Source organism: Myotis myotis, unplaced genomic scaffold (genome assembly GCF_014108235.1).
Source record: "Myotis myotis isolate mMyoMyo1 unplaced genomic scaffold, mMyoMyo1.p scaffold_m19_p_12, whole genome shotgun sequence".
NCBI lineage: Eukaryota > Metazoa > Chordata > Mammalia > Chiroptera > Vespertilionidae > Myotis > Myotis myotis.
In genome coordinates, this window is record NW_023416316.1 from 73,078,304 (window position 1) to 73,150,230 (window position 71,927).

Below are 71,927 nucleotides of genomic sequence, written 5' to 3' on the forward strand. Positions count from 1 at the left end.
CGGAAACTGCTCTTTGAGCCACATTATATTGTCTTTATTTCTACTACAAACTCCTGACTTTATGTTTTCAATCACAGCAACTAGCTTTATACTGCCTTTAAATTCTTTAGTAGTATGAATGTAGCATTAATTTACCAGCTTTCTTTTTTACTAGAGACCGTTGTCAAACATTGGTGAGAGGCTGAGCAATAGAATAAATCTCGGGCTTGTGAGCAGAAGCAGCATCTAAAGGTGACATTTCCGGGACAGTAGGTTCAGAACAAAAGTGAAGGATGAACAGAAGCACCATCTGGTCCATGAAAGAAAAAGTGAGGTGCAACCAGAGTCTGATATTAAGGCACCCCAACAAGAAATATCAATATCTGAACAGAAGAACACAGAGCCAGACTTCAGAGCTCAGAGAATCAGTCAGGGCTCAGAGAATCCAAACCATGATCACTACTATGGAATGAAGAATTTAATATAGAGACTGGATCTTACACAATTGTGGGCACAGATGGGGAAGCAAGGTCTGGAAAGGGAAATTGAAGATATCACACACAGCCTGGTGCTGCTGAGACAGAATTTGCAGGAAATCTTGAAGTTAAGCACATCCAACCCCTATGTGGAGCCTGGGAAAGGAAGGGAGTCACTGGTTCTTTGAGGCTACCCCCTGTGAGTCCATAGCAGTGCTCCCAGAGTGGGCCTGGTGATCACTGAGTGCAAGGGCTGGTAGTTCAGGACAGATGGATATGGAGTGGGGAGGGGTGAGGACAAACTAGAACCTACTGGCACCCCACACTCAAAAATTATCTTCAAGACATAATGGCGGCTGTTTCACTTCTTTCTCTTAAATCTTGTGCAGCATCATTTTTTGGTCAACTCTAATGTGGAACCACATTGGGAAGGCGATTCAGGGACATGCAGTTGACAATATAACAATCCAACATACAGTGGGCAACTCTGAAATCATCTGGTGGAGATTAACTCATATAAAAGGCATAAATACTAGACAGCATGGAGTTTCAATCTCCAAGACTTCTTTTGAAGAGTACTTATGGCAGACAGACTTCCTTTGAAGGACACAGACCCTACCACTAAAGACATGTCACCAAGAGTATTGAAGAACCCGGCAGTGACATATATAGATGCTCTGTCCACAGCTTCTTTGTAAATTGAAGAAATAGATGTTTTGAGTCCATCATTGTGGGGCAGCAGCTTGGACTTCTTGAACCATATATTAGTGGTCTGATGTGAATCATCACTGTGACCAATTCATAGCGACTCATTGCTCAAGAAGAAAAGCATCAAGGAAATCAATTTCCATTTGTTTGATTTACTTCCAAGTCCCTACTTCCAAATTGATGCAAAGTTCTCATTCTGACTTCTCGTCTTTTTCTCTTCCTCTTCTACTTTTTCCTTCCCTTCTTTTATTCCTGCTTCTGTTCTCCACAATTCTGCAGTTATCCATAGAGCACAAGATGGTGGAAGTTTTGGTGGATGAGACCAGAATTGATAATCCTGGGAAACAGTGTTCAAGTGTAGCATAACACAGTGCTCAGAGCAATGGATTGAGCATCAGGAGGCATGCGCACTTCAGCAAGTACGATGAGTGAGGGTGAACTACTTAACAGCTCTGAGGCTCCACCGTTCTGATTTCCTGAGAGTGAGAAAAACACCAAAAAAACTGCGTGTGTGTGTTCTATGGAAAAGTAATTTTAGAGATCAACAAAGCATCTTAATTAAATAAAAGCTCTGAGAGGTCCCACAGTAAAAAAAAAAAATCCTTCCAACTTTGTTCAATCCAGAGTTTTCCAAACCAACTGGACCTTAGAACCCTCTTTTGTGACTTCTATGAATATTCTGCAGGTGAAGCACACTTTGGGAGATGCTCCCAAGGCCTCTTTCTAATTTTTTTATAAATATTAAAATCAATTTATTATTCATTTTTCATTAAATTTTCCCCATTAACCTCTTCCAGCCTGCTCCCGTCCTCCCCTGACCCAGAGGCCGCCTCTTTCTTTAAAAAAATAAAGATCACTGAGAGCTCAAGGGCTGGTCCACGAGGCAATACATGAGGTAATGCGAGACATGGACCATCTTGACGTGTCTCCAGGCAAGAGACCTAAAGGTAATTAGGTACCAGTGTTATTCAGTTACAGACAATAATCCCTTTCGGGAATGTGGGGTTTTAAACCAAGCAGCAGTGATATGCAGAGAAATATCACCCTGACAGCTTGCGTTGACTATATCAGGTCTTCTCAACCAGGATGGCTGGCTAGGACCCTAATCTTCCAAGTGTTTGAGACCTTGGATAGATCAACTGGCTGAAGGTTGGAAAGCGATTGGTTCATGCTGGAGATCAAAATTCAATCACCTTGTTATATGGATCTTTTGGGTTTACCACTAGGGGTCACTGAAAAGAGACTGGAGACATCTTAATCTTTTCTAAATAATCCAGAATAGCCATGGTTTTGTGACAATGAGCAGGTTAGTGCTTCTCTAACTATAATGTGTGTATGAATAATCTGGGGATTTGGGGCAGATTCTTACCCAGTAGGTCTAGGGTGAGGCCGAAAATTCTACATTTTCACCAAACTCCTAGGTGGTGTTGATGCTGCTGGTGCTAGAAGGAGGCTATTTGGAAAGAATCCAAGGTCTCAGGAAATAGAGCTTACATCTCATCCAGGCTGGCGCATGTTTCTTTTTCTTCTCCTCTCCTTTTCCTCCTTCTCTCTCCCTATTCCCACTTTCCTTCTCCTTCTTCTTTCCTCTCCATTCCTTCTCTTTCTTCCCTTCCCCCCTCCTCCTCCTCTTCTGTTGGTGTGTGTGTGTGTGTGTGTGTGTGTGTGGGTGTGGGTGTGTGTGTGCGCGCGCGCGTGCACCAGCTGTATTTTGAGCTCAATGTCTCAAAGGATACCTTCCCAAACATTTGTTATTATAGCTCTTCCTCATGACATCCAGCTTGGTGGCATTAATATTTATTTTTGAAATAAACATTTGAGAACCAGGGACATTGTAAACAGTTGCATGCATATTTCTTCTGAACTGTTTCTCTCCTTTTGCATACACTATGCTTTGTGTAAATAGACTAAGCTTGCCTTGAGCAACTTGTTCTGGCGGACTTAGACCAGAATAGACGGTACATTATCTGTTCTTGGTGCTGGAAGCTATTTGATTTTATTATTCAACCCCAACTCTAAAGTTATTTTAATCAATAAGAAATCTACTTTGACTTTTTCAGAGCTGAGAAAAAAAAGAAAACTGTCACAAAGAATCCAAAGAGTCCCATTTTCCTTACCATGTGACAGCATACAGGAAGTAAAGGTGAGCGATATAGCAAATCGCTTTTGGTGTGAGATTTGTGAACAGACCTCCATGTAGATAAACAAATATTTTTTTCCAATTATAATTGAGGAAATCTTGCAAAACATAGACTTTCACTTTTTTTAAAAAGTACCAAAATACCACCATCAGAGATAACCAATGTTAACAATTTTGGGAGTTTCTCTAGTTTTTTTTTTTTTTAATTTTCATTGAACATCTATGAAATGCTGTTTTATACTTTAACTAGAGGCCCAATGCATGCAATTTGTGCAAGGGGCTCAGCCCTCACAGCTACAGCTGCTTGCCTTGGTCCTCACGGCCACGGTGGCTGCCTCTGCCCTTGAAGCCCCGGCTTCATCCAGAGGTTGTCTGGAAGGACGTCCGGTCTAATTAGCATATTACACTTTTATTATTATAGATGCTTTCATTTCACAACATAAACAGTTTCCCATTTTCATAGATATTTTTCTACACCATAATTGTTAATGGTTTTGTGATCAATTATCCTATCTTCCATAACTTACTTAATCTTCTATTGTTGGATATTCAGGTTATTTTTAATTTTTCTCTTTAATAAAAAATATATACGAACACTCTTATACAGACATCTTTGCCCACACTTTTCATTATTTAGTTTGAAAAAGTTCCAAGATGTAGCACTGCCAGATCAAAGGTGTTTTTTTCCTTAAATTAAACTTATTAGGATGACATTGATTAATGAGATTATGTAAGTTTCAAGTGTATAATTCTATCATACATCTTCTGAATATTGCATTGTGTGCTCACCACCCAAAATTTAGTCTCCTTTCCTCACCATAAACTTGGCCTCCTTTACTCTCTTCAACTTTCCCCACCCCTCCCACTGCCACAGGTGTTGGAAACGCTGCTGCAGGGCCATCTGGGAGAGCCGCCGGGGCCAGGGGTCAGCAGGCGCCGTGCAGGGGGAGACAAGTGGTCCGCAGTCAGGTCACTCACACTGGAGTCAGTCCTAGAAGGTGGGATAATACTGGCTCCTACGCCATGAAGTTGTTTTGCAGGTCAAGTGACAGAATGTATGTAAAGCCTGACATGGTAGATGTTTAACAAATGCCAGCTGTGGTCGTCGTCATCATCATCATCATCACCATCACACCACCACACATTTTCCTTCATGTGCAGCGATAATTCCAGGGACTCTAAATGCCCAGTGGCTCCCAGAGCTGGCTTCTCCACTCTGCAGGGCCCCCGGCTGCGTCGGGGACTGGCAATGGCTGGCACACCTGGGCAGAGTGGGCCTGGGCAGAGGAGGTAACAAGGCTGTTCTCCAGACCTGGGAGGGCTCATGGCAAGCCTTTCCCAGAAGTGGAGGCTCAAGAGAAACCGGGCCAAGTGAAGCGGTCAGGGCTGCCGTGCTAACCGCTCGCTGCATACCAGCAGCCTCTGAGGATAAGAGCTCAGGGACAGGGACAGCCTCTCCGCACAGGGACAGGCTCCTGCTGCCCCCAGAGCAGCTGGGGTCCCCTCGGGCAGGGCAGCAGGACCCTGGTGGGCAGGGCCCAGTGAAGCTGCCGCTGGGTTCCAGCTGCTGTGGGGAAGCTTTGAGGCGCCTCCCAGGGCAGGAGGGAGCAAATTCGTCCTGAGGATTAGCTGGGTTTCCTGCAAAGATATGCTGAAGGGAGAAATACCAATTTCTTCCTAATCTGCGTGGGTGTGTTTGGTGGACGGTCAGGGTGATGGGGCTTCCTAGGGATGAGGGTCTGGTGGCAGGAACCGTAGGGAAGGGCAGCTGCAGGTGGGTGAGCTCCCCCCACGCCCTGCCCTCCTCTCTGAAGAGGGAGTGGGAGGGAGGTCCAGGCACGGACAGTTCACAGGAAACGCGTGTGGAGCGCCAGGAGGAGGAAGGGTGTGGAAAGGGAGAGGGCTTCCATGAGACCCCCGGCTGCCGTGCTGGGGGCCAGGCGGGAGGTCAGCCCTGCAGGGGAGAGAGGAGCCGAGCAGCGGGACACAGGCTCCTTCCTGATGGCCCCATGGGAAGGCCACACAGCTTCCCTCCAGCAAAAACGAGTCCCGCCTTCACAGGGGCCCGGCGTGGGCTCAGGAAGGGGTGAGGCAGTGATGGGGACAGGTAGGGAGAAGTTCCTGTGCCCTGGGCACCGGCACCCCTGCTTGGGGGGACCCAGGGGAGGACCCAGCCCCAGGAGGGCAAAGGCCAGTGTCGCTCCCTCCCTGCAGAGGGGCCAGAGAGGTACCGGGTGCAGCAGAGGTGGGGGGCCCGCAGGGCGGAGCTCCAAACCCACAAGCGCACCCTGGCCAGGTCTGCAGGCCCAGCAGGGGCTCAGGAGCACACTTGGGAAAGGGGGGTGTGCTGCTCAGAGAACATTCTGTTTTCTCACAATGAGCAAGTTCTTCAAAAGTAGCTGAGGAAGACGTGTAAATCAGAGGAGAGCCAACTTTTTCTCTCAAATGCCCAGAGTAAAGATTTTTGGATTTGTGGGCCATACGGTCTCTGTTGCAACTACTTGCATTAAAGTTCCAAAGAGGCCACCGATAACAGACAAATGAGTAGGCATGACTGTGTTCCAATAAAACTTTATTTATACATACAGGTCGCTAGCTAGATTTGGTCCGTGAGTTAGTCTGCTGACCCCTGATGTGACCTAAAACACTAGTTCCTCTTTTTGTTAGCACCAGAAATGAATGTAAGCCCATGGGTGACGGCTCTGTGGGCACCGTGTTATGCCGACTTCAGATTGACCCGAAGCGCTCATCTCGGAGCCACCATGAGCCTTGCCTTGGGGAAGGCCTGTGCCTCGCTGGATGCCAGCTTTCTCATGGGGATGCCAGCATCCTAGTGATCTGCGGGGCACATTTCATACCAGGTGTTCTCTTTGTAATTCATTGATTCATGTAGTGAAGCTATAGTTACAGCAAATTCACATGTGACACATCTGAGAATCTTAGCTCACATGAATTCTAAAAAGCTGGCTCATGGAATGTCGTGACCTAATTTACAAGCCGGCTATGGTAAGAAACAAAGTGGAATTTTAGTTTTTCAAAGAGGGGAAAGAAATCTTTGCCAAAAGTGTGTGAGACTGTAAAAAGACATAAAACAGATCCAAATCTTTGGCAGGTTAAAGGCCCAACCTGAGGACCTAGCACCTTGCCTGTGCCCTCTCTCCTTCCCCAGAGAAGAGGCGAGATGGGCTCAATGATTCGTCTCTCCTTTAAAGTGATGCATATCCATTCAGTACAGATCAACGGCAACAAAAGAGCTTAAACCGGTTGGGGGTTTATTTCTCTCACATGAAGAGGAGACTGGAACTTGACAATCCAAGTCTGGTGTGGAAGCTGTTTTGGCATCACCAGAGACCCGGGCTCATTTCCTTCTGCAGCTACATTTTAGGCCTATGACGTCCAACTCGTGGTCCACACCAGCTTCCCAAGCTCTATCTCCATTTCAGCCAGCAAAAGGGAAGAGGGGTTGGGGGTGGCACAAGGACACATGTCACTGGCCAGAGCCTGGCCACATCTAGTCACAGGTAAAAGTGGGAAATGTAGACTTTTTAGGTGGGTAACAATGTGCTCAGATAAAAGCTAGGGTTCTTTTCTATTTTAAAATATTTTTTTAAATTGATTTCAGAGAGGAAGGGAGGGAGAGATAGAAACAGCAGTGATGAGAGAGAACCATTGATCAGCTGCCTCCTGTGCGGCCCCTATTTGGGATCGAGCCTGCAACCCGGGCATGTGCCCTGACCAGGAATCCAATTGTGACCTCCTGGTTCATAGGTTGATGCTCAACCCCTGAGCCACACTGGCCAGGCAAGGGTTCTTTCTTTTGTTAAAAGAGGAAAATGGATATTGAGAAGCAGCCACCCACAGGGAAGACAGGTGTTAATCTAATAATGATGCAAAAATACTAGTATGTCACTGAGTCGTGGGAAGTGCTGTGAATGAGAAACTGCTAAGCCCGGGGGGTAGAATGTCTGTGTGTGGAGAGCGGGAAGTAAGAAATGCTGCTCAGAAGAGACTCAGCTGACACCGATGGATGGGTGGGTGTCATCCAGGGACAGACACAGGAGCACCACATGGGCACGTGCTGGGCATCGGGAGCGAAGCTCGGCCACAGCCCAGCAGGCGAATGCAGGCTGGCGCCGCGGCCTGGAGTGCGGGCAGAGGAGATGGCTGACATTGGGCTGGGAGGTGGAAAGGAACCAGATTATCAGGAGCTTTAGGAGTCATGTTGAAAACTGTGAGTTTTATTTTCTGTGCAACAGAAAGCCATTAACAGACTCTAAGTGGGAGGTTGGCTCCACCTGATTTATGTTTTCAGAACGATCGCCCTGGCTGCCTGCTGCATGGTGAGCGGGGCTGGGGCCCAAGGAGACCCCGTAGGAGGTGGCTCCCAGCGTGGGAGACAGATGGGCAGGGACAGAGAGTGGGCGTAGTGCTGAGGGTCTTGGTAGGGGAATGGGTGTGGCGATGGGGCAGAGGGGTGTGATCTGGTGCCACTGGCCCAGACATCCTGTTTTGGGGAACATTACTCACCATGGGAGCCTCAATCCTTAGGAGACACGGGGTTCGGGCTGCTACTGAGGCTTCAGTTTTCCTGTTCGGGGTCAAAGGAAGAGTCACAAATAGTAAGATGCTTTCTCCAACCAGGTGTTTCTTGAATTTCTTCTTTAATCAAGTTAACAAGGGTCTAACCAACTCATGGTTCTCAACCTTCCTAATGCCTCGACCCTTTAATACAGTTCCTCATGTTGTGGTGACCCCCAATTTCATTGTGACAAATTGAACATAATTAAAGCATAGTGATTCATCACAAAAACAATATGTAATTATATATGTGTTTTCCGATGGTCTTAGGCGACCCCTGTGAAAGGGTCGTTTGACTCCCAAAGGGGGCACGACCCACAGGTTGAGAACCACTGGACTTGTTAACTTGTCCACCTGGGTGGCTCTGAGCCCCGAGGGCAAGACCAAAAATACCCGCGTGACGGGAATGGGTGAGGCGCAGGGAGGAGCTCAGCCCCAGGCTCACACCGTCTTAGGTGCTTAGGTGGGGTGCTCTCTGGGGGCTCAGGCGACGTATTCCAGACCCAGACTAACACGTGTATTGACCGCGCCAGCCTCCGAGTTTCCAGCCTGGAAGAGTGTGGGCCCCACTGAGCTTCCCGCATCGCCGCTTGGAAAGGAAGCTGCTTCTCGGAGTCACTAATCCCCCTGATCACAAGCCGCAGGCCTGTGCCTGTGAGGTCACTGCCGGACTCGGGCGAAGATTACAAGCTTAAGACAGAAACAAACTGTCACTTCCTTGTAAATCAAACAACACTGATGGAGCAAAGCGCAAGTTCAAAGGTCAGCACTGACATTACCAAAATGTTTTCTTTGCTGTATTTTTCACTTATGCAAGTATCACTGGAGAGGAACGCTAAACAAGCCGTAGTGAAGAGTTTTGTTTGTAGAGTTCTGGAGCGCCGAAATGAGCGCCCCCATCACATTCACGCAAACCTGGTCAAAAAGCGCTGCTTGGGGCGAGCACCAAAGAACATGGACCGGAGCAAAGGACAGATATGGCACATTTGAAAAGTGCCCATCTGTGATTGACACCCCCTTGTCACCTCTTGCAGCAGACGGATGCAGATGCCGCATTCCTTCGCCATGCAGCGTTAGCGCAGATAGCAGAGCTCCCAGGGCCTGGCGATCTGGGTGGGGGAATCACTGATACCCAGCGCTGGGCTCCGGGCTGCAGGGATGCAATTATCCTGTGATAACCCGGCCCTTTGTTCTCCGGTGTCTCTCATCTACGCAGCCTTTTCTGGACGCCTTCCTTTTCCATTAAGCATTTATGCCCATAGAAGTCCTTCAGAAGTTACCGGGACTCTAAAAATTACAGGGGATGAATTTAAAACCACAGCTATTTTACCTACTTCTGGAAAACAAAAAATAAAAGCTGACATCTGGCAAGTTAGAAACTTCCCCTGGAACCCAAGTAACTGACTTTTATTTTCTCATCATGAAAGGGACGGATCTCCACTGGTGGCCTTTCTTATTTACACCACACACATGGCGATGGCTCCGACATCCCGTTCCTTTAGTATAAACAGAAAGGATGGCCTTCTTCTGTGGAAGTTAATGAATCGAAAAACAAAGCTGTTCTGTGTACCCACTCCTTCCACACGAATAAAAGAACTACAGTGCTCTGGGACTTGGGCAAAATAGTTGCTTTCAAATCAATTTTGCCCCCTTCTACTCTCCCCCTCCCCACTCCCCCCCCCTTTCTAAGGAGAAAAAGAACCATTTAATCACCTTATAAGGGCAGAGAGCATTAGGGGAGCAGGGCAAGAGTCATGAAGCCCAGATCTTATTCTTGGCTCCGACTGGGGCTCGCTGGGCGATCCCGGGCTGTCCCTTCACCGAGCACCTCTGTTGATGCAGCTGTAATATGGGGACACAGATGTGTGTGTGTGTGTGTGTGGACCATGTGGGGCCTTTGGTGAGAGGTCCAAAGCTAAATGTGAGGTCCATTGTGCTGGCTGTGGGCTGTGTCCAGTTTGAAATGGCTGTTTGGAGTTCAGGAATTGGAAAGTGACCTGGTAGGTCTTAGATTGATAGCCAGTATATAGCCTGAGCCATGAGTGATCTCAGAGCTTCTGACTAAAGCAAGGTCACAAAATAGAGACCTCAGTCCATCCTCTTCTGTCCTCCTCCTTCAAACACTTCACTTAACTCCGTCCAGAGAGGATTCTTGTTCATGAGTGACAGAGATTTCACCTTTGATTGGCTCTCAACATTCCTTGGAGAAGTTCTTTGCTTTTCTACTTCTCCACATATGTGTTTCAGGTGTGCCACGATGGGGTCATTTCTGCCATTCACATCTTTTTTTTTTTATTTTTTTTTTTGGGGGGGGGGGAGGTCTTTCTCTCCTGTTCTAGTCCCTTGTCCATTGCACTTGCTGCCAGAGTGAAACAAGAAATTAGCTACATTCTCTTGAAAAAAACCTGACCCCCCCCTCTCCACCGCCTGCAGATGGGGTCCACATTTCTTTGCGCTGCCTTTCTTGATCCGGCTCTGAGACACTCCATCTTCTTTCCCCTCCTTCCTCACCTCTCCTCCTACCTCTTCCCAAGCAACTCCAGGTCAGTAAACACACTGCATCTTGTCCTTGTGATGCCTTCATTCCCTTCCCTCCCAAGCCCCTCCTTTTCTTTCTGGTGAACTCCTGCGCATCCTTCAAGACCCAATTCAAATGTGATACACCAACGCTTCCCTTGGGGGCTGCTCCCGCCTCTACCTGCAGGCACATTACCACCTCTTTCCACTGAGCCATCCCTGCCCCTTTGAGAGTTTCTCCTTCAGAGGAAGTACCGCACTGTAATGGAACTTCCTGCTCACATGCCCGTCTCCCTCCCTAAACTGTAAACTGCTCCTGGGCAGGAATCAGATCTTATTCATCTTTAGAATACTACTTCCTGTTCAAGGCCAACAGAGGCTCAATAAACAAACAGGACAGGAATTCAAGTCTAGGGTCTGATAAATCTACCTTTTGGTTTTAGATTTTGAACTCATCCAGAAGTTGAAATCACCAATAACATACACATTTTCTATATTTGGGGGCATAGGTAGGAATGCAAGCTCACCTTGGGAATTAATGCAGAGATGAAGGTACACTGCAGCACGAAGAGCTCCGTGTAAGTGGAGAAGTCCTGCTTCAGACAGACTGCTTTAATGGAGAGAAGGTCAGGTGCATGAACTTGAGTAGTAACACCGCTTTGGCACCAGGCCCTGCTCAGTCCTCCTTATGCGTTGTCCATTGGGCCCCTCCAGCTTTCAAGGTGGGCATTGTTATTATTCCAAGTTTGCAGGTGGGGAAACTGACAGTGAGGTAGTTGCAAAGTCATGCAGCTGGTAAAAGGGGTGTGAACACAGGGGCTGATGCGGAGGCCGGCACATTCCTGCTCTGCTGACTGCTTCCTCAGGGCAGGCTGGGAAAGGGTTGCTAACAGCAGTTTCAGGAAACACTTACCATGTGTCAATTACTGTTCCATGTATTAATTTATTTAATCTTGACAATGACTCTGGGAGAGGTACAATTTTATCCTCATTTTACAGATGAGAAAACAGAGACAGCGTTAACAGTTTGCCCAGAGGCCACATAGCTAATAAGTGGCAACTCTGGGGTGGAAACCCAGACAGGCTGGCTCCAGAGACCATGCTCTTAACGACCATGCCCGGCAGTCTCCCAGGAACCTGGGGACCAGGGTAGCTGTTCAGACGGGATCCAGAGCTGTGGGAGCAGGAGGAGTTTGGGGTTCTCAGACTCGTACTGAGGGCCATCAGCTCCAAGTCACTCTAAAGACACAATGCCTAGGTCAGAAGTGTTCTTGTCATGCAAACAGGCTTCAGGACCAGCAGCCCTGACTTTTGGACGTCTGTTCTAGAATGTTCAGAGGCTCTGTTCTTGATGGGTCTGCAGTCCCTCTGCTCAACCAAGTCACTGTCTTCTCCAGCTTCCCTCCTGCACGTTCTTTCCCTCTCCCCCTCAGAGCTTCCCTCTACCTCCCGCCTGCTGATCACAGCTCCTCCTTTCCTGGGACCTCAAGTTGGCAGGACCCCTGGCGGCCTCCCTTCCATGCGGACCTGACTCTGCATGATGACTCTGTTCACCTCTCCACTTCAGGTGAGCTACCGATCACTGCATTCTTTTTACTTTTTCTGCTTTACTTCTTCAGATCAGATTTGCTAAGTCTGATTCATCTTTTCAGGCTCGTCATGGCATCAGTTGTTGGCCAACCTTTGCCCAGACATAAGGACCTGAGCCAGTGTTGGGGAGATGGACAGGGACAAGGGAGTAGAGTGCAGAGCAGAGACGCAATGGCCACCCAGGGGGTGAAGGCAGAGTCATCCCCTTTGAAGGGGTGGCCACTGGGATGGAGGCGTTGGGTACAATACCAGGGGTGTGAACACATCTGTCCCACATCACCACCTGCCCCACTCCAGAGCCAAGGAATGTTGCTCTCACACTAGAAGCAGGGGTCTTCCTAGGTTAGTATCTATAAAACGGGCAGATTGGGTCCGGTCCTGGCAGAAGCGGATGGCCCAGGCAAGCAGGGTGGGGTGCAAGAGGTCAGTGAAGGAACTATTTACAGAGCTGTGGGTGGGCAGGATGAAAGGAAGCCAACGAGGGATGGTGACGCATTGGAGAGCCATGACATCTCCAGGCCTCGAGGGTGGGCCAGGGAGTGCCCACTGGGCCACAGAGAGCTGGAGGCATCGCTGCGGCTGTTTCTCAGGGATGGCCACCTGACAGCCAGGAGGCATCCGGGGAAGGCATGCAGCCTCTGCCCACCTGTGATTCAGCCGGCAGGGAGCCAGGACGGTCAACACTCCCCTCCTTCTCCTCCTGCCCTTTGATCAACTGCCAGGGCCTCTTGCTGGCGGAGCCACACTGGAGCCAGAGGGCAAGGAGGCCTCCAGAGAGTCGTGCAGGGCACAGAGCATGGTGAGAAGCTGAGTGACACAGGGACCCTCTGCACTTCCCTCTCGTGTCCCTGGGTAAACGACACTAACTTGGTGCCCAAGAAAGTAGCATATTCTCTGCTCATTATATTTCACATGTTCTTAAGTGAAAGGAAATCCGACGGCTGTAATCCCTCACCCTGGAGTTTCGGGTATGTTTTTCTGGGATCCCATGAGAATCTCCACCTCAGTGGAGAGTAGTTGAATGTTCCTGTTATGCCAAAAAGGAATAAGTGCTGAGGAGAGCGGGACACACAGACCTGCTAGGGACTCACCATCCAGCGAAGGGCATGAGCTGAGAGGGCACGCGCCTGCCCAGCCAGCGGTGGGCACATCGGCACCTCGGGGTGGCAGGGGATGGTCACTGACAGCAGGAGTCAGACCCGAGGCTTCCAGAACCCAAAGTGCAACCAGGAGAGAACGGGAAAGAGGGGACATGCTGGACAGAATTTAGCATGAATGGATGGAGGTGAAGCTTCTCCATGTGGTGGAACAGGGGTTTGCACAGAAATAAAGTTCTTTGTTTAAAAAAAGAAAAAGAAAAAAGATTTTTCTTGTACAGTTGCCTTTGGGAGTAGCATGTTCTATACCCACAGCAAAGTCTGTTGTTTCCGTTTTATGCTTGAATCCTGAACTGTAGTGTAACTTTGGCCCTTCCCATATCTGCGTTTCCTTTAGGACAGAGCTATTCCCAGAGGAGGAGTTTGTCCTGACTTAGAAGGTGTTAATTGATGTAGTGTTCAAGTCTATAAAAGCTGATGATAGAATAAGATATGGCACTCAGGGAAAGTTGCTGCATTACTTTATCTTTGAAGGCTCCAGTGAAGGCATGTTTAGATAAAATACCTCCCAGGGAGCGAAAATGTACTGGCCTCAAGTCTCCCTCTTCCCATGGCTCACGCATGTTCACACACAGGGGAGACCGCCCAGGGACGCTTGGTGTTTAGTTGTTCTAGAAGCTGGTGGGAGTCGGGGAGGTTGAAGGTCCTGGCATTTGCCTCTCATTTATTTCCTTCCACTTTCCCAAGAGTGGGAGAAAAAATATTTGTGAACTTTGTGTTATTAAAAAGTTCATGCTGTCCGCTTTGCGCCTACCTATAAGCCTCTCACTGCTCCGGCCCAAGAATGAGCTTCCATCTCCGGGTGGAGTCAATGAGCAGATTCGGATGTGGGTAGGTAATAAAACGCTGCACTAGAAGCTTCTCTTCCAGGACGCTGACAATCTGCGGTGCCTCTTAGTCTTCTTCCTGCTGCATCGGCCACTGTGCTCACAGCAGCCCGAGGGCACCACTCTTTTGAGGGCCTCTCTCCTCCGTCTCTCTGTCTCTCCATCTCTCTGTCTGTCTGTCTCTCTCCCTGACACACTATTAATACTTAACAGGGTGTGGCTGGTGTTTTCCTAACCATTGCGGCCTCCAAGCCTTCGTCGCCTCCCCCAGGTCAATGGTGACGGAACACATGACAGTCTGTGGCTGATAACCTCCCGTTTGGTCACTAACACTCCCTCCTGATCTCAAGAAACGGAGCTGTTGCTCTTTCTTCAGTCTCCTCCACAGTCATTTCACACCGCAGGTCCTAACATCAGTGCCATGGGCCCTGGCCAGAGTTTAAAAAAACAATGAAATAAAATAAAATAAAATAATAAAATAAATAAAATAGAAAACACTGGACTCTGCTGCAAACATGGAAGTAAATGTGAGGATGGGTTTGCTCTGCGCATTTGGTGTGAATGTGCTGGCTTGGGGGTGAACGTATGTCTTCCTGTGGGCCGCTGCAGAGTGCTGAAGCCAGGGAAGCAAGGTCATTGAAGGGCACAGTCCTCATCCTCAGCCCAGCTTCTGCCACTAAGGCTGGGCCACAGGCGTCTTGTCAGGAGCAGGCCTTTGGGATCCTTGTTTAGCTCCATGTTTCCAATTTCTCAAAAACATTTCCATCCCTAATCCCATGCCCCAATGTGCTGCTCACCCCCACCTGCTGCCTCCCTGCCCCCATACCCCCTCACCCTCTCCCCCACACACACCCCGACTCCAGACCTCAGACATGGCCTCGCCTGGAGAGCTGCTGGGGTCCCTCCTGAAGTCGACTGGATCGCGCTGTTCAGGGAACTGTTGAAGAGGTGGACCTGGGACAGATTTCAAAGGAAGGCTTCTGCTCTCTCCGTCCTCCCCACATTCTCTCTCCCAGCCCACACCTGCAGGCGAACCACACGCGGGGCCTTGTGGCTGTGCGGCTAGGAGGCCATTACTCACCTTCTGGGCCACAGAACCCATCGCCCCCAGGTGAGCACCCCTCTGTTCTGTTCATTCAACCTGCTTCTAAAAGGTGCATGAAATCCCATCATTTGAGCAAGCCTAAGAGAGAATTTAAGTTAAAAAGACCAGTAATTTTTTAAAAAAAGACCAGTAATAGGACAAAATGCCATCAAATAATCATAACTTCTCTCAACAGGCATTTATTAAGCAACTGTTGTTCTGCATCAGGCATAGGCTGGGTGCCAGGCGCTGGGCTGGGTAGACAACAGGGAAGGAAACACACCAGCAACTCCAGGGCAAGAAGTAATTATGATGTGATGTGATACTTGCCTTCATAGGTGTGGGATAAAATGCTGTAGTTCCTCCGAGACAGGAAATGTGGCCTGACCTGGGGAAGTGGGAAAGGATTGCCAAGGAGGGGGCCCTGGAGCGGGGTCCTGAGGGTTGGGGAGCATGAAGCTGGCTGGAGAGGAGGCTCTAACGTAGACTAAGGCTGCATTATAAAGAGCTTCGTGGCCCGATTCAAGAGGCTGGATTATCCCCAGGACAATAGGGAGCCAATAATAGTCTTACAGCATTAGATCGATCTGACTCAACTTCTAACAGACTTCTCCTCTGCTCCCATCTGGCAAACGAGCACCCCCCCACCCCCACCCCCCAGCTGTGTTGCTCATGCAGCGTTTCGCTGAAGGCTCAGTTCTGTAATCTAGATTTACCACTCACAATGGACATGCTCCCTCCAGGTTACACCGCAGAAGGTTAAAGGTGACGAGAACTCATGTACTGCTTGGAGTGGGTAGGTACCAGCATAAGGACAGACAGAATAGAAACTTCAGAAAGAGACTCTAGTATATTTCAGAATGTAGTCATAACACACCCTAAGAAAAGGGATGCATAAGTAGTGTATTTGCAGATGAGGTGCCATTCCAAATGTAACCCAAGTGCATGTCCCATGCGGTTTTCGCCGTCACATCCAAAGAAAACACATTCTATTTAATATGCTCTAAAGAGTGATGGCAATTTTACAATAGATTTTCTTAAAATTCATTCACAAACTTTAGAAAACTTCCAAAGATCTTCTCTAGAAATATTTCAATGCTCACAGCAGCCACCAAATCTCTGTCCTCCCTCTCACCCGTGCAGCCTCCTCATCCTCATTGCTTCCTCACTCTCTCCTTCAAACTCCCCTCCCTCCCACCCGGGATCACAGTGTATAACCACAAGGACTTTGGCTTCCACCTGCTTGCTCCCTGTCCAGGTCTCTCTAGACTGACCAGAGCATCTAGAATGCTCTCCCTGGTCATCCCCCGCTCCCTGTGGACAAAAGCCTGTGGCAAGCCCCTGGAAATGAAATTGTCTTCTCACTGCAATAGAAAAACTCATGGAGAATTTGGGGAAATAAAATTCTCCACTGTGTTAACAAATCAGGAAGGAAGGCTTGTTCAGTAATTGATGGCTGACACTACAGGTTAAGTATTGGGGGGAAAATGTTAAATTCCTACCTCACACCAAATACATTCCAGATGCTTTGAGAAGTTAAATGTATAAAATAAGATCCTAAATAAACTATAAACATCCAGATAGTCATCTAGTTGCATAAAAATGAAGAAAGGAATCATAAAACCAAAGGCCTTTGCGACCACGCCGTAGAAATATAAAGTTCTGTATGTCATGAAATGCCACAGACATTTTTAGAAATGAAAGCTGGAGGGATATTTGCATCTGTTAATAACAGAAAAATGCTTTTTCTTGCGAACATAAAAAAAAGCTATTAAAAATCTGTTGGGGTCCAGCCCCAGCAGGTCCAGGGGTTCCCAAAGGTGTGGACGGAGTTGGTGAAGAATGAAGGACACGGAGGAAGCATTCAGTTGATCATCATAACCAGGTTCTTTTTTTTATTGTCCTGTTCCATCTGTATTTATACTATTTGATCCTATAATCATGCCTCTATAATCACATCATGGTATGTTTTGGGTAACGTTCTATAGTTCCTTGGTTCTTATCTGACCTTTGCCAAAAATCCTGTCTCTGTCTAGTACTGTTGAGTTTAATCCTATCTAGGTTAATCTCTGTGTTCCATTACAAGGGCTATTCCAAGGTCACTGCTCTACTGATAGGCTACATGGAAGTGACTGAAGGAGATTATCCTAGCCAGTAAAGGTTATGTCCTTCCAGTCTTGCTGCTTGCCTTCCTTGGGACTGCCCTGTGTCAGTGGATCTCCAGGGGTATAGGCTTTGGTGCTTTCCCTGGTGGGCAGACCCCTGGGGATGTGGGCCCAACAAGTCCCAAATTTATTGCCAACAGTCTTAGTCCAAGTTCTTCATAAGTAGTACATGGTATTTCTGTAACACTAGGGGGATTTACTGATTTATTCTCTTCCTTAGTCCTGTTAATCCCTAACCTGGGGAAACAACCTTTCTCGGGGAGGTGTCCTGTTTAAAACACGTAGCGCTAAGAGGGGGAGCAAACATATGCCATATACGCCAGGTCCCTTGAAACATAAGCTGTGCAGATGTTTCTTCCCTACAGCGACTGTGTCCAGTAGCAAGGGTGGACCGGCTTCTGGCAAATTCCCCCATTTTTATTTTTTCAATGACAGCGCGTGTAAATCAGCGGCCACCTCTCAGATTGGGTTGTTTAAGACTTGGAAGAAGACCTGTTTGTGACTTTGCTAACAGGTCAGTCCGAGGCTAAACCTTTATCGGCTCCCCACAAAAATCAACATGAAAAAGACAAACACTTCACCAGGAAAATGGGCAAAAATTGTAAAGAGACAATTCACAGAAGTCTGCAAAGCCAATAAGTACATCATTTAGAGCGGAGCCTTCATGAAGGTCGCATGCCTTTGAAGGAGGGTCTTGCTCTGGGAGAGGGGTGTCCTGAGGAGATGAGGAAAGCCGTGATGTCGAAATTGTCTTGTTTCCGCACCTGGGACTGGCCCGGCCCAGATCGATGTGAGACCCAGGTTCCTCCTGTGTCACCGCAGGCTTCATTCTGCGAGGACGCGGAGGCCGAGTGTGCGGCGGAGCAATGGCAGAGGCCAGCACAGCTGCTGCTCCTGGAGCTGCTCATCCAGCCCGGCCCTCAGGAACCTCCATTGGCATCTCCTCCCTCCCTGCATCCCACAGCTTCTGCCAGACAGAGTCCACAGTGCCTCACGCTTCATCTCCACACAGAATCCCTGGCGTGGCCCGGGGCCTGCGGCTGCCCCCTCTGTGGGCTCACGGGTCGGCGGGAGCTCTTCGCTGGGCCTGAGTGGAGTTTACCCCAAGAATTGCTGCTGTGGCCACAAAGCTTCCTGAGGGTGCTGGGCTGTGAAGTCTCGAGCTCTCTCCCTCAGTGGGCCTCCCTCGCCCACCCGGTGCCCCTCACTGCACTGACCCCCTGTCCCACATGACCTCTGTCACTGGAAGGGAAAGGATCTGAGAGTGGGGGTCACCACACGTGGCTGGGATGCTCCAGCTATCACACTTTCAGAGTGAGTGGGTGACATTACTTGAGCCCCACTCTAAAGACCCCCCCCTACAAGATAGTATCCTAATATTTCAATTAATAAGGATCTGAAATTATTCACACATAAGTTATTTCGGGTAAAAGTTTATTTTTAAGTAATATTAACATTTTTTTAAAAAATTAGTTGTACATTCTTTGAGCTGAAAATCTCTTTTTGATCAAAACTGTGTGTGTTTGGGAGGGGCTGTGTACAGTGATCATCTAGCTAGGGCTCAAATGGCAAGGTGCGGTTGGTACCCCGAGCAAAAGATGGCGTCGCACATCTAAGCTGCAAATAGCACTGGGTTTGGGGAACCCTACTTCCCTCTGGTCATCTGTTACCTTCGTCATGCTGCCAGCATGCACGCATGAACAATGGGAGCAGCTCCCACCTTTCCCCAGTCATCGCCTTCCCTGTGGATATCCTTTCATGACAACCACCACAATCCGTGGACCTGGGAGCTTGCTTCCTTCACATCACTGCACATTTTATACCCTCCTCACTGGAAGTAAGGAAATCTTTAAAAGACTCAGGGATTCAACAGAGAATGCTTAAGGAATTTATGTTATCACTAAGACTCAGCATTTGGGAGGTTTTCAGTAACCAGAGACATTTGGTTATTGTAAAGGAAAAAGCACTTCTCTACTCCACATATGTGGGTTCCCCCACACCCCCCAATTCTGACACTATCTACCTGGAGACAGTGTCAGATCTCACAGGTCAAGGGCTTGGTCCCACAAGACGATCATCACTGCCTTTCCCCCATCCTTTCCATACACAGTTCAGATGCCAATCCCACATGACTGACCAGCTACAAATTCCATGGGACCCTCTTCCGGTTTGATTAATTTGCTGGAGCAGCTCACAGAACTCAGGAAAACATTTACTCATTAGATCATTGGTTTATTATAAATGGATATAACTCAGGACCAGCCGGATGGAAATGATGCACAAGGCAAGGTACGTGGGAAGGGGCTCAGAGCTCCCATGCTCAACATCTCAGTGGCTCACCAGCTAGCAGCTCTCCAAACCCAGTCCGCCTGAAGTTTTAGGGAGGCTTCAGTTCGTAGGCATGATTGCTTAAGTCATTGGCCATTCATTCTCCAGCCCCTCTCCTCTCCTGAAATTTCTAACCCTCTAATCACTGGTGGTTGTCCTGGCAACCAGCCCCCATCCTTAGGTTACATAGGGGCTTTCCAAAAGTCACCCTATTAACATAAACTCAGGTGTGGTTCTGCTCTTTATGAGTACGTGGACAGCCCTTTCACCTTTAGTGCTCTGAGCCTATTTTAGGAACTGAAGATGGTAAACATTGCAACCACTGTGCTTATTGAGTAAGAAGTTCTGAGAGTTTTAGGAACTCTGTGCCAGAAACAGGATTAAAACCAAATGCATTCTATATAATCCTATATAATAAAAGGCTAATATGCAAATTGTCCCCTCAGGAGTTTGACCAATCGGCGAGTTCAACCCTCGCTATGATGTGCACTGACCACCAGGGGGTGGCGTGGAACGAAGGAAGGCCCTGGCCAGCAGCTGGGGGAAGGAAGGCCCTGATTGGCCCCGATTGCCAGCTTGGGACCCTACCCATGCACGAATTTCATGCACCGGGCCTCTAGTATTTATTATAAATCACAATATCACAGTCCCTTAAATAAACTTCTGTGTGTATGTGAACCTGTGAGTGCCTGTGAGCCTGTGAATGCGTGCTTCCTATTAACTAACACGATTCTGAGGTTCTTGTTTATGTGTCCACCCCTGTATGTGAACAGTTGATTGCTATTTCCCTTATATCTAATTGTAGGTGGATCTCAATAAGTTCTAGAAAAATAAAAAATACAATTAGTTCAATCTTTCAGCTATCTATAAAATAAAGTCCAAAATCAGCCTTCTTACTCATGAAATCTGCTTCTTCAGCTAAATCCTCATCACTTCATGGCAGTCAACACCAGTCACTGGGCTGCATTTTAATGCTTCTATTGCTGATTCACACAAATGATAGTCATTGCAACTCTTGGTCAATATCCTAGAAGAAGATTTTGCAACCATCCACAGTAAATGAAGTGATGTGTTCTCTTTCCATTAGAATGTGAGAAAATACACATTGTCTCTAGTAAAGTAGATGTTGAAGCTATCTAAGTGAAAATGCTTGTAGGAAGTACATGCCATAAAAACTTTTTAGCTTTGGTTATAAAGGCATCTTAAATGGAGTCTGTGTGGACCAAAATGGCAACGATTCTTGAGTCTTCAAAAACTCCCTCTGGTCCTCAGCTGTAGGTTGAAACAGGCCTCTGGATGAACCAAACTTTCCCACAGGCCACAGATATCCTAGGGGGAAGCTCTCTGTGGGCTTTTGCATTAACTGTGACTACGGTGTTTGATCGGATGCTTTTGGTGTCTCAATTGTTCCCCTGTATCCTCTCTGCACTCAGCCTTCCCCACGGCACCAATGGCATCTGAGGGCTCTCCCGATGCAGGGACGTGCTGAGCCCACATGCGGGACAGGCTGGAAGCATCATGGAGTCCACATCCCCTGAAGTCAACCTCAGCCAATAGCAGAGAGGAGCTGAAGATAAGTACCCCGGCTCCTCACTGCACCAGTAGGACCACTTGCAGGCATGTTCTGCCCAGTCTCCCAGAGCTCCCAGCAGGGTTAGCCCCTGTCGTCAGGGACGGTAGGCATTCCTCTCCTCTCTGCCTCTACTGCCCACGGTTCCTGAGATTGTCTCCCAAATGCACTTCTTGCACAGCAAGCTCAAACTCAGCTTCAGACTAACATTATGCTGCATCGTAGCTGTATTTATCTTATTGGCACACCTTTGTGCACTGCAACCCATGTGATATCTCTCAGAGTAACCTGAGCCTCCTGGTCTACCTACCATACAGGTGACTTCAATTCCATGTCAGTGAGTTGGAGGACCTCAGAATATATCTGCAGTCCAATCACTTCTCACCACTGCTCCTGCTGGACTCTGGTCCAAGCCACCATCATCTCTACTGGATTGTTGCAGGAGCCTTCTGCTGGTCTCCCTGCTTATCCATCCCCTCAGCCCTGTGTGGTCTAGTCCAGGAGTCACAACCTTTTCTGCAAAGGATCAGATCGTAAATATTTTAGGCGTTGTAGCATGTAAACAGCCACAGATAATATACAAATAAAATTTGAATTTCACATTATTTTCATGTGCCACAAACATATCTTTTTCAGGTATTAAAAAAATATAAAGACTGTTCTTCTGCCTCAGGCTATATTAGAACAGACGGAGGACCGGGTTTGGCGCACAGGTTTGCAGACCTCCCCTGATCTGATCATGGAGCAGCAGACAATTCTTGTAAACTTGCCAGGTCATCATCCTCAGCCACCGGCCTGCCCTTCGCCTCTCATTTCCCTGTGCTTCCCAGAAGACGACCTCCGCGGCCTCTCCCCCGTCATGTCACCCACAAGGCTCCATGCTTGCCCTGCATAAAAGCCCACGATGGCACTGGCTTTTGAGAAAAGAAAAAAAGCTTCTGTTATGAGGTTGACTGCCAAGGAGACAGGAGGCTTGGGTGTGTCTCCCTGATCCGGGAATCCAAGTGGAATTTTAAGGGGTTCAGCATGGGATCTTCCTGGACAACAGACCCTCCCTGTCTGATAGGGTTCCGGCCATGTCCTGTCCTTCCTTCCGGGGGGAGCGCTTAAGGGTTACACGTGGCTCGTGAGCGGTGTTTCCAAGATTTAAATTTGGTTTCAGTTCTTGTTAGGAACAGGATAGGACCAGTTTGAACTGTTCTGTTACTGTCACTTCTCTACACTCACATGGAAGCACCCACAAGACTCCTACCTCTGAGCCGTGGGCTTGCAGCCTGTTCTCTGAATCCCCATCTCCTAAATATCTGCCTGCATCCGCCCGGCCTCTCCCCCCCCCCCCCCCCCCCCACCGCCCTGTGACTCTCCCCTCAAGGGCTACCTTCCTAGGGCGAGTCCTTCCCCAGACACCGCATTGAAACAAGCAGGGCAACTCCTCCCTCAGCCGCATCCTTGCCCCTCCCGGCTCTGCTGGTCCCCATGGCACCACTGCCTCCTCGCCTGCTGTGTTTCACCTGAGTGTTAGTGTCTGATTCCCTGCACTCCTCCCCCCAAACTAGAGTGGAAGTTTTACGAGGCTAGAGATCTTTATGCCCTCAACTTCCAGAAAAGTGGCTGATGTGTAGCAGTAGGCATTTCATGAAGATCTTTGAAATGAATGAATGAATGAGTGAGTGACTAGTTCCCATTATTCTGCTGGTCTGTGATTGGAAATGAGTGTACTCACTGCTGTATGTCTCAGGAGAAACAATATGTAATACTCGGTTCAGCCAACTGACTGTTGGGATTAAGACACATCTGAGACCTGAAGACTAAGATTGGCCATTTCTGATCAGCTGTTCTCCCAGGCTCCGTGAGTCATGGCGACCAAGATAAATAAACACCCTCTCATCATCGGCGTGTATTTGACTCAAGGAGCAGGACCGATCTTTCATACCCTCCTCAGTGCAATATTATTATCTTCTTAACAATCATTCGTAATCCGTTTTCTTCATTTGTTCTTTAGTTCCAAAACAATACTTTAAAAAGAACAGTAAAATTCAATGTAAAGACATGAAAATAAAATATTTATTATTAGTTTAGTAAAATATTTTATGCATAAAGTAAAATCTACACTCAATGAAGAGCTATTCCTCAAAGTTTGCACTGTTTCAAAATTTAAACACAGAAAGTCCAAGTGGTCACCTGGAGCAACAAAATTAAAGTAACTTATGTTCTGCTTCTTCGTCTTCACAGTCTGGAGCTGTCACTGTTTCCTGCCAACCTGCCTCTTACACTCAGGGAGGTGGAGCACCACCAGGGCTGCACATGGACCTGCTCTCTCTAAGCCAGCCCAGAGGACTCCAGACCCACCCAGAGGCCTCCAGATCCACCCAGAGGACTACAGACCCACCCAGAGGACCACCCAGAGGCCTCCAGACCTACCCAGAGGCCTCCAGACCCACCCAGAGGCCTCCAGACCTGGAGATCTTGAAATGCCTAGAGCTGAGCCCACAGGTGCGGGAGGTGGACTGTGTTGGTGGGAGCGCGCCACAGTAACCTCATGCACAGTTCTAGTACAATGTCATTAAAGGATACGCTGTAAAATGTGCTGATTTGAGCTTACTTCTATGTTATTAAAGCTCAGCAGTCACCACAGCAATTGGTTAGAAAGACCAACACAAGTTTTTTTCCAAGGAGGAATATTTTCCCACTGGCATTGCTTAGAATGCTAGCACATGGAGAAAAAGAAAAAGCCAACCAGGCCTGGGGTGGACTTTCCGGCTGTTTTTAACTTCTCTCAAACAATCCACCCCGTTGAGCTTCGGATTGGACCCCTCCCCTGACCGGGATCAGCCCAAAACCTCAGCCTATCGGATGATGCTCTAACCAACGGAGGTTTTGATCAATGTGTCCCGACATGTTCTGTCTGTGTGTGCTGTTATAATAGCATCTGGAAGTCAGGGTGTTAAGCCAGCACGTTGGGCGAAGAAGGCGAGACTGCAGGGTGTCTGCTGAGCGAGTCACAGCATGGAGTGTGGGGTGAGGCGGTGCCAGGAGGTGGTGTTCACTGGAACATGCCCAGGGGGTGACTATATAAAGCAACGCTGCCAGGCAGGGCGCAGCTCTACTCTGATGCCAACGGGGTAGGGTGGGCAGCCAAGGGAAGACTATATAGCTATGAAAAGTTACTTTTCCAACTCTCCAAATTGTGCCCTTAAAACAAATGCTGCTAACCTGTCAATCCCCTGGATGTGCTCCCCCAAACCATCCCTTCCCAGATGTGCTGCAGGCAGACCGTGCGGGGCACTTCGCACATACTGTTTGTAGTTCCTACAGGTTCCGTACGTATGCCCATCTCACAGGTGAGAATGCCAGCTCTCATGGGGCATCTGGGGACTGAATTCCGTTTGGGTGAGATTCCAAAGCCCCTGTTTGCCTCCTCCCTGCTCCCCACACCTGTGTGAAGGGCTTTCTTGAGAAAAACATTTGTGCTTTGGAACGAGCGCCCCACACAGGCAGGTTGGCAGCTGCCCCGGGGGAAAGCATATTAAGCATATTCTGACCAACAGAGCAGAGCTGTCCGAGGAGCACGGGCCAGCAGAGAAGGTGGCCAGACCCTCAGGGGCGAGAACGGAGGCAGCGGCTGGGTTCCTGCCCATCAGGACCGCTCTCTCCCAGGAGGGCTGGAGGGGCACCAGCCTGTCAGCCAAGCCCTTGGGATCAGCCAGGCTCCAGCAAGGGCACAACCCCCCTTCCCCACCCCCCCACCCCCCCATCCCCCTTGGCTGTAGGAAGACATGTGCTGCTCCCATTGTGAGACCCAGGCCCATGATGGGGACTGTTTCAGGACCTACTGAGGCAGGCCTTGAAACAGGAAATGGAGCGAAATGGGGTGGGGGACGGAGGGCAACGGGGGCAAGGGAGGAGACCGCCTTTTGGACTGTGGGGGAAGGAGGCAGAGAGCCCACAGGGCGCCTTGGGGCTGGGTTGAAATCCGGTTCTGCTGTGGGACTTCCAGCACCTCCCTTAACCTCTCGGATGTCCTAGTGGCAAACCGTGGCCCCTTGACTGTGGTTCTTCCACAAAATACCACGTGTGGGCGCGCACGTACAGTGCAATTGAAACTTCGTGGCCCATGTGCAGAAGTTGGTATTTTGTGGAAGAGCCACACTCAAGGGGCCAAAGAGCCGCGTGTGGCTCGAGAGCTGCAGTTTGCCGACCACTGTCCTAGACGTGAGAGGGGCCTTGCGGCCTGCAGGCTGACTGTGAGGGTTCCCTAGATGTTTGCAACTCATTTAGCTCGGGGCCTGCCTCTTACCAAGCAATCCAGAAGGTAGCTATTCTTTTCACTGTTACTATGACTCTCTTGCGTTGAAGACCTTTAAAGCCTGTTCTCTAATGCCCGTTATCCAAATACATTCCAACTCTTCGAGTCACTTTTGGATTCAGGGAATGGGAAGTGATTTGTGCTCAGAGAACATTCTGGCAAGGACTTTGGGAAGCGGTTGTCTTGGACAAGGCTGAGGCCCTCCATCTGTAAAACGGGCTTGATAACAGGACTACCTCTTGTACGGCAGCTGGGATTCAAGAGAATAATCCATATTTTAGCACCGTGTCTGGCCCATAGAAAATCCTTCAGAATGATAGCAATTACCTTAATTATTTTAATTAATCACATCATCGTTACCGTAGTAGCTTTAAATTTTGGAACCTGAAGTCAGTTTTTGTTTTTCCAATTTTGTTACCAGACCTGCATAGTTTTTTGTTCACTCACTGATTTCCGTTTCCCCGGAGACAACTTTGTTAGTTTATTTTGGTAGTTAATTAACAAATGTGTCCTGAGGGTCCCTTGGCGCTGTGTCAGGGCAGCGCTAGTCCTGTGAGCCTCCTGGCCACGGGGAGCTCAGGCCTGCTTTCCCTTCCTTTCCATCCAGCAGAGACTTGAGGCAGCGGGTTGTCACTGGGGCTGATTTTGCTCAGGCCACATCTGGAGGCACTTTTGTTTGTCACAGTGAAGTGGGGGTGGCTACTGTCCTCCCCAGGATGCCGCTAAGCACCCTAACATGCACAGGACAGTCCCCCCGGCAAAGATGTGTTTCGCCCAAGTGTCCATAGTGCCGAGGCTGAGAAACCCTGGCCTGACCTCCATCCTTCCTGCTCTCTGCGCCCGAGAAATGCCGGGGGCAGGCTCTGCTGACGCTGGTCTGTCGCACCAGGCACTGTTTCTGAGAAAAGCAAGTTGTGGGGATTGCGTAGCTATCTTTTCCCTTTTGCAAAGAACAAAATCACAGAGTGCCAAGGACTGGAGCACTCCCTCCTTCCGACTGGGTGTCCCCCCTCTGGTTTCCGTGCCCTGGCTGGGGGTGGAGGGAGATGGGGGCGAGCATCACCTCAGCTAAAGCAACCTTTTCCGTTGGAATCAGGCTTTGAAGGAATGCACAGAGCATGAGCGCGGAGGACTGCGTGCCCAGGCCGAGGAGGGGGAAGGGATTGTGTTTGGTGGGCCGATGCTGCTGAACTTTCAACCCTTCTTGGCAATGTTTGCTGGTCAGAAAGAAAAGCCAGCTGTACTCGGACAGCACTTTACACAAACAGACAACACAGACTGTTATCTCCTAAATTGGAGGCTTTCTGCAATGTCTCCTCCTGTGGGCACTGGGCTCGGCAGGAAGACCACCCACAGACAAGCACACTGCAGCTCCCCGGGAGGGCCTGTAACCACCCACCACTCTCGCCACCTGTGCTGGGCCCGGTTATCAGATGTGAAGGAGCCAGTTAATAACTGTTTATAAGCTATAAATGCAAGTGGTCATGGCAGGGAGCTGATGAACATTTTGGGGGCAAATTATTTGTGTAGCTGACTGTCATTTGCACTCCTCTCAGCAGCTTGAGAGTATGTGTCTCAGGTTACAGGACATCTAGGTGGCTGTTTGCAGCGAGGGCTCCTATGGAAGTGCCGCCGGGGGTCTCGGTTCAGGCCACAGGCAGTGACCACAGCCCTGGACATTTTCAGCTTTCCTGGTCATCAGATCTTTTTACTTAACTCTGTTTGGGGGTTAAAGGGTAATTCCAAAACTAGAACTCCCTAAATATTTCATGCGCTTTGGAGTCTCGAATCTCAATTTTGGGTTGAAATGGACGGACAGAGTCATTTTAAAAGTGAACTGTTACAAGCTCCCTTAGTTTGGGTTGGTGTTTTTTTTTTTTTTTTCCTGCTGAAAGTGAGGACAGGAGGCTGCATTGAAACAATTGCAGGTCCGGAATTGAGCCTTTGGGGCTTGCACAAAAGAAGCATTTCAGTAAACAATATGGTTGCTCAAGAACCACCCAGGCTTCCTCTGATGGGCAGTTACTGGATTAAAAGGCTAAAAAGAGAGTGTGGGAAATGGATATTTAAATAACAAAAGTGACATCTGTTTTTTCACCTGAGATGTCTGGGAGGGGGAAGCGCTCCCTGGCCCAGCTCCACTTCTCCTTCATCATCCCTGGGAAGCCAAGGCTGGCAACTGGGCATGAGCAGAAGTCTGAGCCACTAGTGTGGGGCGTGGGGATGGCAAATTTCAGGCGATGTTGGGGTGTGGTGGGGGACACCAGGAGAGTGCCCACACAGCTGGGTCCAGGCCTCTCTGCTCTTAATGGGCTGTGGATGCTTCAGCGAGTACCTTAACTTCTCTGACCCGTGTCCCGTTCGCCACCAGAAAGATTCTAGCACGAGGTGCTGTGGGAGCTCCCGCAGTTTCACTGGGAACCATCCTTGGGAATTCCTAACTGGGCTGAAGAAAAGACCTCTTATAGGCAAGGTCATGAGCCATTCAAGGACATCGGGAATTGGCTGCAGTGCCCCAGTGTGTGGTCAGGGGAGACAGGCCTGAAGAGCAGAGGAGACCTTAGGAGACTGGACTTGAATTGGCCTCCAAGGGTGGTCAGGGTTGGGTGGGGGCTGAAAGAGGGGGGATTTCCTGGCCAGAGGTGCAGCAGGATGGCCACGGAGGCTTTTGGAGCGACAGTTCATTGCCCCAAAGAAACTGCTGGAGTTGAGATTGGGAAAGCAGGTTATGGCCACACCGTGAAGCACTGGTCAGCCTTTTCCTTGTAATGCCTCAGCGGGAAGGGCTGGAGAGCAGTGGTTGTTTTAGGCAGGCGGGTCTTACAAAAAGGCCTGATGCCAGAGGGAGAGAAGCAGGTGACAATGGAGGCATAAGGATGAGCAGCAACTCAAGGGCAGCTGGACCAGAGAGGAGGATTCAAGAGACCTTTGAAAAGAGTCCACTGAGCTCAATGAGGAGAACCAGCAAGACCAGGGCTGGAGGCGGCCTGAGCCTGGGTGACTGGAGAGGGGAAATGCCTTCCACAGAAATTGGCAAATTCTGAAGAAGGAAAGGAGATCTTTGTTCCCTATATTTTGAATTTGGAGGGCAAAGCCACCCCCGTCCCCCAGTGACTTTTTGGGATATTGATGATTTTAAGCTGGCCATTTTTAAGAAAACAAAAGACCCAAGAAGAGCCTTTTACCTCCCCCTTAGCTGCCTAAAGGAATTCAGATGGACAAACCCGCTTAAATGGAGCTGTCACCGTAGCACAACATGGCCTAGGTGTGGCGGGCAGGCAGGAGCCCAGCAATGTCCATTTGTTGGGCTCCCCTCTGTGCCCCTGGTTTCTGGGGGGCCCAGAAAGCCCAGCAGAAATTTGTTTACCATGTTTGCTCCTTGTCATCTGCCTGTGAATTGCCTTCCTGCCCTTTGGCATCCAAACCACTACCCCTCTTTCTCCTTAGCTCAAGATGGCCTGTACACCTCAACTCACCTATCTGTCCTCGGGACTCTTAATCTTATGGAGTCCTTGTGTGCACTTACATGATAAATTTGGTTGCTTTTTCTGTTAATCTGTCTTATGTCAATGTGATTATTAGACCAGCCAGAAGAACTTAGAAGGGTAGAAGGAAAATTATTTTCCTTCCCCCACATATCCAAATAGAAATACCCAGAGAGCAGTGGGAAATATAGAAGTGGAGTTTGAAAGTGTGTGTTTGCTTTTCTGTATCCCTGATTAAGTTGCTCCCACATCCAGGGTAACAGTGATGGCCCGGGACAGAGTATCCATTACAGGCATAGCGCAGATAGCGCAGGTTCCGTCCCAGACCACAAAGCGAATATCACAATAACGTGAGTCACATGGATTTTTTTTTGTTTTCCCAATGTATATGAAAGTTATGTTTACACTCTACTGTTTATTCAGTTGTAAGCCTATAAACTATAAGTTATAACGCTTTATAGCAATAGCATTGTCTTAAAAATGTACACACCTTAATTTAAAAATACTTTATTGCTAAAAAGGCTAATCATCATTTGAGCTTCAGCGAGTTGTAACCTTTTTGCTGATGGAGGGTCTTGTCTGGATGTTGATAGCTACTGACTGGCCAGGGTTGTGGTTTCTAAAGGTTGGAGTGGCTGTGAGGATTTCTTAAAAAAAGACAACAATAAAGTTCGCCACATTGATTAACACTTCCGTTCCCAAGTGATTTCTCCGCAGCATGTGATGCTGTATGATAGCATTTCCCCCACAGCAGACTTTCTTTCAAAATTGAAGTAAATCCTCTCAAACACTGCCACCGCTTTATGAACTAAATTCCTGTGATTCTCTAAATTCTGGTTCTCATTGTAACAATCTTCATGGCATCTTTACCAGAAGTAGTTTCCATCTCAAGAAACCACTTTTTTTTCTCATCCATAAGAAGCAACTTGTCATCCATTAAAATTTGATCCTGAGATTATAGTGATTCAGTAACATTTGCAGGGTTCACTTCTAATTCTAGTTCTCTTGCTGTTTCCACCACATCTGCAGTTACTTCCTCCAGGTGGGTCTTGAACCCCTCAAAGTCATCTGTAAAGGTTAAAAACAACGTCTTCCAAATTCTTCTTAATATTAATAGTTTGACCTCTTCCCATGAATCGTAAATGTTCTTAATGGCATCTGGAATGGTGAATCCTTTCCAGAAGATGTTCAATTTTACTTGCCCAGATTCATCAGAGGAGTCACTATTTATGGCAGCTATAGCCTTGTAAAATGTATTTCTTTAATAATAAGACTTGAAAGCCAAAATTACTCTCTGATCCATGGGCTGCAGAATGGGTGCTGTGTTAGCAGGCATGAAAACAATATAATCTCATTGTACATCTCCATCCGAGCTCTTGGGTGACCAGGTGCATTGCCAATAAGCAGTACTATTTTGAAAGCAGCAGTTCTCAAGAGCGGGCTTAACATATTCAATAGCCCATGTTGTAAGCAGATGTGCTGTTATCCAGACTTTGTTGTTCCATTTATAGAGCACAGGTGTTATCAGTGGAAGGAGGCCCTCATCCCCACCTGTTGCTTGTGGGAGTGGGCTTCTTGTGGTATCCTGAGAAAAGGAATTTTCTGAGACTCACACAGGAAGATGAGATATTGTAGAAAGCTTTATTTCTGTGGAATCAAACCCCTGAGTTCCCAAGGTCCCATTTCCCTTGTACCCCCAAGGAAGAAGTGTAGCTGTGACTTCAGCAGAGCTAGAATCAAAGCCAGTGTCCAGAATTTTTGCTTCATATTGGAGCAGTGGCCAGTCCAGCATTGGGCTAGCTTAGCTTGTGTTCCCTGCTGCAGTGCATCAATCCATTGCATGTGGGATCTGCAGGGTCACATGGCTTGGAGAGAACACAGGCAGGAGCAAAGCCAAAGGAACCAGAGAGCTGAGAGCCAGGAGAGTGAACTCCTTTGTTTAAGCGAACTCCAATTGCCCTGCCTACTGTAGCCAATCCATGGTTACCCAGGCTTGACTGACAGGCATTTTCCCTGTATCACCCCAACTCATTGAGCATGTGCCCATCTTCCCCTGTGTTGGATCCCTCCGCTCAGTGACCTGCAGGAAATGGGCTGGTGGTTTCCTGGGGAGTGTGAAATTGCATCTTCCTGGTGAAGCTGCCCAAATGACATGCCTATAATGTCTGACTTTCCTCTTTGCTCCTTTCCTATTATTAATAACTAGCTAATTACAATGGTAGCACAGGCAGAGTATATTTAGTATAATTCTGAAGGAACCTAGGATTTTTGGAATAGTAAATAAGCACTGGCTTCAACTGAAAGTCATCAGCTTCATTAGCCCCTAACAACAGAGTCAGCCTGTCCTTTTGTTACCTGAGGAGATAGGTTCTTCCACAATGTCCCAGGAAATGAATTTCAGGAACACATGCGTAGCAGAATTTGAGTGACAGTGGCAAGATTTATTAGAGCACCCTGGCAAAGGCTTCTGCCTCCATGAGGCGCTTCTGCAGCAGGTCCAGCCGCAGAAGCTGGTCAACATTGTTGATCTGTCCTCAGAGACACCGTGACAAATGTCTCATTCATGACCAGGTAGTTCAGCTCCACCTCACTGCAGAAGAAGTCTAGCTTCTGGGGCCACAAGCCCACACTTGTGCCCACCAGGCCCAGAAGGATGAGGGCCCAGAGAGGCAATGTCATTACCCAGAGCACTCGAGGCTCCGGTAGACAGCACTGTCTCTGCTCCTGGCTGTGCTCCGCTCCGTGCAACTGCCAAAAAGAGACTGGGCCTTTGTTAAGCTTTGCTATATCTCCTTGGGCATGGTAGAGAGCAGGCTTTCTTTCAAACTATCCAATCTCTTTCCTGGCTTTTCCCGAGGTTGTGTCCTTATCCTATCTGATCTTTCCCCCAGGTTTTTCCAGGTTTGTCTCCTCCCATTAAGGTCACCATTTTGGCTCCTACTGTGCCTGTGCCCAGTGGAAGACTTGCCCCTGTGCCATCTTCTCCCTCCCCTGTTAGTGGGGCTGACTCCGGGGTGACTGTAAAGCTCAATCAGGCTTAATTAGAATCTGCTGCTGATTGGTTTGCTCCCTCCCTTTTGGTTAATATCTAACTAATTGCCTAGTACAACACACTGAGTCTTTGAAGCAAGACATTTCTTTTCTCTATCTATGAAAATCCTAAACAGCATCTTCTTCCAGTGTACAGCTGTTTCATCTACACTGAAGCTCTGTTGTTCAGTGTAGCCACCTTCATTAATTATCTTGGCTAGAGCTGGATAACTTGCTGCAGCTGCTTCTACATCAGCACTTGCGGCTTCACCTTGCACTTTGATGTTATGGAGACCGCTTCTTTCCTTAAACCATATGAACCAATCTCTACTAGCTTCCACCTTTTCTTCTGCAGCGTCCTCCCCTCAGTCTTCATAGAATTGAAGAGAATTAGGGCCTTACTCAGATTAGGCTTTGGTTTAAGAAAATGTTGTGCCTAGTTTGAGCTTTTATCCAAACCACTAAAACTTTCTCCATATCAGCAGCAAGGCTGTTTCACTTTCTTGTCATTTGTGTGTTCATTGCAGTAGCACTTTTAATTTCCTTCAAGAACTTTCCCTGTGCATTCACAACTTGGCTAACCTGTTTGGCCCAAAAGGCTGTTGAAGGCTAAAAAAAAATTATTAACATTTTTCTTCCCACCTTCTAAGTTCTTCTAGCAGGGTTAATAGTCAAATTAGCAGATTATTAACAGGAAAAAATAAAAATTTAATACATATGCATAGGGAATTTACAAGAGCATCAATGTCCCAAAGACAGTGAGGCAACATTGGGTATGTAAGACATTTTTGGACAAAGGAGAAAGGTGGAGGGGTGATGCAGGTATCAGATTTCAGAAATGAGAATAGGCAATTTACAGGTAGTGGAGGGAGAATGGAACACACATGACAGTAAAAGCCACAGGGAGCATCTAGCTAAGAGGCTTAAGCCCTCTTATTTACTGTACTTAATTCAAATCAGGCTGAGGGGAACATCCACAAATGTCCTTCCTGAAGCAGGTTTCTCTGTCTGAATCTCTTGGGAAGGGAAGGAGGAAGGTCGAAGTTTCTTTCTGAGTCTTGTTTCTTAATAAACAACTTAAAAGCAATATCCCGAAGAGATAGCTTCAGGGGGCAACATTTTTGTCCCCTTCAAGGCCTACTTTTGGCCTATCTGTATTTTCAACATGCCTCTCTCTCACTAAGCTTAACCATTTCTAGCTTATTTAACATGAGACATGTGACTCTTCCTTTCACTTGAACACTTAGAGGACACTATAGAATTATTAGTTGGCCTAATTATTTATTTTATTTTCATTTTTTTATGATAATTAATTGGTCTAATTTAAATATTGTGTGTCTCAGGAAATAGGGAGGTCTGAGGACAGGGAGAGAGATGGGAGAATGGCAGTTCTGTGGAATGGTCAGAAGACACAAAATTATTAAGTTAGCTGTCTTATGTGAGCATGACTCATAGTGCCTCAAAACAATTACAATGGTAGCATCGAAGATCAAAGATCACGGATCACAGATCACCATAGCAAATATAATAATAATAAAAAAGTTTGAAATATTGTAAGAATTACCAAAATGTGACCCAGAGTGGTGAAGTATGCAAATGGTGTTGGAAAAATTGTGCCAATAGACTTGTTTGATGCAGGGCTGCCTTAAACCTTCAATTTGTGAAAAACCCAATATCTGTTAAGTGTAATAAATCAGAGCACAATAAAATGAGGTATGCCTTTATACTGAGCACCAGCTTTATAATGATCCATTAGCTATCATTTTCTGAAGATATATCCTTGTCAGGCCACAGCCCTGCAAAGGTGGGATTATGATTATTGATTGGTATGCCCATTTTCAGAAACTGAGGTTTAGAGAAGTTAAGAAATTTACCAGTATCTAACGCCACACAGCCTGTAAATGGCTGAATGGGATTCAAACTGAGGTCTGGCTGATGCAAAAGGCCATGCCTTTCCCCTTCACCCTCACATCCTCTCTTCATTTCTTTTTTTAAAATATATTTTTATTGATTTCAGAAAGGGAGAGGGAGAGAGAGATAGAAACATTAATGATGAGGGAGAATCATTGATCAGCTGCATCCTGCACGATCCACACTGCGGGCTGAGCCCTCAACCCGGGCATGTGCCCTGACCAAATCGAACCGTGACCTCCTGGTTCATAGGTTGACACTCTACTGAGCCATGCTGGCCAGGCCTCTCTTGACTTTTTAATGTAGGAATTCTCTTGGAGGAAGCCTTTGCTTCTTTACACATGGTATAAGGCCTTGAGCACAGCAGCCATTTTTTGATACATATTAAATATTAATCTTTCTTTCTGCTACCAAATTGCTTTCAAAGAAACATCAGAATTTTATTAGCTTACTACTTAAAAAAAAAGAACAAAAAGTCTTGGCCTCTTTTTCTTAAAAGCATATAGATTAGAGACACTGAATTAATTGCTGTTGTTTACTTAGTAAAAAATTATGGGTTTTTTTTGTTTGTTTTTTGGTGAAACAAGGGATTTCTGAAACGCAGAGGAGATAATATAAATTTATTTCTTGTCTTTGTAAGGGAGGAACAACTTTACCCTCAAGTTCTTCTGGCTTGTCTAATAATCAAATAGACACAAGGCAGATTAATTAGCAAGTGAAAATAACCCAATTTAATACTTACATATGTATGGGAACCCCACATACAGGAGAGATGCAGAGATCCCCTATGCAGTAAAGGTTCAGAGCAGAAAGGGAACATGGGTACATAAGACATCCTCCGCTAGGGATGAGGTAAGTGCCTAGGTGGCTTCAAAGGGCCATTGCAGGATGATGAGAGCAGAACTTGAGGACATAGAAGTTTGCTCCGCCCTATAGACAGGTCAAAACCAATGATTTCTGCCCAGCCAGTGTGGCTCAGTTGGTTGAGCATCCTCCCATGCACCAGAGTCACTGGTTCAATTCCCAGTAGGGGGTGTACAGGAGGTAGCTGATAGGAGTTTCTCTCTCTTCCTTTCTCTGAAACTAACATATACATTTTTAAAAACCAGTTATCTCTAATAATCTCTTTAAAAACATTTTTTGAAATATGTTTTTATTTATTTCAGAGAGAGGAAGAGATGAAAACATCAATGATGAGAGAGAATCATTGATCAGCTGCCTCCTGCACGCCCCCTACTGGGGATCGAGCCCACAACCCAGGCATATGCCCTGACCAGGAATCTCCTGGTTCATAGGTCTACACCAGGGGTGGGCAAACTTTTTGACTTGAGGGCCACAATGGGTTCTTAAACTGGACTGGAGGGCCGGAACAAAAGCATGGATGGAGTGTTTGTGTGAACTAATATAAATTCAAAGTAAACATCATTACATAAAAGGGTACGGTCTTTTTTTTCAATAGTTTTATTCATTTCAAATGGGCTAGATCCGGCCCGCGGGCCATAGTTTGCCCACGGCTGGACTCAACCACTGAGCCACACAGACAGGGATGATAATCTCTTATGAGCAAGGCCTCTAATTCAAATGTGCCTAGGTAGATGGGGGGTGGATGGGCAGTAGAGGGGTGAGGTTAGGGGAGGGCAGAAGTTTCTCTTGAGTCTGGGGCTAAAGTTGTCTTTAGCTCAAAACAACCTGCATTTGTTCTGGGCCCCCACATCTTTAAGTATTTACCTAGAAGTTTTGTTGCTAGAATTCTTTGACAAAACTAATTTTCTAAAAGTAAAACTTATATGCCTCTCTTCCAGGTAGCTTCCGGCCAAATCCATCCATATGTAAGTTATAATAGATTTACATATTTGGGGAAGAAAGCACACAGATGATGCAAGGCCTTGCAGTAACTAGAAGGTAGAATTTAAGATTAGTATTTACCATTTCTACTCTGAAAATCCTGCCAGAGCCAGGCTACCTCCCATATAGTTTCAGGGGGAAATGAAACCAGAAACCTAGCTATGGTGACTTTTATGGGCGGTGAAGTTTTTGCCAAATTTGGGTTCTGAAAGGAATTTCCCTCTAGGGCATTTTGGCAAGAACCTTGCATATTTTTTAACTTTTACCTGAAGCACTTAGCTGGGATCCTGTATTGTATAATCAGTTTGTCCCAACCCTTCCTGCCCTCGTTAATTTAGATCAAGGAAAAATGACCTTGACATGAAAGAGAAGATAGTATATGAGAGTATGTTACAATCTGTCTATGCAACTGAGATGTTCCTTCTTCCATAACCATTTGGCAGGCGAGAAAAGGGCGGTCTTCATTAATTTACTAGGGAATTAGCATTTTCTGTCAAGTAGCATTGCTCTTTTACCCAAGGAATTTCTGCCCACGGGTTGCCCATTGGTGGCTCGGTGAAGCTGTTGTTTCTTTATGAATGATCTTTTTGCTCCAAGAGCCCAACATAAAAATCAGTATCTGCACAGAAGTCTAAAGCAAATGAAGTTTAGCTGTAATAAAATGGAAAGGCATTGCTTTTCTATCTTGTTTTATTTCACTTTTAAATCGAAAACTTTTAATGTGTCCATTACAGACAGGGCTTTATGCCTATGAGGGCCGGAAGAAAAAAAAAGAAAAGAAAAAGAAAAATGCCGGCTTGAACTTTGCATCCCAGTGAGGTAGCTGCGGGACTGTTTAATCTGCAAGAAGTCCTGAAAGAAGTCCTACGCACTGCTTCTTAGACTAAAAAGAAGTTAAGTGATTTAGTTGAAAGCTGCTTTTTAATCCTCTATCCCAGAATGAAGGCAAAACCGAAAAACTGAGCATGTGCGGGCCAACATCCCCACACTGCCCTCTGGTGGTGGCCTGCCTCTTGACATCTTTGCATCAATACCAGGGGTCCAGCAGCTGGAAATTTTTGGGGTGTCCGGGCTGGATGGCCACCAAGAAGGTCACTGCAAATATTTTACAGTTTTATCTCTTTGTGTGCACCTCACCTTTCTCACAGGCCTGGATTTCAGTCATGTCCCCACTGGCCTCCTAGCTCCCTAGGGCAGGACTGTGCCATCTTCATCTTGTACCCCAGGGCCCACACTTAGTAGGTCCCAGTGCTGTTGAATTTGTGTCAAATGTGTAAAGAACGGGAAGCCTTACTAGAGCATCGCTGAGTGATTGCCTCCACCTCCTCCAAAATGAGGGAGCCACACAGATTTCAGGTTGTGTTTACCAGGAACCCACAGAACTCAGCTGCAGTGAGGGCACCTGCATATGGGGGCCCACTTTAGATTCAGCCCCATGACTGTGGACTGGCTGGTGTTGCTGACATCTCTCCGCATCACTTCCATGTGCAGCATTGAGCCAGCAGGGCTCCCACACGCTCCCCACCACTTCCATGTGCAGTGACTGAGCCAGCAGGGCTCCCACACGCTCCCCACCACTTCCATGTGCAGTGACTGAGCCAGCAGGGCTCCCACACGCTCCCCACCACTTCCACGCTGCAGTGCCTGAGCCAGCAGGGCTCCCACACGCACCCCACCACTTCCGTGCTGCAGTGACTGAGCCAGCAGGGCTCCCACACGCTCCCCACCACTTCCATGTGCAGTGACTGAGCCAGCAGGGCTCCCACACGCTCCCCACCACTTCCATGTGCAGTGAGTGCCTGAGCCAGCAGGGCTCCCACACGCTCCCCACCACTTCCATGTGCAGTGAGTGCCTGAGCCAGCAGGGCTCCCACACGCACCCCACCACTTCCGTGCTGCAGTGACTGAGCCAGCAGGGCTCCCACACGCTCCCCACCACTTCCATGTGCAGTGACTGAGCCAGCAGGGCTCCCACACGCTCCCCACCACTTCCATGTGCAGTGAGTGCCTGAGCCAGCAGGGCTCCCACACGCACCCCACCACTTCCGTGTGCAGTGACTGAGCCAGCAGGGCTCCCACACGCTCCCCACCACTTCCATGTGCAGTGACTGAGCCAGCAGGGCTCCCACACGCTCCCCACCACTTCCATGTGCAGTGAGTGCCTGAGCCAGCAGGGCTCCCACACGCTCCCCACCACTTCCATGTGCAGTGAGTGCCTGAGCCAGCAGGGCTCCCACACGCTCCCCACCACTTCCATGTGCAGTGAGTGCCTGAGCCAGCAGGGCTCCCACACGCTCCCCACCACTTCCATGCTGCAGTGCCTGAGCCAGCAGGGCTCCCACACGCACCCCACCACTTCCGTGCTGCAGTGACTGAGCCAGCAGGGCTCCCACATGCTCCCCACCACTTCCATGTGCAGTGACTGAGCCAGCAGGGCTCCCACACGCTCCCCACCACTTCCATGTGCAGTGAGTGCCTGAGCCAGCAGGGCTCCCACACGCTCCCCACCACTTCCATGTGCAGTGAGTGCCTGAGCCAGCTGGGCTCCCACACGCTCCCCACCACTTCCATGCTGCAGTGCCTGAGCCAGCAGGGCTCCCACACGCACCCCACCACTTCCGTGCTGCAGTGACTGAGCCAGCAGGGCTCCCACACGCTCCCCACCACTTCCATGTGCAGTGACTGAGCCAGCAGGGCTCCCACACGCTCCCCACCACTTCCATGTGCAGTGACTGAGCCAGCAGGGCTCCCACACGCACCCCACCACTTCCGTGCTGCAGTGACTGAGCCAGCAGGGCTCCCACATGCTCCCCACCACTTCCATGGGCAGTGAGTGCCTGAGCCAGCAGGGCTCCCACACGCTCCCCACCACTTCCATGGGCAGTGAGTGCCTGAGCCAGCAGGGCTTGGACAGGCATTTGGAAGGACATTTGAACACCAACTTTCTCTTGTCATTTCAAATGCAGGGATATTGAAACACAAATGTGGGAAAGGATGGGCAAAGGATAGCAACTGTTTGGCCTCCACAGCCTATTCAGGACTTTGCTATCCTCTTAGAGAGAGTGCTTCCTGAGGAAATAGCCATCCATTGCTTTTCCTCTCAACCCTCTTCTTTCCTGTGGAAAAATCACATCCTGGGTCCTCATCTGAAATTAGAACATTCGTTACCGAGAACCAGTTCAGACATTTCTTGACCCTACATCCAGTCTTTTTAACATTATGCTTTATTTTACTTGAATTCATGAAAAAAACCAACAGTGATCATTTAAACATGTTCATTTCTCTGCAAAGAAACCCCTGCTGCTCCCTGCTGGGCCCCCACCAGCACCTCTAACTGCCGGAAGCCAATTCCAGCATGTCATAATTGCAAGAGTTTCATCAAAAGGCTGATAGAACTTGGGGACTCAACAAGGGCTGAGTCACATATGTTATCACCTGTTGGGAATGGCTGAGGGCATTTCCCCAAACCTGAAAAGGATGATTGCTTGCTGCCAGACAGCTCAGGGCATCTTAATCTACATGTTATTGCCTCCTACTGGCCAAACACCTGAACAGCCATAGGCAAATTCTTCCAATCTGACAATGGATTCTGTACCTAACCCTACCCTTTGAAGTGTATATCTCCGCCTCGCCTTAGGACAAATCTACACTAATAAAAGAGAAATATGCAAATTGGTGTCACTCTGCTACACCTACCAGCCAATCAGAGTGACTATGCAAATTAACCCAAATTAACTATGGCAGTTAATTTGCATACGCAGGCACAGAGTGAAGACTGAAGGCTCCGGCTGGAGTGAAGACTGAAGACTGAAGAGGCTTGGACGCAGTGGAGAAGCCAAGCCTCGCTGCAGCTGGAGGGGAGAAGTCTAGCTTCAAGGCTTGCCTTCTCCACTGCGGCTGGACCAAAGGCCTGGGTCCCGGGTGCCAGAGGAAAATCAGTGCCAGCAGCCAGGGCAAGGAAGGCCTATTTTGCAAATCTTCATGCAATGGGCTTTTAGTTGTGTTAATAAAAAGCAAGGGGTCCTGAGACAAGGAGATCTCAGTTTCTTTAGCTAGGCTCCTCTGACCCCCAAATGCTTTTCAAAATTATGCTTCATCTCTGGACTCTTTACTAAGTTACACACCGCCCTTTCTCCAGATTGCTGAACCCTTCTAGATGTCGGAACAAGAACCCCGGCATCTGACCAGCCAGGCTTTGACACTCTGCCTTCACTCGCCATGGCCTTCCTAAGGAGGGGCCTTCACGCTTGGATCTTTAAAGAAAGCTTGCGTGGGGAAAATGCTCATGCTAGCGTTGCTCATACTCCCTGAAGCCGGAACCAACACGATGCTCACTGAGGCGTGGTCATTTTCTGGGGCAGTAGACAGCAATGGAAACGGACGGGCTGCACCTGCACCTGCACCGATGAAACGTGTGGCCCCATTCAGCTCCAGAAGCTCAAGACGAGCTCTGTGGCTGTGCAGGTTACTTTAAGAGATATCGAATTTATCTTTATTATAGCGAAATTCCCAGGTAGATATTTTGTTAAGGAGCTTTTTCCATTTTCTCTCTAACAAAAGGAGTAGCGTAGACACCCAGGATCAGGGAGTTAAAACATACAGCAAAGCGAAAGCACGGGAAACATTTTACATTTTAGATGACTATTTCTTTCTTACACAGGACATTTTAAGGAAGCGCAGGTGAGACAAACCTTAACTGATGTCTCAGGGCAGTTTCTCAGTGTGACCGCAAAGCCTGTCAGAATCATCTGACCAGCTTTTTAAAAATGGGGGTGTGCAGGCCCACCGAGGCACCAGAATCTCCAGGTGAGACCCGAGACTGAGGTGGGGGTAAATAAAGTCCCCAGCTGATTGCTAGGTATAGTTCCCTCAGAGAAATGTGTTCTGAAGTCTGGTTAACCTCCCAGGTTTCTTATCGTCTCAAACATCACAAATGTCCCTGAATGTCCATGGCAAGAAACCAGCCCAGAAACATTCTGAATTGAGGGGCACACATGCCTTCCCCATTTCCTCAGGATGTTAGAGAATCAAACTTACAAAGAGCAATTGGTCAAGCAGCCCAAGACCCATGAATAGATTTTAGCCAAGACTTTTGAGGTCAGAGAGAGGCCAAGAAAGCCATTCTTTCTCTTTAATAGAAGCCGCTTAGCCAAGGGATGTGGCTGCATATCTGTGATGAGTTTAACAGGTGCTAAGAAAAAGTCAAGTAAATAGCAATAGTCAAGCTTAGCAGGCTTCTTCCCTCCAAAGACAGATTTGCGCTCAGTCTGAAAGCTGGCCATCGCGTCCCTGTTTTATTATTAGAGTAGTGCCAGGCCAGATGAGCAGGCAGTGAGCATCAGCCACTATCCTCCCATTACCCTGATATTTCCCTACGAATGTATTTGTTTATTGGTCTGTAAATGCCAGCATCCAGGTGCCTAGAGCACTGCACACATGGTAGGTGCTCAGGAGCTGCCCTCCCCTCCCCCAAACCCCACCCCCACCCACACCCAGGACTCTCTCCTCCCATCTGAGCCCATGCCCAGGGCAGTGACCACCTTACCTGCTCCGTCCAAATAAGCCCCAGCCTCCCTGTTCCGTGGACTCACAAGCACCCAGAGGAGCAGAGAGGACACTCAGGCCCCAAATGCCTCCACTGCTACTGAATGGAGATACCAAATGCCTGGCTTGCAAGCATCCCAACCTGCCAACCATGTGTGTACGAAGGCTCCACTGGACTCTTCACTGCGTCCGTAGTCACATCCCTACATATGTCATCAGCTACAGGAAATACTCCCTTTGGTGGGAGGAAATTCCTAAGGAGCAGTTGTCTTCAGTCTTTGTCAGGCTTGTGAGGCAGGCGTGCCATATGTACACCTGATATTAACATGTGAGATCATTGATTTATCTTCTTAGACATGGAGATATCCTCTGGATTGAGATAATAAAATGAGTGACTAGGTCTTCATGGCCAATGACGAGGGGGGAAACTGAGGCATAAGTTAGATCATTTTAGGTGAGGGGGAAATATCAACTTTATTTCCTCCTTAATCCCTCTTACAGATTTGGTATATAGACCCACCCCGTTTTTGTTATTATGAAAATTAGGTTTATTTCAGAATAACTCCCTGAATTGATCAATTGATTGGTTGAGTTTCCTTGGTTACTGTACATCACAGTAATTTCTGAGGTCACTTGTCATAACAGTTAAGGATGTGGATTCTGGAGCCCACTGACTGGGTTCAAATCCCAGCTGTGCTCCTCATAAATTGGGTGGCCTAGGTTGGGTGACCACTGCCCTGGTTTGCCAGGAATTGAGAGGTTCCCCAGGATATGAGACTTGCAGCACTGAAACTAGGCAAGTCCAGGGAAAATTGGTACAAGCCGGCCATCCTAGACCTGGGGCAAGCTATTCCTCCTTTCTGTGCTTCCGTTTTCTCATCTGTCAAGTGGGGAGGAGGAATTGTAATGACCCTGAGGACAGAGGCGTTGGGGGACTACCGGAGGGGCTCACACTCAGCACTGTGCCTGTCCTGGCACTGAGTCTAGCAGTGTCTGCTCCACCTCCACAGTGCACATGGGCGTCGGAGAGCTAACGTGGTGTGCTGACCCAGCTAGGCTGGAACCTAGACCATGGACGTGACTACGGACGCTGTGAAGAGTCCAGTGGAGCCTTCCCACACACATGGTTGGCAGGTTGGGATGCTTGCAAGCCAGGCATTTGGTATCTCCATTCAGTAGCAGTGGAGGCATTTGGGGCCTGAGTGTCCTCTCTGCTCCTCTGGGTGCTTGTGAGTCCATGGAATAGGAAGGCTGCGGCTTATTTGGATGGAGCAGGTAAGGTGGTCACTGCCCTGGGCATGGGCTCAGAGGGGAGGAGAGAGTCCTGGGTGGGAGTGGGGTTTGGGGGAGGGGAGGGCCGCTCCTGAGCACCTACCATGTGTGCAGTGCTCTAGGCACCTGGATGCTGGCATTTACAGACCAATAAATAAATACATTCGTAGGGAAATATCAGGGTAATGGGAGGATAGTGGCTGATGCTCACTGCCTGCTCATCTGGCCTGGCACTGCTCCAAGAACTTGGTACATATTATCTCATTGAATCCTCACAATAATCTACCTCATATTAAACTTACTAAATAAATTAACTCACACCGACTTAATATATTGTTAGTAATTATTGTCCTCATTGTATAAATGAGAAAACTGAGGCACAGAGATGAGAGGCAGGATGAATGCTCCCACACCCACGCTCTTCACCACGACACTAGACTGTTTCTCAAGAACAGTGGTTCTCAACGGGCGGGGGAGGCAATGATGCCCTCCACAGGGCATCTGGAAAGGTCTGGAGACACTTTTGATTGGCACAACTGGGAAGGTGCTGCTGGCACCCAGTGCGTGGAGGCCAGGGATGCTGCTCCACATCTTATCATGCACGGAATGGCCCCCACTACACAGAATTAGCCTGCCAAGCCGTCAATCGCACCGAGATGGAGAAGCTCTGCTCTAGGATGCGTAGGGAGAGGCCACTGTCAGAGAGAGGGCACAGAAAGCTCTGTCATCTTCTGTATTTGAGCTGAGTCCAAGGCCACAAGGCATCAGCCATGCCGCAGCCCCAAGAAGGATGGACCCTGGACGCGTGCAAGGAAGCCAGTGTGGTGGGGTGAGTGATGGAGGAGATGAGCAAGGGGGATAGGTCACATGGAAGCTGAAGTTTATGCTCAGCACAATTAGAAGCCCCTGGAAGGCCAAACATTATAGTGTGTGTGTGTGTGTGTGTGTGTGTGTGTGTGTGTGTATTTTTCTCTTCTTTTTGCTTATCTATAGATTATGACTCTTATGGGATGTCCCCCAAACACTTATATGTTGAAATCTTACCCCCAGTACCACATAATAGGACTATATTTGGATATGGTGCCTTTTAAGGGGTGATTAAATTAAAATGAGGTTATATGTTTGGCTGTAATCCAATCTGACTGCTGTCCTTATAAGAAGAGGAGATTAGGGCACAGAGATTCACACAGAGGGACCAGATTGTGACGTTACAGAAGACGGCCGTCTACACGCCAAGGAGAGAGGCCTCAGAGGAAGCCAACCCTGCCCACACCACGACCTCAGACTCCAGCCTCCAGACTGTGAGAAATACATTTCTGTTGTTGAAGCCACCCAGTGTTACACTAGTAGCAGCCGTGGCAATTCTCCACCATGACTATTCTCCAATGAGAGAAAAACATGTACAAAAACACAAAGAAAAAAAGTAAAAATCCTTTAAAAAGATAGCTAAAGGAGACATTGCCAACATGTTTGAAACCCCAAGTAGAAATGAAAGCTTTCTTTAAAAGCCAGCTGTAAGGATTAGAGGAGAAGCCACTTTAAAAAAAAAACATGGGTACCTCAAGGAAAATAGAAGTGGGGTGTGTCAATGGCATCCTGCCCCCAAAAGTCAGACACGCTAATCTTGTGGTGAAGGCACATGATCCCCGGACAGAGCCTTAAGGGATTGAGTTTAGACAGCAGTGAGCAGGGCCGTGGGAAGGCACCGTAGGCACCCCTGCCTCCTCCTGATGCTTTGGAAAAGTCCGTTGAGTTTACAAAGGGCATTCAAGACTATGGGAGAGATGGCATCACAGCAAGGAAGGGAGGAAGGAAGAAAGGAGGAGATGGAGAGAGGGAAAAGGCAGAAGAGACTCAAATATTTAGCAGATAGTTTCAAAACAGCCACTATGGGTGGCTGCCAAAATAGAAAAGGGGAGATTTTAAGAAAATCCATAATAAAATAAGTAAACTGGACTAAAGAGGAAGGGCACAGGAGGTGTGTTCGCATATCTTAATTTTCATCTGGATTTTCATCTGGTAAGTACAGGGCTCCTGTACTTACCTTTCTGAATGGAATGTGTCACAGGCCACGGCCTTCCCCAGACCCGGGCCCGTCAGTGGTGGAGTTGCCTTGCTTGTATCTCAGAGGGAGAGCTCATTCTATCTTCTTTTTTGCCATGCAATCTGACCCGCATAGACTGGGCTGGGCAGGCCTGTTTGAATTTTCTTTATTTAGAATCATCCATTATGGTCATTTGTCTGAGAGCTTGTGAGAAAGCATCCTCTCAGCAAATGCCCCACAGCAATGAACACAGACCAGACGTTCCACCGACCCCCCTGTCAGGGCCTCACTTCTCAGCTTGACAAATGCCTCCCGTTCCAAACTCCCTGCGGTGAAAACTTGCCCTCCCCCAGTGTCTCAGCGGGCTTCGTGGGTGTTGGGTCTGGCCGGTGCTAGGAGATTTGAGATGGAGTTAAAACCAGCTGAACACGTGAGAGTTGATTGACCATGTGGACTGGCTGAGATGTGATCAACTTCTGAGGGAGGGGGTGACCGAGCCTACGTGGTGGGGACGGGTCAGATTGTCACTGAGTAGAAAACAGAGTGCGAGGAATTAGGAAATATGATTCAGAAAAATCCGTAACAGAGTCCAGGGTCCTTGGGGTAGGCGGACTTTGAAGAGGGCCCATGGTCCCCACCTCCCGGTAGATGCACCCCGATGCTGTTTTGCCCTGGGCACAGGCTGGACCTTGTGTTCTGCTCTACGACTAAGTTACCGAACTTTGTGACTTGCATCTTGCTTGCTAGATGCTCACTCGTTTCCTTGCTGGCTTTGATGAAGAAGCTGCCACGCTGTAGAGGCCCACATAGCAAGGAACTGAGGTCCTCACTCCAACAGCCTTGGAAGAACTGAGTCCTGTGGACAACCACCCAGTGAGCTTGGAAATGGATCCTGCCCCGGCTGGACCTGTGTCACAGGTTTGTGGGGGAGTGGGACCAACACCTTCGTCGCAGCCTGTGAGTGACTCTGAAGGAGAGGACCCTGTTAAGTTGTGCCCAGGTTACTGACCCACAGGAACGGTGAGAGTTTTAAAAGTCGTTGCTTTACGCCATTATATTTTGGGATAATTCATTATGCAGCTAGAGGTAACCAATACAGTCTGCAGCTGAGACTGGTGTCCCTTCGCGGGACCCTGAGTCAGAGGCGAGCCCCGTGCCATCCTCATCTACAGCACAAGTGGGTTTGAGAAGTGTGAGGCTGTGTTGGCAAGGCCACGTTGGCATTTGACACTAGCTGGTCTGATCCTGTGCAAAAACCTCGGTCTTCCTGGCCATGGTGGACCCAGGCCTGGGGCTTGCAGGTAAGCTCTGATGCCCAAGGGTGGACGCTGAAATGTCAGCTTTGGAGCTGGGGTGGACCATTCTTGAGTCTCCTTGATATAGCCTTTCTTCCTGGCTCTACTTGTTCTTTCTTTCTCTAACACTTACTGCCTTCTAATATACTTCATCATATACTGATTTATTATGTTTACTAGAGGCCTGGTGCACGAATTCTTGCCTGGGTGGGGTCTGGCCGGCCCGCCCCGATTGGCTCCAAGTGGACCAGCGGGGGGAGGGGCCTTGGGTGGTTGGCTGGCCCTCCCCCTGGTCGAACTCCTGGTGGAACCCCCTGTTGAGGGGACAATTTGCATGTTAGCCTTTTATTCTATAGGATTGCTTACTATGTGTCTCTACCGACCAACATGTACTTGAACTGCCAGGCAAGGATCTTTGCCTGTTTTATCCACCACTGTACTCCAAGGGCCTCAAACTGCCTGGCATACACCATGTGCTCAATATATAATTGCTCAATAAGTGATTGCCTACTTGAAGGCGAGATAGGGTGTGATGAAGCAAGGAACGCATTAGGATAGAGCTCACAATAAACTTTGAACTAGGCTGAAATACTTTTATTATTATTATTCAATTGTCACATTGGACATATAGCACCAGTGTTACGTTGTAACATTTTGTTGGCCCTAATGCAAGTTATCGCTCCTTTCAGAACTGGGGATGTCTGAGCCCCTGACCAATCAATTCCACAGAAGCCCCTTGGGGATCCCGAATCCCTCCCTCCACCATCCCAGGCTCCCTATACATATTATAATTCTACCTGAACCGAGATGTACAAAAGGCTGGGAATCACTGGTCCAGTTTGTCAATCTGAATTGTGAAGTTCAAAAAAGAGCATTTGTAAATATTAGTCTGTTGATAATTGTATGCTGAGTTGGATACTTACTCTTTTTCTTGCCTAGGGTTTGTTCTCCCTTCTTTGAATCATTTTCTTGTTCATACCAGTTTGTATTGGGAGACTTCTGACTACTCAAATAATGCATAAAGTAAATAGCACACAAAACATTTTCCTTATCCGTAAAACAAGTTGTCAATATGCCCATTACCGATGATTAAGCTGACAGGGTTGTTTCTCTGGCAGCGTTTTGACGGCCACACATTCTCTGTGCTTCCACAGAGGGACATTTGGGGCAGTGGCGCTCTGACTGCTGTCCCACTGACAGACCACTCGCTGACTCACCGAGATGCGAATTTCCCTGGTAATTTTAATGGCCAGATCCTCGGTGCCACTGACCCACGTTGTAAACCTCCAAAACCCATAGTCTGTTTGGTTACCTGCCTCAGCCTCGATAATGTCTGTAAGACAGGGACAAAGTCACACCAAACTTATGTTTCTCAGTCGGACGTAGGAAAGTGAGTTGTGGGATGGTTTCTTTAGCACAAACACAGAGCGCGAGCAGTGAGCGGCTCTATTTACTCCAGAGAAGCATAGAAAACCTGGGGTTTTACCGCTTGAGGACGGACAATAAAGTGTCTCTAGCTGCCGCCAGGCCCCTGAGCCGGGCACATGCAGGCCTAGATGTGAATGGCAGGGAAGTGGAAAGTCTGAGCAGAGCGTCTGGGTGGTGGCGCTCCAGCGGGACTGCGTGGTGTGTGGTCCAGGAGCTCTCCAATTACACAGCCCCCTCCCGGCTGACAAGTCCCCAGGGGGCAAATGCTTTGTAAAGCTTCCAGGGGATTCCACGACCCCCACTCTAGGCTGAGAATCAAAGCTCTGAATTGCCCTTCCTGTAGGGAAGGCTCATCTCCCAGGATCTGGTCGGAGGAGGCCCTGGGCTTAATCTGAAAATACCTTTATCTTCAAAAGGAAAATGTTTTCATGATTATCAGTAAGTGATACGTTCATTAGAGAAGATTTTAAAATACCAAAGGGTATAAAGAAGAAGGAAAAAACACACACACCCTTGCTAGCCCCTGTCACCATTACCTGGGCTCTTATCGCTGAGCCGGCCTTTCCCCAGACCCAGCGGCCCTGTGCACATTCAAGTGGGAGAAGCACACCCTGCCCCCCCCCCCCAACCCCCCAGATAGTCCCACATCTACACTTGAGTGTATGTCTTTGTTCTCTGTCTCTTTAATGGTTATTAAAGTCAGGAAATGTATTGGATAATCAATATTGCAACCACCAACTTTTAAAGTGTTATTTTTAACAACATTAATACCAACCAGATATTCTATTTGGTATCCTGCTTCTCTCCCTTAATATCTACCATCATTTTTGACTGTTTTTGAGGCCTTTTGCAAACCCAGTTACTGCCTTCATTCTCCCTTGAGGAATAAAATGACAGATGGCACACAGGAGGTTAACTGCTTGCTGCTGGCTTTAAGGCCCATCTAAAGACCCCATGGCCATGGCCAGCCAAACCCAGATTTTGCAATGTTTGCTATGCGTTTGCTTCATGTTGAAAGATGGGCTGAATGGAGGATTCTTTTTATTTGCACGTGTGTGTGTGTGTGTGTGTGCGTGTGTTTCTCTGTGCGGTCTTCGTGTGTGGCCTCCTCCGGGTGAAAGCGCAGTGTTCCCACTGTTGCTTATCCTGAAGGCTTTCCAAAACCTCCCTCCCGCCGACAGCCAGCCAGGGGGAAAACATCTCTTCAAGGGAGAGCGGCAGTGAGCCGCGGAGAATTCTGAGTCTGCTCCTACTCAGGCAAGGTGAGGGAGCCTGGTTTTTAAAGGCCTCTGGTACAGCCCCTGTTTCTTTTTAGACACAGAGTTTTGGAAGGTGCCCAAAGGACTGTCTCGAGTGTCCCAACGCTCTCCAGCCGTGCTGGGAGAGCGGAAGAGGGCTGGCTGCTGCGGCGGCTTGCAAGCAGGGCGGGAGGGCTGAGCCATGTCTGGGCTGTGGGGCCAAGGAGGCGGGAGGCAGGGCCGGGTGGAGGCGGTGCTTTGCAGTGGACAGAACGAGGGTGAGGTGAGAGTGGAAGCAATGTCTGCCGTCCCCGGGGGCCATCGCCTCACCTGGCTATTTCCCCTACAGGCATAACTCGCCCTCTTCACACACACAGACACACACATCCAGGAGCGCTTTCTCCCCTGCCTCTTGCTCCTCCCTCACCTCCACCCCAGGTCCTGCCCTGGCCTGGCGTTCTTTCCTTCTCTACAGGACTCAGATTTTACCAGGGCTGCGTGGTGGCCGCCTCATTTTCTCTGTCGGTGGCCCTGTGGCCCAGGGGGCAGGCCAGCCAAAGCTGAGCTGCTACTCCTGGAAACAGCCCGCACTCTCATCGCTACCTCTTCCTGCTGAGCTGGGCCCTCTGCTCCCGGCTTTGTTGTGGGCCGTGGGCACACTCTTCTCAGCAGACTTGATTGTCACCACAGTCATCGCAGTCCTCCTGAGTCGCTCCTGGTTGGACTTCCCAGCAGGCCTTCTGTTTGCAGCCCTGCGTGTCCCATCCCGCCCCCCTCACCCCCCTTCCCCGCTCTCCCATGAACCGCGCTCCAGGGGAAAATACTCAGCACAAAAGCTCCCTGTTCACATCTGGTCAGTTTTCAACGAAAATGTTCATTGTCCAGAGAGTTTGTAACTGAAAAATGAAGGGGTCCGGGCTGCCTGTCACTACTTGAGCCAATGAAGCAGAGACAGGGTTGAGTCATATATGAGCGTTTATTCCAATATGGCCGGCAGCATGGGAGAGCAGCAGGTCACCCACAAAAGCCTGCTCTGCCCTCCCCATAAGCCAGCTGCTTATATTGGGTACAAGGCAAAGATTAGAGTAAGAATTACAGGCATGGGAAAGTAGGCAAGGCATTATGGTTATAGGTTACAGGCATTGTGGGCTGGGGGACGGGGGTCACCAAGGGTGGGTGCCTCCAGGCACCTCCAGGACCAGATTACAGGCAATAGGGGCTGGGGGTTGCAAAAGGTGGGTGCCTCTGGTGCTAGGCTGTTTCAGCCACAAAGTTGTAAACCTCTCCATGATGGTAGGCAGTTCTCGGGAAAGGAGGATGGGCTGCATTCTGATGCAGGCTCCCACGTCCCAGGGCATATGACTCTCAGCCAGGTTAGAATGTGCTCTCTCTATCAGAACAGAACAATCATGTTGACAGAGCAGGATTAATATTTCTTATAACTATAGCTAGTCCCCACTATTCCATTCCTGCCCCTATCATTCCCCACTGCTGTTTCCGTCATCTCATATCTATGAGATTAGTTTTAGGTGAAAAGTCTCATCCTGCTGGACTGCCTTTGCTTCTGTCTTAAAGCAGTTTGTGAGGATGGACTACGGGGAATGCCGAGTCTAAAAAGAGGGTGACATTGAATACAGCAGCAAGCGATCAGACTACACTCACAGTTAACAGAGCATGGTTAATATTCCTTATAATTGTAGCTGTCCCCAATATTCCACTTCTGCCCCTAACACGTGTGCTCTGGGTCCAACCTGTTTGAATGCTGAGAAATAAAAGACAGGTGCTTCCTGCGGACTTGGCACCAGCAGAAACCACCATCCCTCGCTGCCCAGTGCAGGCCCCCCTGGCGTCAACGCGCAGCCTGCCCGCAGGCTCCATTATCTTCGTCTCAGCCCCTCCTGTTCTCCGTGGAGATGGACAAGCATCAGTTTCTCAGGGCTCAACATGGCTTTTCACGTGTGGATTAGAGCCAATTCCCAAAGGTACTAGAAGCGTGGCCACCTAAGTGCAGCCATGGGTGGCATTCTTCCCAGCCTCAGCTGAATTTAAATCACTACACCCTTGTGTTTTCTACAGCTTCCCTTGCTAACGGGGTTATAGATGCCTTTAAAAGACATCCTATATAATAAAGATGTAATATACAAATTAACCCTCATGCTGTGACGCCATCACAAAATGACTGCGCCCGAAGCAGAGGCGGGGTTCCCAAAACACAAGATGGCTGTGCCCACAGTGGAGGCGGGGTTCCCGTAATGAGTGATCAGCAGGGACCTGAGGCTGGGCCAGGGTGAGGGACCCGAGGCTGTGCCCCCCACCTGGCGGGGCTTGATGGGGGACCTTAGGCTGCATCCCCTGCCCCGGTGCCAGGCTGGGGGACCTGAGGGTGCACTGGGGGACCTGAGGCTGTGCCCCCTGCCCAGCGGGGATTAACGGGGGCCCTGAGGCTATGGCCCCACCTGGCACCGGTGGGGCTTGACGGGGGTGGGGCTGGCCGGGTCTGGATCTCATCCAATGTGGGTGGGGCAGCCGGGTCGGGGTCTTGAGCGATTTCGAGGCAGGCATGGGTGGGCAGGAATTTGACTCTGGGTCCTGCGGCATGCCCCAGACTCTGACAGGAAGGAGATTTTCATATACATTTTACTAATTTTCTTTCATCTCTCACATTTCTATTATAGAGAAAGGGCAAATAGCAATATTAAAATATTTCCTCTAATTAATTCCCTTTTAATGTGCACAAATTTCGTGCACCAGGCCACTGGTTTCAAAATAATATTTCAAAACCCAGCATTATTTGTTTTTCTCTCTGTAAAGCCTCATCTATCATATGTCTCCATATCTTGCTTCAGGGAAGTGGAGGGTGAGCGGTCAGAGGAGATGTAACATGCTAACTAGGAAGTTGTGAGACATGATGGAAATGAATGCCTATGCGTTTGCTTCATGTTCAAAGATGGGCTGAATGGAGGATTCTTTTCACTTGCCTGTGTGTGTGTGTGTGTGTGTGTGTGTGTGTGTGTGTGTGTGTGTTGTGTGTGTGTGTGTTTCTCCGTGCAGAGTCTGTGTGTGGCCTTCTTCAGGTGAAAGCACAGTGTTCCCACTGTTGCTCATCCCACTGTTCAGATTCCTCTTGAGCCACTTGCCAGCACAGTCACAATCTCCCTGGGTCTCGGTTTTCTCATCTGGAGAATGGGAATAATAATTGTATTGGCCTGATTTTCCTATAAGATGCCTTTATGAGTGAAATGGGCGAGTGTTTGTAAGAGCACTTATTCACTATAAAGTGCTACACAAATGTGAGTTACTGAGCTTTAAACAATAATTTGAAAGAAGTATTAAGTGTTCCTGAAGTCTAGATATGCAAAATCCAGGATATCTTGGTCATTTGTTCTCAGATGGCAGAAGTTGGTCCCTACGCTGTCTGTTCCATGTGTCCCAGTCTCTTCCTCAAGGGCTCAGGGCTTGGAAGGACTTCCCAGTGCAGCAATTATCAACAATAAGAGCTTCAGCAACTCCTTGTTCACTTACTACTGTCTCTTTGTCATAAACCATCACAAGTGGTTAAGGGTACCGCTGTCTTTGGAGCCAGACAGACATAGCTTTGTGTCTGGCTCTGCCACTTGACTTGTCTGTGACCAGCTACTTAGCTTCTCTAAGCCCAGTTTCCTTCTTTGTAAAATGGGTGTAATATTAATAATAATAATAATACATAGCTTATACAGTTTTTGCGAGGTTAAAATAAATGAATTTTATTTTACCACTAAATGCAAAGAAACTAGTTCAATGTCAATGAACTAGTTTCTTTGCATTCAGTGGTAAGACTTTCTATTGGGCCTGCCTTCATTTGACAAGCATTTTCTGAATACCTTCTATAAATCCACACATACTTTTTGGTTCCATTTAATGAGGGACTACCACCCTGATCAAGTACTACCCACTAGTTCTCCAGTTCTGAGAACTCCAGCTGCAGTGTACAAAGGGAAAATGAACATAGTTAGGTCTTGGTTGAGAGTAATGGAGGAGGGCTTTGGGGGAACAGGTAGGGCTGTGGGAACAGCTTTGGCATTTGAAATAGGTTGCAAACATAGCAAAAATGACCTGGAGTAGTTCCATAGTCAGATAGACTGCAACAGCAAAGAGACTCAGAAATATAGTGGCTACAACACAATAGGAGCTTATTTCTCTTTTACTCAAAAATTGGGTAGACAATCCAGGGCTACACTAGTGGCCTGATGGTGCCAAGGAGCCAGCCTCTCTGTCTTTCCCCTAGGGCAGTGGTCGGCAAACTGCGGCTGGGCAACCGTGGCTCGCAAGCCACATGCGGCTCTTTGGCCCCTTGAGTGTGGCTCTTCCACAAAATACCGGCTCTCCCACAAAATACCGACTTCTGCGCATGGGCCGTGAAGTTTCAATCACACTGTACGTGCGCACCCACATGTGGTATTTTGTGGAAGAGCCACACTGAAGGGGCCAAAGAGCCGCATGTGGCTCGTGAGCCGCGGTTTGCCGACCACGGCCCTAGGGTATTCATCTGGTCTGTTTGGCTCCCTGACACATTTTATGGCTTTGCATTCTGGCCAGCAGAAAGAAGAAAAGGGTGATGGGAAGGCATAACCACTCCCTTTAAGGTCACGACCTAGAAATCACACATATTCCTACCATAACTTAGTCATGTGACCACAGCTAGCAAAGAAGGCTGGGGAATGTAGTCTTAATGCTCAGTTGCCATGGGACCAGCTAAAACTTGGGAATTCTATTACTATAAGAACAAAGAGAGGATCCTTGGGGTACAGGTCACAGTCTAAGGGGTAGGTTAGGAGAGACAGCAATATAGTAGACCATAACAGCAGATGAACACAGTTTGGCCAAATTATGGAAGAACGGGTAAGGGAAAGGCAGGAACAAGGACTGATACCTGGGAACTGAGCCTGTGGACTGGGTGGCTGTGAAGAAAGCAGTGTGGTAGGAGATGTGGGTTCGTGCAGGTGGCTGTGGAATGGTGGGTGCACTGACCATGTGGAATTACAGAGGAATGTATGATACTATGATTTGGGGATTGCACGTCACCACAGTGCCTTTTCTGGGACAGCCTGGTTCTGTGGGGGATTTTTCTCTGCTACTTGAATTATTTGCTCATTAATTATGGGGTAACTTCACTGGTTTTCTATTCATGTTTCTATTTTCTCATATGAGCTCTTTCCACTAATCACTACTGCCTGTGTTCTGGATGTAACAATACCAACAAGGACCGAGGTGGGACTGGACTAAGGATTTACCAAAGTGGTGTAAATGCTATTTCACATGGATGAGAAGGGTGCATGCAATCCCCTTTCAAGATCTCTAAATTCATAATCCCGAGATCTCCAACTGAGCTGCTGAAAGCTGCAATCTAAGAAGTCAGACAGATTTGAATTTTCATGAAGCAATGTAGGAAAGGCATGTCAGTATATTTGTTTATTTATTTTAATTCTGCTTTATTTTTATTTTTTTAATTTATTGGAGTGACACTGGTTAATAAGATTATATGGGTCTCAGGTGTATGATTCTTTAATACATAATCTGTATATTGTACTGTGTGCTCACTACCCCAAGTCAAGTCTCCTTCCATCACCATTTAGCCCCCTTTACCCTCTCTTACCTCCCCCACCTCCCCCTTTCCCTCTGGTAATCACCATACTGTTGTCTGTGCCTATGAGGTGTGTGTGTGTGTGTGTGTGTGTGTGTGTGTGTGTGTGTGTGTGTTGCTTAATCCCGTCACCCTTTTCAGCTAGTCCCACAGCCCCTCTCCCCTCTGACATCGTATAGGTCCCATCTTCATCTTCATTTTTGACAACATAATAAGCACCAAGCTAAAAGTTATCCTTATAAGCATGTGTTTCTTATGTGTATTATGGTTTGAGTTTTTGTGCCACGATTACACATGACGTAACTGCCATTCTTCCAGCTAAATGCCTCTGAACATGTGTTCGTGCATCCTCATCTGTTTCTTTGTAGAGAAAACATGCACAGACCAGCAGTGTGTTTGGAGGAGTATCTCATGATTCAACACCCTTCCTCTGTGAGCCATCAAATAGGCAGCAATGGTGGCATTCGGTGCTCTCAGCTTGAACCTAAGTCTACAGAGATGTGGTTCTTTAGCTCAGACATGGATGGTACCTACCAGACTTGCTGTTGCCTCTGGAACAAAGAGTGGGCCTGTCATGTTGGCCCTCAAGCACTGACTTATCAAGAAATCTCCAGGGGTAATGGATATGAAGCAAGTTAAGTTACCTTGGTTCTGGTTCAGCCTTGTCACTCAGAAAACTGTGGCAGGCCATTATAGTTCCATGTGTCAGACATCTGTGTGTTGCTAAGGATAAAGGGCCTGGTTGGGATGGACATTAAATACATGATTACAATAGACAGTGTGAGTTCTGGATTGGTGGCTCTCGGGCACGTTTGGTGCCCTAATTTGGTTGGGACTTAGTACCCTAGAGCGAAACCTTTTACATTCTGGCATTTCAGGGTCCAAATGAATAAAGGCAGGCTCTACCCGTCAACCCCCCTAATCTAAAGTGAAGCTGTCAGTCCAAGCATGGGAACACCACCAACCTTGACAATGTAAACATAAAAACAGTAGGGACTGAGATGACAGAGAGGCAGGGGAGAAGTGGAAAAGCTAGGAGGTAGGTGTGATAATGACCTCATCTTATAAAGCAGGAGACAAGAGATTTTATTGTTAGTTGATGGAAAAAGAAATAATTTTGTAAATAATACTACTTTACAAACTAAAATAATAGAGAAGCCAAAATAATGATGTACCCTTATTGGCAGGAAAAATGAAGGGGAAGTGGAGAGGGGCTCAAGTGAGTTGAAATCAATTGATAGTGTCTACAATGGATAAATGGAGGCATAAGAATAGAAACATTATTTAAGGCTGTGGAAGTAACCCCTTACAAGGGGTAAAAGTGTTTGCCTCTGGCGACCTCAATTGGGCTGGAGAGGCATTCGAATGCATCACTTGCTTTTCATTATAAGCCCATCAGTCTGATTTTTAAGTCTCATTACATTTGTTAGAATTAGGTTTAGTTGCAAGTGACAGAAAACTCAAAATAACAGTAGTGTAAACAAGAAAGCTGGTGACTTTCCTCTCGTGTAAATTATCCAGGAGTAAGCAGTCCAGGTCTGCTATGGCAGCTCTGCTCCACGGAGTCCTCAGAGCCACAGAATTCATCCAGCTCACAGCTCCATAGGCCTAGGCTGTGGTCCTTATCCTCACCATCCAAGATGGTGACACCCATGTTCCAGGTAGCAGAAGGGAGTGGCAAGGGACCAAAGAGGGGGAACACTGGGCATAGGCAGTGCCTCTTACAGAAGGGAACTGGAGGTTGTCCCATAACACTTTCACATTTTATTGATCCAAACTTAGACACCTGGCTACACCGAGCTGCAAAGGAAGCTAGGAATTGTAGTCTGCACTAAATTTTCAAATACTATACATATAAAAATTCTATTACTCTAGAAAAAGAGGAGAATATATATTGTGGGACAATTTGCTATCCCAGCTACACTCACCTTGATGTTAATAATAACAAAAATCATGAGCATTTAATAATAAAGCTATGTTTTTGTAAGAAAATGCTGGGAATAAAAATATCAAAAATTGGAATGGATTGATGATAGGAGACAGGGATGGGTAGATGAAACTATGTGTGATAAAGCAAATATGGTGGAATGATCATTGTAAATCTAGGTGGTGGCTCTGTTCACTGTACAATTTTTCAACGATTTATTTAAAAATTTTAATAATAAAATGTTGCCAGAAAATAGGGTTAGGAAATATAAAAGAAATCAGTTATTTTAAAACTTATTTTTTAAATCCTCACCCAAGGATATTTTTTCCATTGATTTTTAGAGGGAGTGGAAGGGAGGGTGGAAGGAAGGAGAGACAGAGAGAGAGACAAACATTAATTTGAAACACATCGATTGGCTGCCTCCTGCACACGCCCCAAATGGGGCCTGGGATTGAACCTGCAACCCAGGTACATGCCCTTGACCTGAAATCCGACCCTAATGGGTGGCCATTGAGAACACGGGCCAGGGCTTTAAACTACTTTTAAAATTCACAGTATGTCTAACCTGAGAACTTGGTTTCCCCCATCCCTCCACTCAAGTCTTCAAGTTTTACCCAGAACTTCTCTCATTCTTCACATTCTGACTTACTTTTCCTTACTCTTAGTTCCTCCTCCTTCGCCATCAGTCATGTCCCTGACTTTCTGGCTCTGTCTGGGTCTATGCCTGGGCCTTGACACATGACTTTGGATGTCTCAGGTTTGAATTACCTGCTTGGGCCTCTCCCCACAGGCTCTGCTCTGATCTGATTAAGAGGAAGAGATAGTCCTGGCCTCACTGCCAGGCAGCCTCCCCCCACCTTCCCCCCGCCGCCCTTCCTCTGCTTGGGGAATTCAACGTGACATTTTGTTCAACAACTTGAAAGCATATTTTTCCTCCTTCCTTGCCATCCACCTTCCCTTCCCTCGCTCCCTCCCTCTCCCACTTCATTCATTATTTTGTGCCATTTAGCAGATAGCAGCTATACTGTAGCTTATAGAATGACAAAGGAAGACAGTGCAGTTTCTAGGCTATATCCTCTCTAGGACACTCAGCATAACTGAGAACATAGGGCTAAATCTCATGTGGGTCATGGTTGAGGTTGTGGTCATTCATTCATTCATTCATTCAACAAATATTGAATGCCTACTATGAACCAGATACCATAATGGCTCATTGACTGATCCTCAGCACAGTCATTGGGGAAGCAACTTAGTTTCCCAATGAAAGCTTAATGGGCCCTGCTGTTACACCACCCCTGGGGGTTGCACCACGGCTGACCTTTGAGAAGAGCCTGCCTGATCAGGAGTCCATTTGGTAATTCAGTAACTTAGCACCTTGGCCAGGGGCCAGACGGACCTGCACTAGAAGCATTCTCCCCACGGTGACTGCTGCTGGGAGCGCGTGCCATTGTGTGGCACAGACCTTCCTCCACCACCTGCCTCGGCACCGCACACACGCCGCCCAGCTGGGCTGCACAGGTGTGTTTCAGGCTTGGCAAAACCGTGAGCGAGCAAACTGCACAGACTTCCTGCGTGTCTTTCTTCTCAGGTAAACACAACGCAGTTTCTTGCATAAACAGTCCCTTCGTTTATTCCATGCCAGGGATCCTGGTTACGTTCTGCCTGGGCTCAGTGACATGACTGGGTAACTCGTCACTGCCCAGGTGGTCTTTCATCCTGTTGGGAACTCCCCTGCTACCTTTTCCTTTGGCTTTTGCCATTCAAAGCAGCAATGATGAATGTATGCAGTGTGTGGCCTTCGTGCCGGGGTTTCTACCTAATATTTCCCAATGTCATTTCCATAGAATCTGCCAAGGAGTGGAGAGGAGAGAAGATAAGGATGAAAGGACAAAACGAAGCCAGGTGAGCCGGAAAGCAGAGGGTCTGCAGCCTCCTTAGCCCACCTTGCCTGTGGGGAACACGGCATCTTGACCTGTTCACACTGTTTTGACTTTCCAGGTTATAGTGGGAAAGGCTGGGACGACCTGAAAGGCCACTTAACATCTCTGGCCTGGAGGTCTGGCCTCCTTGTGCCTAAAAATAGGTTATAATCAGATCCATTGAAGGTGATCAGCAGAGAGCCATTGCCTGCGACCTCTTTGCAGCTGAAAAGGACTGAATTAATAATCAGCACAACTATCATTATTACAAAAGGCGCCTTTTCCGCTGGTTTCTCCGAACACATCCGTTTGGAAGCGCTGAGGGGTAACCCCTCCCTGACCCCCCTGAGTAAGAGAGCCGGGAGGTGGCCCTTCTGTTAATGCCTTGGGTACAAACTGGCAAGACACCTGAGAAGAAGCCTCTCTAGCGGTGCAGGTGGCTTCTTGCCTCAGGTAACGCGTCTCATTGTCCCTTTGTGCCCTCACAGGCAGCCGCTCTCCGGCAAAGCACCAAGTGACACTGTAGAAACGGCAGGAGGGCAAGCGGGGACCCTAGACAAAGAGGGCAGTTTGGGAGGAGGAAAAAAGAAAGAAAGAAAATCCCTCGAAACATCTTAAAAGCAGCCAAGCCTAAGCATGACCATATGAAAGAGACGTTCTCTTTGATTTCACCACGCGGAGTTGAATTTACTTTCTGGCTTTTTTTTTTTTTTTAAGAGATTCTGTGGGGCAGAGGAAGCTCCTCCAGAAGGAAGACAATGAACATTTGCAATGAGTTTCGATGCAAGTGGACATTTTGGACTATGTTTTAATACAGGTTACATAACACAAACAAGAAAAGTGACGGCGAGACAATGCTTTGAGTGGCCCAGCGCCTCTCCGAGGAGCTCACAGTGATTCAGAAACGCTTTAAATTCCCGGGCAAGTTCCTGGCCAGCTGTCTGAGCCGGTGGCAGCCGCTGCCCTCTGCGTGATGGGGAGCTGCGGGCCCAGGTGCGGCCCCCCAGCTCCTGCAGGCTCCGCCCGAAGGTCTGGAAATGGCCAGGCCAGGCCAGTTCTCCTCAATCTTGCACCCAAGCCCCAGGGGCCGCAGCATCACTGGCCAAACCTCATGTCTTGGTGCCTCCTCGGCTGCTGGCCAGTACCTCAGAGAGGCCACGGGGCCTGGCAGGAGAAGGTGGTGGCCTTCGCTCCCAGGGCCTGGACGTCTGTGCATGTGACCATCTGGATTTCTGAGCTCTGCCTTTGTTGCTGCTTCTAACTTTGTGACGTCACCTTGGTAATTAACCTCTGGCTCCTGAGTTAGTAAGCTTGGAGCAATAACATGCTCTCTTCAAGGCGGTTGTGAGGACTTGGAAAGATGCGTGAAGCACGGAGCACTGTGTCTCCCATGGAGGGGTGTTCCCAAAAGGCTGCTTTCCACGTTTTCATTTTATTAATAAGGGGGATTGGTGCGCTGCTGCTTTGCAAACATTAGACAAGCTTCCCTTTTAGAAATGCTTTCTTCTCCGACGAGTAACTTTTAAGCTGATTCTACCTGATGGGGGAAAACATGTGATTGCACCCACCCCTAACACACATGGGTACATGAACACTAAATCAAGCCTTAAGGAATAGAGACGTCTATAAAGCTATGAGCAAATTGTACTAGTTCACCTGGTTTACGCCTTCATGAAGGTGCTGGGGAGCCCAGGTTCACTGCCGAATAGAAAGGTTTCACCCTAACTCTCTGCCAACAACTGGCCGATCGTCTTCCCAGTGAGCCAGCAGCGAGTGTAGGCTCTGGAGTCAGACCTTGGCTGGGGCTCCCCACACTCAGTGTTCTCATCCACACAATCGGGGCGATGGGACTGCCTGGCTTACAGTTCCGCATAGGAGTGGGAGTCATGCCGGTGAAATGGTGGCGCTGCTCCTGGGCACCACCTGGTTAGTGGTCGCTGCAGCGGCGCATCATCATTGTCTAAAGTTTGCAAAGCAGCAGCGCACCCACCCCACTTATTAATAAAATGAAAACGTGGAAAGCAGCCTTTTTCGAACACCCCTCCCTGGGAGCACAGTGCTCCGTGCTTCACGTATCTTTCCAAGTCTCACAACCGCCTTGAAGAGGGCATGTAATTGCTCCGAGCTTACTAACTCAGGAAGCCAGGGTTTCAAGAGGTTAATTAGCAAGGTGACGTCACAAAGTTAGCCGGTGAAAACACTTTGCAAACTCATTACAAGCTCACGTTTACCTCTAGGCCTGAGTTACAGAGCTTTTAGCAACTAGTTTTGAGTGCACGCCATGGCCAGGCATATACACTAAACAAGGAAGAAACATCTAGTCAGAGAGAAAAGACAGGCGCAGGGCAGTCCAGGCAGTGGTGTGGTGGTGCTGGCACTCAGGTGGGTGGAATTGTTACATTTCAGCACAGCTGCTGGAACTGCCATTCTGAATCCAGGCTTGCCTTGGACAGGGAGTGACTTAAAAAAACATCAGGAAGACAGAAATTTATGAAAATTGTATTTACTCAAGGCTGGAGAGAAGGTTTCTGTCTAGCCTGAAAGTGAAGTCATGCAAATTAAGAGGGGAAATGGTAAGGGGATACACTGAGCAGTGTTTCCCAAAGTGTAGCCCATAGGACACAAGTTTCATGAGATGCTTGGTGACAGGGTTCTGTGGTCAGATAAGTTTGGGAAACTGTACATGAACTCTGCCTTTTTTGTTGTTGTTGTTGTTAATCCTCAGCCAAGGATATTTTTCCAGGGATTTTTAGGGAGCGTGGAAGAGAGGGGGAAGATAGAGAGAATCATCGGTGTGAGAGAAACACATCGATTGGTTGCCTCTTTCAGGAGCCCTGGCTGGGCCAAGGAGAAACCTGCAACCAAGGTACTTGTCCTTGGCCAGAATCGAACCCGGGACCCTTTGGTCCACAGGCCAATGCTCTATCCACTGAGCCAAACCGGCCAGGGCAACTCTGCCTCTTGAGGTAAACAGTGCACATCCACACAGGAAGGCTTTCAGAAGTCCTGGAGGGAGACATCTCTTGTCAGTAGCTTCTCAATAGCAATTCATCGTTATTTGGCCACCAGCTCTGAGATTTCTGTTGGAGAGACAATGGGCCGGCCCAGCAAATGAATCGCAGCGTTTCCATGGCCATCAGAGGCGTGCCGTCTCCTGGGCCAGGGATGAGCGTGGGTGTGCATGTGACAGTTCCTCTGGGCACTGAGACATCAAGGGGTTGGGTCCTTGAGGGCTTCTGGGAATAAAAAGAGAAGTGGGTGGAGAATGTGCTTCCGTGTTGACCCTCCTCTGCTCTCTGTTTACCCGAGGCTGTGTGAGAGGCGGTGTGAGAGGCGGTGTGAGAGGCGGTGTGAGAGGCTGTGTGGGGTGGTGTGAGAGGCGGTGTGAGAGGTGGTGTGAGGGGCTGTGTGAGGGGCGGTGTGAGAGGCAGTGTGAGGGGCTGTGTGAGGGGCGGTGTGGGAGGCGGTGTGAGAGGCGGTGTGAGGGGCTGTGTGAGGGGCGGTGTGGGAGGCGGTGTGAGAGGCGATGTGAGAGGTGGTGTGAGAGGCGGTGTGAGGGGTGGTGTGAGAGGCGGTGTGAGGGGCTGTGTGAGGGGCTGTGTGAGGGGCGGTGTGGGAGGCGGTGTGGGAGGCGGTGTGAGGGGAGGTGTGAGATGCGGTGTGAGAGGCGGTGTGAGGGGCGGTGTGGGAGGTGGTGTGGGAGGCGGTGTGAGATGCGGTGTGAGAGGCGGTGTGGGAGGCGGTGTGAGAGGCGGTGTGAGGGGCTGTGTGAGGGGCGGTGTGGGAGGCGGTGTGAGAGGAGATGTGAGAGGTGGTGTGAGAGGCGGTGTGAGGGGCGGTGTGAGAGGCTGTGTAAGGGGCGGTGTGAGAGGCGGTGTGAGGGGCGGTGTGGGAGGCGGTGTGAGAGGCAGATGCGGTGTGAGAGGCGGTGTGAGGGGCTGTGTGAGGGGCGGTGTGGGAGGCGGTGTGGGAGGCGGTGTGAGGGGAGGTGTGAGATGCGGTGTGAGAGGCGGTGTGAGGGGCGGTGTGGGAGGCGGTGTGGGAGGCGGTGTGAGATGCGGTGTGAGAGGCGGTGTGAGAGGCGGTGTGAGAGGCGGTGTGAGGGGCTGTGTGAGGGGCTGTGTGAGGGGCGGTGTGGGAGGCGGTGTGAGAGGCGGTGTGAGGGGCGGTGTGAGAGGCGGTGTGGAAGGCGGTGTGGGAGGCGGTGTGAGAGGCTGTGCGGGGCGGTGTGAGAGGCGGTGTGAGGGGCGGTGTGAGGGGCTGTGTGAGAGGCGATGTGAGGGGCGGTGTGAGAGGCGGTGTGGGAGGCGGTGTGGGAGGCGGTGTGAGGGGCAGTGGGGGAGGCGGCGGGGGAGGCGGTGTGAGGGGCGGTGTGAGATGCGGTGTGAGAGGCGGTGTGAGGGGCTGTGTGAGGGTCTGTGTGAGAGGCGGTGTGGAAGGCGGTGTGGGAGGCGGTGTGAGAGGCTGTGCGGGGCAGTGTGAGAGGCGGTGTGGAAGGCGGTGTGGGAGGCGGTGTGAGAGGCTGTGCGGGGCGGTGTGAGAGGCGGTGTGAGGGGCGGTGTGAGAGGCGGTGTGAGGGGCGGTGTGAGGGGCTGTGTGAGGGGCGGAGTGAGGGGCGGTGTGGGAGGCGGTGTGGGAGGCGGTGTGGGAGGCAGTGTGAGAGGTGGTGTGAGGGGCTGTGTGGGAGGCGGTGTGGGAGGCGGTGTGAGGGGCGGTGTGAGAGGCAGTGTGGGAGGCGGTGTGGGAGGCGGTGTGAGGGGCGGTGGGGGAGGCGGTGGGGAAGGCGGTGTGAGGGGCAGTGTGGGAGGCAGTGTGAGAGGCGGTGTGGGAGGCGGTGTGAGGGGCAGTGTGAGGGGCGGTGTGAGGGGCGGTGTTAGAGGCGGTGTGAGAGGCGGTGTGAGGGGCTGTGTGAGAGTCGGTGTGAGGGGCTCTGTGAGAGGCGGTGTGAGGGGCAGTGTGAGAGGCGGTGTGAGGGGCTGTGTGAGAGGCGGTGTGAGGGGCGGTTTGGGAGGCGGTGTGAGAGGCGGTGTGAGGGGCGGTGTGAGAGGCGGTGTGAGGGGCGGTGTGGGAGGCGGTGTGAGGGGTGGTTTGGGAGGCGGTGTGAGAGGCGGTGTGAGGGGCGGTATGGGAGGCGGTGTGAGAGGCGGTGTGAGGGGCGGTGTGAGGGGCGGTGTGATAGGCGGTGTGAGGGGCGGTGTGGGAGGCGGTGTGGGTGGCGGTGTGAGGGGCGGTGTGGGAGGTGGTGTGAGAGACTGTGCGAGCTGGCATGTGACTGCCTCCTCAGCCCTGAGGGGAGGACCCTGACAACTGAGACAGGAGTGGCCAGCCCAGCGCCTGTTGCTGAGAGCGCCCCGTGCCCCCTGGCGGCTGCCTCCCACTGCGCTGCTGCTAACGCCTGGCAAGTCCTTATGGTGTGAGCCCCCCATGCGGGGGAAGGGCCTACAGCCACAGCAGCCACCCTGTCCTCCTGTGCACTGTGGGGCCTTCCCCTTGGAGCAGACCTCATCCGAGGAGGTGCTCTGGTTACGTCAGGAGGCAGAGTTCACGCGCAGGGCCTGTCTTCAGAGCAGCATCTCTAGCATCTCCATCCCTCGCGTGGTCCACACTTGATGGTAAACATGTGGGCGATGCGGGTGGCAGGAAGGGACCAGGAGAGAGAAGGGGCAGGTGGGTCCCAGGCCCCACACCCTTACTGATGCGGCTTTTTGTGCCTGAGTTTTACCGCCTGGGAAGTGAGGGGTGGACCTGTGCCCGGGCCCAGAGACGGGGTCCCCGCAGCTGCGGTCCACCTACTCTGTACCAAGTCTCTGCGTTTCCAGGTTTTAAATATCTGTGCCCCTTAAACCAGGTGACAGGACACTGACGTCTACTTACAGACCAACTGGCTACTTGCTTGTTTACGTTCTAACTCTGCCTTTCCTGGTTCGCCCACTGCCCTCCCTTGGAGGCGAGGGCGCTTTGGGCCAGGGCCACCACCCCGTCCTGACAGGGACCCCCCCAAAACCCTCGCATTGGGCGCGTGGGGCAGGGAGGAGGGCCTGGGCGCTGTAATGTCAGCCCAGCTCTAGCTGCTGGGTCACCGGGTCAGCCCCTCCCAGGGCGACGTTCCCAGGCCCGAGTGAAAGTCCCACGCACAAGTGGGCAGCACGGGTGTCAGGTTCCGGGGTGCTGCGGCGGGACGGGGTGCCCTCCTGCGGGCAGGACGGGGTGCCCTCCTGCGGGCGGCTCCCCAGGCGCCGGGCCGGCCCTCCGCGGAGGCTCCTGGACGTGAGAAGCAGGTGGTGATTGACTAGCTCTGCTCGAGCGGCTTCAGAGGCTGCGGTTTCCCGCAAACGTGTCCTCTTCGCCCCACAGCAGCCCCCGCTTCCCACCCGGGGCGTCACCGCGGGGAGAGGACGCGGGTGCACGTGCGGGCGGCGGAGCAGAGGGAAGCAGAGCCGCGCAGGGAGATTTGCTCCCCTGACTGTTCCTTAATCCTTGAAACCCAGCAGCAGCTTCTCCTACGCTGCCTCTCAGGGATGTGGAAACGGAGGCCCCGAAGCGTCAGAACCGTGTCGGGGGACACCGGTAAGACGTGGCCGGGAGGGTCCAGCTGAGGCCGGCTGCCGTCAGAGCCCGCTGCCCGCTGCCCGCTGCCGTCCCCGCGGGGAGGACGTGCCTCTCGGGCTGGGGAATCCTCAAGAGCGTAGACCCCTTCTGTGCGCCGCTTTCCGAGTTAGCGCGGGGCCAGGAGGCTTATAACGATTCTCGGGTTCGGTTGCTCAGCAGCTTGACGGTTTGGGCGGCACAAGTTCTGCAGATTCCCTCGCCTGGCAGGGAGGCCGGGAGGGAGAGGAGGCTGCTGTGGTGGATGGCCACAGTGTGGCCGGGTCAGGGCCTGGCCGCCGAACCGCCTCCGGCACCCAGCCCCCCGGGAGGTGGTGCTGAGACTGCTGCCGGGGAGGCGGCTTTTCAGGCTGTGACACAGCAGCCTGGCCAGGCCTCCGCGGGGTGAGCTGGTGACATCACTGGCTGAGGCCTCCACCTGGCCCTTTCTCAAGAATGCTGGGGTCATCTCAAAGGTGCAGGGTAAAGGCCAGGGTGAGAGAGGAATCCTGCGGGGACAGCCATCTGTCAGTCCAATCTGACCCAGGATTGGGACCGGCTTCTGCAGAAATTACCTTTTTAGTATTAGAGGAAGAATCGGCAAGCATGTGTGGGCCTAAATGAGTTTCCAATGGATCAGCAGAAAAGTCAAGAAAAAGTTGTGTTTCTTGTTCTAATCCCCTCACTTATTCCACCAAATGGTTGTCAGATGTTCAACCACAGGGGGAGCGAGGAGAGCCCACACAGAGGCTGCGCGCTGGCTGCAGGGAGGTGTCTTGAAACAGCACCGCTACGTTCGGTTCTGGAACCAGTTGAAAGCCCTGGAGAAGAGCCTATCCCGTTGCTCTACGGTGCCCACGGGGAGGCGGGAGGCGGGGGAAGGAAGGCTGTTGGTTGCTGGGAAGAAGGTCGGTATGAAAATCCCAGTTCGGCCAGGAAAGCGGAGTTACAGACGCTTCTCCTCGCCTTGGAGCAGCACTGCTGTCCCCCTGGGCTGGAGTTCTGGAGTCTCTCCTCCCAAAGTACTACTTTCTTATAAGCGAGGGAAGTAAGAATCTTGGTTCCTTATGTTCAGCAGATTGCTGTTTGCAAATAGTTTGCCACTTATTTTCCAACCCTGACCCCCGGGTCGTGGTTTCCTGGGGCCCTGGGTGGGGAAGGCGCGGGAGGCCTTGTCTGGGTGGAGCTGTCCGAGACGCCTGCACAGGGGCCGGTAGGGCAGAGGCCGCGCACAGGCCCGACACCTCACCCCTTCAGAACGGAGCAGTGCTAACCAGCACGGGTTCAGCGCTACCTCGCTTGTTTTCGGATCCTGCTGCGTTCTTGTGACTTCTGTAGGTCTTATAGAGTGGGGCTCAAATTTACACACACTATTCAAGATTTTTTTTAAAAAGATACTGCCCATTTACTTTCTAAAAGGATCTGATCTTCCTTGCAAGTCCTCCCCTTGCTAGAAGGATGGGTGGCAGGGAGAGGGAGGGAGGTGGTGGAAACCACCAACTGCCATTTTTTTGTATTTCAGTTTCTTCTCATGTAAAGTCGCTTTGGGTGTGGGTAGGTCATGGGCCTTTCGTATGTCCTCTTCCTCTCCTCGCTCTTCCACAGAGGGAAGCTGGGTGCGTGGAAATGCAGGGAGCGGTGGTTGTGACCTGTGGCTGAGGGGAGGCGCCTCAGCGTGGGAGCTGCCTGGATTCTGGTGGCTGCCATCTGCCTGGCTGTATCGTCGGCCCCTGAGCTCCTTGAGCTGCTCTCCTGGAGTTCTGCGGTCCAGGGGTAGCCTATGGTTTGTTCTCTGCTTGGTGAGACCCCACATCCTCCTAGACTGGGCCTCTCCCCCAGCTCAGTGAGCCCCAGGCCCCTCTAGACTTCAGCCTCCTCTTCCATCGAGCCCCGGGTTGCATGCTGGCTTGCAGTCTCTGAGACAGTGTCACTCTGTCAATTAGGGTTTGGGAGCTTTACGTTACAACACAAAACTTCAACTCATACTGCCTGCAGCACTGAGAAAATGTATTATCTTATGCACTGAGAAGGCCAAAGGTAGGCTGGATTCCAGGTACAACGTGTTCAACAAGTAGAATAGGCTCTTTCCTTCTATCCATTCTATGGCAAAGCTGCTTCACCGCTCAGACCCTGCCACACGGCTGTCAGGGCTGTCGGTGGAGGTCAGTGTGGCTTACTTTGTTGCTGATGACTAAGAGATTACCAAACACTCTCATCCCTCAAAGATGGCCGTGAGTCCCAGCCCTCCGTTCTGGATGGCTCTCTTCCTCTTGTCTGGACAGGCTTCTCCCTGCACTGTGTGCTTCCTTCCCGGGGAGCGCCCTCCTCACCTGCGAGGAGACTCTGCTCTCAGTCCACTGGACTGGCTCCTGCTCTTGAAACCATAGTCGTTGGGTTATAATTCCACAACACTACTGCTCTTCATTTGTCAACTGAGGATCAAAAGGCATCTAATCCACTGGGTTGTTATAAGGATAAAAGGAGATAATTTATGTAAAGTTACTTAGCATAGCACCTCACACATACTAATAGAAGTGCTCAATAATGCTAGCTTTTTTTCAGTTCTTATAGGAAATGCTCATTTTTCCTTTAGCAAAAATAAACATCAACATTCTGAAATAATGTTCACAAAGATGATGTTGTCCAAATTGGAATCAACTTATCTCATTTGAGATGATAATTTATTAGTAAATGTATATAAATTACATTTCATGATTCTCCTAATTTTTGAAGGGCATGTCATTGGAGATCTGTGAGAAAACGAAGTTGTATCTGCTTAGGTCATTGCTATATCCCCAGCAAGTAGGAACAATAGCTGGCACATACTTAGGGCTCAACTTACTGTAAGGGATCTTCTGGAGTAGAATCCATCTTGAAATCGTAGAGCATGCTCAAAGAAAAAAAGGTCAGTCCCAGGTCCCCCTTCCAAGGGGTTGGGGTCATTGCATAATGAGTCTTAGGAAATACACCTTCAGTGGTTCCCATCCCCCCGCTGGACCAAGGGTAGAGCCCAATTCAGGCTGGCCCTCTGTAGCATCCTCCTCTGAAGAGAAAGAGAATTTTGTCATGGGCTGTCTGCTCAGTCCCTGCTTATGAAACAAAGGGCCTTTGGTCCACTTGGCACAGGTGGTAATGTTGAGCCCCATCACTCCCATCCATGTCTTAATCAGCATCCCTGCTTTGAGGTTGATTGCATATCGTTATGTGCAATACAGGCAAATAGAGCTCCATCTCGCCTTCTCTGTCCCCTTCTCTCATTTGTCCTCTAGTCTTCCGGAAGTATTTACAAACCTAGACCTTTCAGAATGAGGGAGAACATTTTTGGTTATGAAATGCTCTAATTGGGTGCTGTCTAATATGGCAGCCACTAGCCATCCGTGTCTATTTAAATTTGATTAGTTACAATGAGTTATTCAGTTCCTCAGTGGCACTAGCTACCTTTCGGGTGCTCAGTAGCCACATGTGGCCCCTGGCTATCACATCGGACAGTGCAGGTAACAGGATATTTCCATCATCATGGAGCATTCGATGAGGACGGAAGCACTGCTCTAGATCCGTGGTATTTCCAGTGTGATCTAGGGCGGCGGGCATCGGCGTCAATGGAAAGCTGACTGAGTTTCTCCAGCCCAGACCTACGGAATCAGAATCTGTGTTAAGGAGATGCTCAGGTTTGCATGCCTGTTGAACTTTGTGAAGCATTGCTCTAGTTCACCTGCCTACCACCTGCTAAAGACTTAAAATTTAGGCTTTGAAAGGTGCTAAATTTTTACTTCTTCATGAGCTCATCTCATAGGAAAACAGTGCTTATTTTTTCCCTGCAACAATTTTTTCATTTTGCCCTTTAAGAAGTTCTATTTTCAGTCTAGGTTCACCTGTCCTAGTAAAGTCTGTAGGTTAATTTTTTGGTTTTGGCACACAATATGCATCACAGTGATGTAAGACATTCATTTAGAAGAAGCTGGTGAAGGATCTTCAGAAGCTCTCTGTACTATCTTTGTAACTTTTCTATACATCTAAAATGATTCTAAAATAAAAATGTTTATTAAAATAAAAAAGTATTTTATAGTAATTTTCATAGCTTCAAATTTAATCTCATCCAAGCTACACTTTTGGGGACTGTTTCGAAAGTCCCCCTGGGAGAATTTGCCAGGGAATCTAAGCGTAATGTTTCATGGGGGCTGATTCGATGTGGAGGGTCCCAGACCATGTGGTTCCGAGGTATCCAGGCGCTGCCAGAGGAGCCAAGGATGCCTCCAGGGTTACTTGACTGGCAATTTAAATATATTCACAGGGTCTTCTGTTGACAAATTAATAATTAATATTGATGTACATATACACTTTTGTTATGTGGATAAGAGTTTTTAAAGAGACCTGAATAAGAACTGACACATTTTTTGTACACTTGGTTTTTGTTGAAGTTCTGAATCAATTAATCACCAACTTACGAAGAGCCATTCTTTTTAAAAAAAATATTATTTTTATTGATTTCAGAGAGGAAAGGAGAGGGAGATAGAGATAGAAACATCAATGTTGAGAGAGAATCATTGATTGGCTGCCTCCTGCATGCTTCGCACTGGGGATTGAGCCTACAACCTAGGCATGTGCCCTTGACCGGAGTTGAACCTGGGACCCTTCAGTCCGCAGGCCAACGCTCTATCCACTGAGTCAAACTGGCTAGGGCCCAACAGGAATTCTTGACTTTTAGAAACCTACACACAAACTAGGCAAAAATGTACAGCAAAATGAGGAAACCTATTTTGACCTCTCAAATTAGGTCATAGATCATCCCTGGAATTAAAGGGTCTTGTGATGTCAGCAAGAAAAGCTCAGGATCAACATTGCATGTTTTCCTAGGGTCTCAATTTTACTCAACAATTGAAGGGAAAAGCTAAAATAAGTTAACTGATTATTACAGAAAATACTATTTTTCAACTGAAATAGCATGACTATTTTATGTCATCAAAGAGAAAAGCTGCATGAGTTTTTTAAGATGAAACACAAAGTGACAAAAGAAATACTACCCCCGGATTCCTGTTTGTTCTCCCCTGCGGTCCAGGCACCCTTGGTGGAAAGTACTTTTGGAGGAAAGATTTGAGTAGCACATCTCTGTGGTGAACTGTTTTGATTGGGTCTCTCTTTTCACTTCAACATTTCCATATCAAATAATTGAGTTCCTCATAGTCAAACCCCTCTTATGAACTTGTCTTTGGTAGTGGGGGCAAGACTAGGCACTTGTGGGAAAGAGCGAGGCACCAGGTGAGAAGTAGGACTCTGGTGCCCCTGGGGAGCCATGACCTCCAATATGGCAGGAGCATAAATTTCAAAGGATTGGGAGGAAGTATGGCAAGAGCTGGAGGTAGGCGTGAAAGCATGAAGGGGCCAGAATGTCATAACAATATTACCCTAAGTATCATCTGGGCCTTCTCTGCCCCTCAGAGCTTAAGATTAACGAGTCCCAAACCTTTCCCAGAACATGAAATCATCCCTCGTCTCCTCAAATGTATTCCTCATGGTTCTTCCAGTATTTTTCTCTGAGTTTGCTATCTTCTTGGTTCTTCTTCCTTGGGCCAGTTTCTATGAAAAAATTCTCTGGAGATAATCATGCCATGTATTACCTACTATTAAACATATGAGGGAATGATAATGCCCATTGCACAACTTCTACTGCCATACTGCTGGCTCTTTTGTTCATACTCTGCCCCAACTCCCCAAAGCATGTAACTCATGTGTGCACTGGCCTACCACTCAACCATCTGTGGGAAGTGAGTATAACTTTCTTCACCATCTCTCACCTCATTCTACTGGCTTCTAATAAGGCAAGTGGGGGTAGCCAGCTGTCACAGTTTATGTGGGTTTTCCTGGTTTTAGCACTGAAAATCCCATGTCTTGGGGTATCTCAGATCAACCAGGAGGGTTGTTGGCCCCATAGGTAAACCTCCACCAGCTAGTCTGATACACATCCTCTGGGAATCCTAGAAAATTACATTTTCTCCATCACTCTACAAAGAGGTGAGGATGTTTTCTGAAAACTATGAGAAATGGTTAAAAGATTTTGAAATATCTAAAACCATGATGACAAGTAATTTTAGAAAGACCTCTAGAAATAAAAACCATAATGAAATACCACTTCACTAGGATGAATGGCCATAATAAAAAAGACAGCTAATAATAAGGGTTGGCGAAGATGTGGAGAAATCAGAACCCTTATACACTGCTGGTAGGAATGTAAGATGGAGCAGCTACTGTAGAAAACAGCCTAGTAGTTCCTCAAAGATCAAACATAGAATACCCTGTGATTCAGCAATCCCACTCCCAATTACATACTCAAAAGAATTGAAAACAGGTGTTCAAAAGAAAAACTTTTACATTAATGTTCATAGCAGCACTATTCACAATAGCCAAAAGATGGAAATAACCCTAGTGTCCATCAACAGATAAATGTTTATGACAAAATGTGTTACATCCATACAATTGAATATTATCTAGGAATAAAAATAAATCTATGCTATAGTAATGAGCCATGCTAAATGTGGATGAACCATGAAAACATGTTAAGTGAAAGAAATTAGTGACAATAGACCATGTATTATATTATCCCATTTATATGAAACACACAAAATAGGCAAATCTATAGACCTAAAAGTATGTTAATTGTTGCCTAGGGCTGGGGGAGAATGGAGGGTTTGCAGGTGGAGTGACAGTTGAGGGGTAGCATTTAGAACATTGTTGGTGTAATGAAAATGTTCTGAACTTGATTGCGGCAATAGTTGCAGACTCTGTAAATATACTTAAAGCCATTAAATTATACACTTTCAATGGGTAAATTTTATGGTATGTGAATTATATCTCAGTAAAGCTGTTAGAACAAACAAAAATCTCTAACAATATATGAAGAATGAACTGCATAGAGATAAGATTGGAGGGAGGAACCCCAATTACAAGGCTTTGGAAAAATATTATAAAAACACGAATTAAGGTAATGAATGGTTGGGCTGTGAGCATGGAGAGAAGAACACTAGTTTGAGGGCTCCTAGGAAATATTTTCCACAGAATCAGTGACTGGTTGGCATCTGAAGTTGGGGAGATGAAGGAGGTTTTGTCAACTGGGCAGCTTGTGATGCCATTTACCAAGATGGGGCCATTGGGGGGGGGGCGTGGCTTGGAAAGTGAAAATGTTGAGTCCAGTCTGGACTGGTCAACTTGGAACATGGTTAAGTTCAGGAGCCTGCGGGACATCCAAGTGACATACCAGCTTTGCCATTGTTTATAGAAATCTAGCAGAGGGGAGACGTTCCATGTTGGATGAATTTGGGACAGGTGATATTATCTAGAGCTACACTGTCCAAAAAGGTAGCAGTT

General features: G+C 48.8%; 1 pseudogene; it reads right to left on the reverse strand.

Moving 5' to 3' along the window:
- Window positions 1-29,401: 29,401 nt before the first annotated feature.
- Window positions 29,402-49,211, reverse strand: LOC118666869 (annotated as a pseudogene).
- Between the last annotated feature and the right edge of the window lie 22,716 nt (window positions 49,212-71,927).